Here is a 72,089-nt window from a genome sequence, read left to right on the forward strand (position 1 = left end):
TGCAAACTTTTCATCTTGTTAAATATATAGAAGAAATTGTAAGCAATAATCAATATACAGGAACAAAAATGTCTCGGTAGAAGCGGATAGACTTGAGACGTGAAGACAAAGGAAGCATTCAAATTCAAATTGATTATCTGTGCCAAGTTGGAAGCTAGGTGAGCCCACAAGCTTATGAGGTGTTACAAATTTGGAAGCCATAGCCATGCAAGGTGAAGAATGTCACCAACTCAGTAACTCATATTCACTTACGTGTCTCTCTCTCACTTTCTTCTCTGCTCTATAAATCACAACCCCTGTATCCTTACACTTCACTAACCCCTTCAACACTTCCTTTACTTCACAATGGCCAGGCCCTTCACGCTTTCTCTTCTTTCTCTTTGCCTGCTGCTCTCCGCCTGGTCATGCTTTGGTGGTAGCTCCAGCACCAACAGGTTCAACATCTGCCAACTCAACAGCCTCAACGCGCTGAAACCCGACCACCGCGTTGAGACCGACGGTGGTTTGGTCGAAACCTGGAGTTCTAAACACCCTGAGCTGGAATGTGCTGGCGTCACTGTTACCAGACGCACCCTGTACCGTAATGGCTTCCAGATGCCATCTTACTCACCTTATTCCCAGATGATCATGGCTATCCAAGGTAATTATAATTTATATTCATCGTTTGTGTTGGATCACACACTGTTATCTCTCTTCACATTATGGCTAAAGAGGTTAACTTGTTTGTGTGGGGGTTACAGGAAAGGGAGCACTCGGACTTGCATTATCGGGATGTGCTGAGACATATGAGGAGCCGGCGAAGGAATCTAGTTCGAGTTCGCAAAAGCCATCGGACAGCCACCAGAAGATTCGTCAGTTCGATCAAGGTCACGTAATGTTGATTCCCCGTGGTGTTCCTTTTTGGATCTTCAACACTGGCGATGAACCTCTTATTACTGTCACTCTTCTTGACACCTCCAGTGATGACAACCAGCTTGATCAAAGTCCCAGAGTATGTAATCTTTAACTAGTGGGATTTACTATACTCAACTTCATTTTTCTTTCTTTCACAAATATGATCCTGTATCTGTGCTAATTTATAAGGGGTGGGTTTGTAGGAGTTTTACCTTGCTGGCAACCCGGATATAGAGCACCCAGAGGCAATGAAAGAAAAGCAGCAACAGCAGGCGGAGGAAGAAGGTGGCAACGTGCTCAGTGGCTTCGGCAAACGCTTTTTAGCACGAGCCCTCAACATCGACCAAGACATAGCAAACAAGCTTATCTCTCCGGACGATGAAATGAAGCAGATCGTGAAACTGAAGGAAGGCCTGAGCGTGATCAGCCCCAAGTGGCAAGGACAACAAGAGGATGAAGATGAAGATGACGACGATGAAGATGAAGATGAATCTGTGTCTCGTCCTTCACGGCGACCAAGCCATGGAAAGCGTGTACACAAAAAAGAGGAAACAGTGGTTGAACCTTACCCTCATGGAAAGCATGTACACAAAGAGGTGGAAAAGGAGGTTGAACCTCTCCCTCCTCGAAAGCATGTACACAAAGAGGAGGAAAAAGAAATTGAACCACTCCCTCCAAGACGATCAAGACATCATGATGAAGGTGATGATGGAGGAGAAGAAGAAAAGCCTCGCGCTCGCCGCACTCGGGGACCAACCCCAAGCCCCAAAGGAGAAGGACACAGAGGGGTGGAAGAGGAAGATGAATCGGAGGACAGAGAAGGACACAAGACCCGCCACGAGAAGACCCGCCACGAGAAGAGTTGGAAAGAACATAGACCAGAAGGAGATGTAGAAAAAGGAGAAGCACACGAAGAATGGGAGACAACACCAAGTAAAGACAAGCCCCATGGATCAAATGGGCTTGATGAAACAATCTGCTCCTCAAAGCTTCAATTCAACATTGCTCACCCTAAAGGCGCTGACTTCTACAACCCTAAAGCCGGTCGCATCAAAAACCTCAACAGCCAAAGCTTACCAGCTCTCCAACACTTCGGACTCAGTGCCCAGTATGTTGTCCTCTACAAGGTACGTATTTCACTTCATCCATATAACTGTTTGTTTTTTTAACATACCAGTAATATCTTGTTGGATATTAATGAAACAATGTCTGTCACTTATTTGAACATATTATAGCAACAATGTCTGTGCTTATATTTTGCATTATTTCGATGCAGAATGGAATCTACTCTCCCCATTGGAATATGGATGCAAACAGTGTGATATACGTGATCCGAGGGCAAGGACAAGTTAGAGTGGTGAACAACGAAGGGATTGTGATGTTCGACGATGAACTAAAGAAGGGACAGTTGCTGGTGGTGCCACAGAACTTTATGGTGGCGGAAGAAGCTGGAGATCAAGGATTTGAGTACGTAGTGTTCAAGACAAACGACAACGCCGTCACCAGCTACCTGAAGGAGACGTTCAGGGCATTCCCTGCTGAGGTTCTTGCCAATATTTACAAGCTAAAACATAGTCAAGTGCATGACCTCAAGTACAATGGAAACTTGGGCCCGTTGGTCAACCCTGAAAATTCTCTCGATCAATCATCTTGAGCAGCAAGCATATCCATGATGGTATATGGCATCTGTGGCCATCTTATGAAATAATAATAAATTTTGAACGTCCAATTAGTAATAATAGTAATAAATAATAAATAAATAAATAAAAGAATGGCCTATGTACCATCCGAGCAAGCTTTTGTTATTATCTGAGTGGTTCTGTACACTGAGAGATTATGTACCTTTGAATCGCCTTTATTAATTTCAATTAGTTTTGTCTTGATTCCTTGCCTTGGTGTTTTTCTTCTCTTTTTTTTCCTTGACAAGTTTCGATTGTGTTTATGTACGAGTTTACAATCCCTAATTTCATGTTCTAATCAGTTTTATATTTTAAAAAATTAAACACTAGTTTGAAATTGATCGAGATTGCAAAAGAAATGGTTATATAATCACCTAATATTTTGGTGTCGATGGAAGACTTGGGCTGAATATAAATGGAAGATAATTAAAAGCTTTGCAATGTTTTGAACATTCTGGTGTTTTATCATATTTGAATAAAATTCATCTGCTGAGGCAATAAGGCCAGCACTAACCAAATTATCTTTCAGTTTAATATAAACATATATAAATGTTTTAATTTTGAATATTTTTAATTTAATATAGCAAAATCATAAAATGCGTGGAACACCAACTACGATTTACAACATAAGATAGTTGTTCATTGTTAAATTTTATTTTTATCGTTACCATGGGTCTTTTAAAAAGAAAAATAATGATTATAACTTATAATATAAAAGATTCAATTTTATTAATCAAATATATCGAGACTAACCTTTATCAATAAATAATAAATACCTATTGTTGAAACGTGTATTTATTTACCTAACTAATTTTTATATTTAAAATTAAGAAATTAAAAAAAATTAATACATAAAATCCACTCATTTAAAATAAAATCATTGAATAAATATTTAAGATAAAATCAGTCTAATAATAAGACAATAATTATAAGTCTAAAAGCCTAGATAATGAGCGAGTCAATTATTTTAAATGTTAAAATAACTTAAGTATATAAATAAAAATTTATGTAACGATTTTTATTATCTAAAATAACATTATCTTTCTAGAATTTTGTTTTAAGACTTCCTATCCTCTTTTTAAAAAGTTTTATTCTTTTTCTATCTATTTTTATCCTTTTTCTACCTATTTGAATCATATCAAATAGGATGGTGACTTTTTCCATGTTAGAATCGATCTTTTTTTTCCATATGTGAAGTTGAATTTGAAGTCTTTCATGGGATGAGACTTTTTTTTTTTTTTCACGTGAAGTTGAACTTGAACTTGAAGTCTTTCATGAGACGAAACTTTGAGATGAGACTTTTTTGTTGATAAGTGGTTTTAACATTGTATCTTAATTAGGTATAAGTTGTTAGAATATTATGTGTTGGTGGAACTGGTCTTTGATCATTAATGTGTGAGTAGAATATTGTGAATTAGAATTGGTTTGTAAAATATAATAGGTGATGTGATGAAATTGAAGTGTATTTGTTATTGTGTTGAATGAGAATAAGATCGGTTGTTGTAATAGTGTATGTTTAATTGTTAAATTGAGTGTTAAACTATTTTGGATGAGTTGTTGATGCAATCTAATATTTACTACCTATTTATTATGCTTTTAAATGGTTGGAAATAGTTGAAGTTAGAGTGAGTTGATGTATTGAGTTTATGTTTAATTGGAGAAATTGGTATTCAATTTAATTTTTAAACATTTTTTGAACTAATCACTAAGTCAAAAATATCAATTTGGTCATTTGAGTAGGTCTCAATTGCAATCAGAGTAAAATTATGAAAGTTACACATTGTCTAGTATAGCGTTAAGCACTAGTTTCATAACTGAACAAACCAAAATGTGAATGGTGTGGGGCTAAATGATGGTAGAACACTATGCGTGAGAAAAATGTGAGACCTTTGGTGTTGAGTGCCACACCTAATGCTAAGCGCTCCCTGTTACAAAGTTAGTGCAAATTTTTATGTGATTTTTTTATTCTCACTGTTTTAAGTGGTTTGTATAAATTCATTTTATGTTTAACTTGGATTGATTGATGCTTATTAATTGTAAATGTGATTGTAATTGTGGATGATATGTATTGTGAGAAAAATATTAATGAGAGATTTTATGTCTTGGTGGACTATTAAAGTATGCTTAATAGACAAAATTTTAGAAAAGAATATCTTGATATTCCACCAATCATTCCACTCCTATAAAGATGAATGAGGTGTAGGAGGCCTTTACTCTAATTTTTTGGTTTCAGGTGTGAAAGATTAACCTCGTGAGTAGTAAGGTAATAACCAGAATATAAATGTTATTGCAGGTGCATACTTTCACTGAAGTTCTATGTTAAGACATGTATCTAGATAAATTGAGTCTAAATTTATTTGTTTGTATGTTATTTGAGATGTGAAATGTAATATATAATGATTGAATATATTCTATGTTTTAAATTGATATGGTAATATTTCTTTTGAATATTAGCTTACCCTTTCATATTTTCTTTTGTTGTTGTTTCTTTCTTACAATAATCATCTACTAAAGTGAGTAGAAGACATGTCAAGTGTCATATATGTCTTTAATATATATGTCTTTAACGGAAGTAAAGAATGTCGTGATCTTTTATATTTTAAGTTTAAATATCGTTGCATAATCTATCTTGAATAACTGTATTAATATTTTTGTACATTTTTATGGTTGTAAATTATAAGAATATTTAATATTTGTTTAATAGTTTATAATAAATATTAAAATATTAATAATTATAAAAAATTAGTAATTCTATATCATCGATAATTAAATGATACATAAATAAAGTTAAATCTAAAATAAAATTCGGAAAAAAAAGAAAAGAAAAGAAGTTAGTAAGAGTTTGACACCAAAACTTTCCTTCCACTTTCTTGTGCCTTCGAAGCTGCTTCCTTTCCCCAAATTGCGATTCATTCCTATGCATTTATAATTCTCCCAATCCCCCAATATGACCAGTGATTTCCGAATCTCCTAAATCTCCAATGATTCCATGTCCCTAACTTCGTTGTCGACTATCCCTCCAAAACATTGCTGTCAGTTACGTCTCTTTATCTTTGTCTTTCTCGTTCGCCTCTCTCCCGCTTGCGAAATGTCTTTTCCTTTGTTGGATCCTCTCTGTAGGTATTCTTTTTGTCTCTTGAAATTAATGGGTTAAAGATGGGGAGATTTGGTGTTTCCCACATTTGGCTTTCACGTTATAGTTGGTGGTGCAGAAGCAGAGCAAATCTTAAGAAGAGTAACTCTAGGGTCTTTGCGTCAAGTCAGGGGTGTTGGTTTTTGAGGGTGAGTGTTATGAATCAAGCCCCCGTGCTACTATTGCTGTCAGCCATTGTTGACAAAAAAGGATCCATTAGTGTTATCGGTCTTAGAATGAATTAGATACTTATCTGCTTATGGTTTAGTCTCATCCTAATAGACGCTTAGACTACTTGGAATTCTTCTTGATCATCAATGGGGAATGGTTTTCTTCTTCATTCTAGCTTTATTACTTGATATGAATTGATTTTATTCAAACTGCGCTTCAAATATTTTGGGTAATTTCTGGTATAGGAGTTTGTAGTTGCTTTATTCAAACTGTAGTTATTTGTGATATTTGAGTGTAAACTCAAATTAGTTCATTTGTTCTTATATCGTTGATCCAGTTTCATATAGGTGCTTGGCAAGCTAACATTATTTGTTGATAAGCAAACTTTTAATTGTTGCTTCCTTTCTCCCTATTTTTGGTTTGTATGGTGGAGGCTGCAAAATCCTTTCAAACTGTCTTGGTATCTTTTAAGATTTCAACAAATCATAATGTCATATTAGAAGAATTTTGTTGTGGAATAGCTCACAAATTCACTAAGAATAGTCTACCACACAAATAACTAAGAAAAGTAGAGCACACCGCAAGTGCTATAGAAGGTGCACTAGAGAAAACAAGAAGAACAAGCACAAACAAGATTGATGTGGTACAACTGAAGTGTCAATGGATTTTAATCTATGTCCGCGAAGAAAAAAATACTATCACAAAGATTACAACTTAGAAGTTTATTTCTCATAATAAACTCTCGCTCAAGACAACTAAAACATTATACAACTCCAAAGTTAACCTAATACAAAACTTCTAATACAGAACTAGGTGATCGCTAGACACGTGAATAATACAAAGGTTATAAGGTCCTATTTATAGTGCAATTTCATTATAATTGACCAAGCATGAAACACACCTATAATCAGATATGAAGACACGTGAATAATACTTCTAATACAGAACTAGGTGATCGCTAGACGAATACCCCATAGGTCGAAACATACAAACTGTACATGCTTCAATAAACCATACAAGACTAGTCGTCTCATCTTCATGTACTATATGTATGATCTATTGCTTGTAATTACTGAGTCGTCTAACCATGTCAGTTGTCTAATCCTTTTAGACAAGATCATACTGAGCTAGTTGTTACAAATTGTGTGTCAAAACTAGAGAAGCAATAAGATTGCAGAGTTTATTCGTTATTGGATTTGCTAGAGTGGATTGTTGATTGCATTCTTGAGTGTCTAGATCTACAGTTGCTCAAGTGTGTACCAGTTTGAGGGATAAAACCAAAAGTGATGATTCAAACCTTTAGTAAGTATATAGTGTGTATCACATGATACGATACAATTCACAAACCCCACGATTTGAAAGACAGTATCTCTAAGATGATCATCCTGCATCAAGTCAAGTTCTCCACCATCTCTAACACCTCTGAGTGACTCCATTTGACTGGGTATATATAAAGGTGGATTGACTCTCTCTTTTGCAGCCATGTATTTTTCTTTCTAAATGCTGCTCTAATTTGCTTCACTATTAGCTCAACTTCATGCAACTTTTTCCCATGCCAGTTTTCTGTCTTTCCAGACACCTTTGCACTAATGTCATTAACTTGAGCATCTAAAGTGGTACCTGGATTAAGATGGTTTCTTTATTCTAGGTTCAACACCAACAACTTTGAGGTCATCCTTTGTTGTGCCAAATTCCTTATTCTTCTTATCAGAATCTTGATTAGGATTGAGATGGTTATGATGGAACGAAATCCCTTTGTGCCTTCTTTCGATATTGCTAATCCCAATCCAACCCCATGCATATTCCATTCCCTCTGTCACGTGCAGATTCCACAACACTGTTTGTTTGAGATACAAAAAGTTAAAGAATGAATGAAACATAATAACACATGCAGTTAAAAGGTCAAATAGTATTTACATCCTGATAGGACTATGAGGGTTTATGTTAGGAGGAAGGTGGTTAAAACTAAAACATAGGTTGTTAGTGGTTAGGTGGTTTGGGTTGTTGTAAGTCTCCTTAGGGGGAAGACTATATATAGGAGGGGTGGTGTCTTTTAGAAGGTACGGTTTTTGTATTTGAAGAGGCTGGACAGGATTAGTGACATCCTGTGTGAAGGGAAACATTCTCCCTTGGTGGTTTTTGTGTACTTTGCTTTTGTTGGAATAATAAGATTGTTTTCCAGTGAGATTATCAGCACTGGTGTTTGTGGGTGGAAACTCTGAACGTTTTCGGCTTCTTGTTCCCAAGAAACCTAACATTTGGTCTGACTCGCCGGATCAAGGAGAGGTAGAATCCTTTATTATTCCTTCTCGTTCATTTCTGTTTATTCCTATTCTCAATTAAGTAAATTATGCTTTCTTATAAATTATCAACAGGATGATTGCAGCTGACAACATCTTTCTCCTGGACCGGCTAGACTCTGCTACTTATGTGATCATGTTCTACTTGTATGCTTTGGCTGGGAAGTGGGATGAGGCAGTCTAATTTAGGAAGATGATGACTGAAAGGAACTTGAGGAAGGAAGTCAGTTACAGCTGGATTATTGTAAAGGGTAAAGGGTAAAGGGTAAAGGGTAAAGTCCACCGTTTTGTGGTAGGGGACAGACACTATCCTCAAACAGAACAAATATACTCAAAATTTACAGAACTCATTTTTTTCTCTAAAAACGGATGGAGAGTGCCTTCTCAACGAAGAGGATGCTCTATCTGACTTTACTGCACGCAAAGAGCAGCTTCTTGGTCATAGTGAGAGACTGGCTATAGCCTATGGTCTCATTTGCACCGCAGCTGAGACCCCTATTATGGTATTCAGAAATACACGATCATGCAAAGACAGCCATGATTTTGCAAAACGAGTCTCAATAGTAACTGGTCGTGAATTAGTTGTGAGAGATGCCACCAGGTTTCATCATATTAATTCAGGGAATTGTTCTTGCCGGGATTATTGGTGATTTCAGCTTAGTTTGTTTAAAGGTCTTAGCGGCATAGTTTTTCTTAATGCTCCTTCAATTACAGCATGGAATCATCTATAATTCTATATTGGACGATTGGATATTCAGAGCTTGTGTGGGGTTACTGTAGATAAGGCATTATAAAGCAATGCATTGTACAAATCTCCTTTTCCTTCATTATCCATCGTCTGTTTTTCCAATTTTGTGCACGGTAAATTCACCTGCCCTCTATCTTCAGGTGCTATGGCAGATGCTATTATACCTCTGCCTTGCCACTTCCCCCTCTTTCAGCGGCCTTGTGTCTCTCCAATTATGCCATTTGGTGTACTAACTCCCCAAATCCCAACGTCACGCCATCTTAGTCATGATTCTTCCAGTGTCACTCACGCCACCTCTTATCTCTGTTGTGATCTGAATCTCCACCAGCTAAACATGTAACCCAAGCTCTTTTATTCTGCCATTGCGTCTCCATTGTTGCCGCTGTTCTCCATGCAGGAATGACCCTCTTCCTTTTCTATGTCAAATATGGTAGGTAATGGGGCTCTTGTCTGATTGCATATGTAAGGCTGTCTTTCTCTCCATATGGCTTGGAGTTTCAGTTTCACCTTATTGCTGATGTAAAAAACTGCCGAATTTGAATTTTTGGGAACTACACCTATTAAAGTAGAATTTGAGAAATTTAGGAAAATTATGCATGTAGTTAGTAGCAAGTTTTTGTAACTGCTAGTTTTATACTTATTGTGTAGGCAGTAGTTTTGATGGAAAAAAAAATGCGTGGACGATAGTCATTACTCGTTCTTGGTGTATTATGCTGTTAGGCCCCCTATTTCATAGATGATGTGGGCTTTTCCCCCAATTAGAGAGAGCACATTGGGATTCATCTCCATAAGTTATTTTCATTTTTTGACACCCTATTTCAAAATATACCTAGATTGACAAAAGAAAAGGATGACAAATTGAAGAATATGAAAGGAGAAGATGAAAGTAAGTATGCTCTCAGGATTTCGATGAGGCATAAATGCTAAAAAGGAGACAAGCTACTTTAAAAAGAAAAGCATTAACATTCTTCGAACGAAACGATGCACCCTTTCCAAAACGCCACATAAAGAAAATAATCTCAAAACCTGTCCGGAAGTCATAAAAAAAAGCATTGTTCCAAGAAATACAAAGCAGGTCATTAAAGGAACTAATGATGTGTTCTTGATGGGCAATTAAAGGTATATTTTATAATGATATTTCATAAATGCAAATATATATATATATATATATATATATATATATATATATATATATATTTAACAAAAGAAAGTACTGGATGACGATCTTTTGCAAAGGTGTAAAAGGTTGATCCTTGTTAAAGAAAAAGTCTAACATCCATGATTTTGATTAAGTGATGAAAACAACCAAATATAAAACATGGACATGTTTTGTTTGTAAACATGGTCATGCTTCCTATATAAGAAGATAGTTTTAACTTAAAAGAAAAATGTAACACAAGCATTTTGTAAGTCAAATGATACAAGCACCGTACCTCATTTTACATTTGATAAAGAATGGATATGTACAAACAATACACTATATATAGATTTAAGCTAATCTCATGTAAAGCATGGATATGTACAAACATATAGATTTAAGCTAATCTCATGTTACACAAACATATATAGGTTTATTTTATATTGTAGAGAATGTTCGCTGCATTCATTTGTCTAGATAATATGCACTCAAGATTAATCTGCATCAAGATATCTTGAGTTGAGCTAAAGTTGCTTTCTTCAGAAACGCCTTGATATAAACATTGCCAATTCTAGAAAAAAATCATTCTTTTTATACAACACTGTACTTTAGACAAATTCAAAGACACATTCTTTAAAAAAAATAAGTTCATCTAGCTATTTAGATTTATATAAAAAAGGAAAGAGTATTTAATGATGCTTGAATTGCATTTAATGCATGATTAACAATCAAACTCATCATGCGTAAGAATGACATTTGAAAGAGTTCAAGTTGGTCAATGACTAAAGAAGGGATTGCAACTCTTTAGAATCTATATATAAAAGCATTTAAGAAGAAGTTGTTTGTACTTTGCAGCAGTAGTATATGTGTTGTCAGACAAACTACTGTGACAATACTTTGTATCTCTTTTTCTCTTATTTCTTTACATTACTACATGTATTATCCACATTAACTTGGGAATGAGAATTATTGTAAGAATGTTTTTAAAAAGCTCTAAACAAGTAAATGGTTCATTTATAATACTTCAGTTACAATCCATCAAATACAATATAGGATAAAATTTCATGGTTTAAACCCTCGGTTGGTCCTCGTATTTATATGGAAATCTCAAATGGGTCATCGTTTTTTTTTTCGGTCTCAATTGGGTCATATTTTTTGTAAAAATGAGCCAATTTTACCCTAACCGTTAAGTTGTTCCAAACGGCGTTAAATTAGGTTGAGCTGTATTTTTTGCTTTGATGATGTGGCATTATGCATTTAATTGAATTTAATTGAATGATCTCCGTGGCTACAGTGCTTCTTCTTTCTCCAATCACTGATGCAGACTCCTCCCGTGGATGCACAAGGATTCCGCCGTTTATGCGCTTCACACTGTGTGCTTCACACTGCGCTTTCTATCCAGAAAATCCAAGAAAGACAAAAAGTCTAAACCAAAGAATGATGTGCACAACCAGGTGACCCCTCTTCCTGAGCTAATTGCCGAGCCAACAAATGCAAGATCAATGTCCTTTGTTGGAACACACAAGTACTTGGCCCCAGAGATCATCAAGGGTGAAGGGCATGGAAGTGTTGTGAACTGGTGGACATTTGGGATATTCCTGTATGAGCTTCTGTTTGGTAGAACACCATTCAAAGGTCCTACAAACCGTGCAACTCTGTTCAATGTAATTGGTGAGCCTCTAAGATTTCCAGAATCTCCAACTGTTAGCTTTGCTGCCAGAGATTTGATCAGAGGGTTGCTTGTGAAGGAGCCCTAGCATCGTCTTGCCTATAAACGTGGCGCCACAGATTAAAAAGAAAAACTTTGAGAGAAATTTCAGGGTTTTTTATCATAAAGAAATCTGAAGTTTTTCCCTTTGACTAGCAAGTCGAGCTAAAATTGTGAAATTTCAGTCTTGATCTAACTGCCATTCTCGCGCCTCTGTAGTTTCTAAATCCATTCAATTCCAATTTCAATTTTTCTAAAAAAGATAACAATGTTTTTTATGTCTCGTGAATTTTGGGTTTTAATTGGGTTTTGTTGTTTTGATATCAAAATGGTTTTTGTTGCAGTGTGGTGTCATTGTAGAATGGAAAACAATGGAAAAGGACTGGAAAAGTTGAAAGATGAAGTAGAAGAGGAAAAAACAAAGAAAGATTGCAACTTTTGAGCGTTGGAAGAGATGGGAGAGAGAGAAAGTGGTGAGACAGAAGAAGAAGTTGATTTGAGATATGACGTGAACAATTTTAAAACACATCAGTCATTCAATTTTAATGAACAATGCCACGCCATCAAAATATAAAATACAGTTCAGCTAAACTTAACGCCGTCTGAAAGCATTTAACGGTTAGGGTAAAATTGGCTCATTTTTACAAAAAATATGACCCAATTGAGACCGAAAAAAAACGATGACCCATTTGAGATTTCCATATAAATACGAGGACCAACCGAGGGTTTAAACCAAATTTCATTAAGTAATTGTTTGTCATACAAAATTATTGTTTGAATATTCATTATTAGAAAAATATGCATTAAATTCTTTTTACTCAATATTATAAGTTTGGTTATACTATACAAGATAAAATACATTCATATATTACAACCTAAAGTAATAACATTTTAACTATATTAATGTAATTTTTTAATTTAAAATTTTAATATATATAATTACATTATTGAAACAAGATTGTCAAATATATTTATTTTTAACAAGGGTGTGAAATTACTATTTCTCATATTATAATTCTACAACTAATTTGAGATGTCTTATTCAAATTACTTTCATCCATTCAGTACTCAAATTTATCCACCAAAGCTGATCAAGTCCACAAGCTCAGAAACTCATCCTCAAGTCCAAAAGTTCAAAAGGTAGCAAAACATATACCTATAACTAACTAATTAACATGTTCAGTTGAAATATCTCTAACATAAACCATCAGAAATCTCGTAATTCTTGTTCTCCCATGTACACATCGTACCAAAAGTTGACATTATCGTACGCACTTGACGCATGCACTCCTTTGGAAGTCAACAACGGAGAGAGTGAACATTGGAAGTCCCGGTGACCCGCGCCGGTGGCCGGAAAACTGGCGGTGTCGCCGGACTTACCAGGTGAGAGAACTTGAGACCAGAAATCATCATCGAGCGATTCAGGCTTCACGGGCAAGCGGTGTTGATGATCAATAGCAGTAGCACTGTGGTCTCTGCTGTCACTGGTGGTAGAAGTGGTGAGGGTTGACACGTCACTGCTTGCCCACTGTGGAGATGACAGTGCCTTTTTTTCGTCTGTGGTTCCGATGACATGATCTGTGGGAAGAGCATTCACGGGTTGTTGTTGTTGTTGTTTGGAAATTTGTGTGCGGACCAAGGACTCGTTTTGATTCGTGTCTTTGTCTTGGTGGGACAACCTCTTCTTCAAGTGGGTGTTCCATAGGTTCTTTATTTCGTTGTCTGTTCGACCTGGTAACTTTCCTGCTATGGCTGACCATCTGCACTTTATATTTTCACATATCAATGCTGCATCAGAAACACTTTTTTTTTTCTCACCTCTGTTACTTTATTTCATTTTTTACACCATGCATATATCATCTTAATTTCATGCAAGAGAAATAATTCAAGAAAATTTAGATCTTTCTTATAGATGCTTTTTTTTAATGTTTTAAAAGATTTGAAAAATTAAATTAAATTCTGTTCTTCTTTCTCGTGTAGTGCACAGTTTTTGGAGTCAAACCATCGTTCTTATCACCTCTAACCATGAGTTAAGACCTTTAAAATAAAGTTTAAATCCAATAAAATAAAACCATATTCTAAGAAATTTTTTATTCTAAATTAAATCAATTCAAATTGTTGTGAGAAAAACTCAGTTTATCTAAACCAACATTCCATAAAAAAAAATTCACACCCATCTAATTTTTATGGTTGAGTCTTTAGAAAAAGAACACCCAAAAAACAATCGATATCAAATTCTATAAAATATTTCAGGTTTCAACCCAAAATTTGAAGTATATCAGTAATAATATAGTGTTAAGATTAAAAAACTTTTACCTATTCCCCAGGTTTTCATGCAACTGGATTATCATGTCTTCTTCTTCTTTTGTAAAATTGCCTCGTTTAATATCTGGCCTAAGATAATTTATCCACCTGAGTCTGCAACTCTTCCCACACCTCAAAAGCCCTATTGTTTAAATTAAGGGATAAGAAAACATGAAGAACAACGACAACATTAAACATTAAACATTAAACATTAAACAAAAATCAGATTTTATTGAATAAGAAAGCAGTACCAGCTTGTCTGGGTAGGGCATGCCAATTTTTGTGACCATGTGTGTTGATATGATCGATGAGAATGCGATCTTCCTCAGGACTCCAAAACCCTTTGTTCAATCCCAATCTCTCACAGCAAGGACTTCTTCCCATGTTTTCTGTCACTGTTTCTCCACACACACTCTTCTCTCTTTTCTTTAAACTTCAACTCAAAACCAGCAGACAAAAACAACAAAAATTAAATTAAGGTTGAATGTTGAGCCTAGCCTCAGACAAATGTTATATACTTCTGTACACTGCACTGCATTATTAATGTTTTTAATGTTATAAAACTATGGGTAATTAATAATTTCAATAAAAAATTATTAAAATTAATTTTTTTAGGAAAAGGGGAATTTCCATTTATGGCAATAATAGCTTATTCACCGATTGAATAATGGTTTTTCCTTCCAGAAGAATGACTCCCATTAAAAATCTATTTCCATAAAAGGGTCAATCTCAATAATTTGCATAAAAAATATATTATAAGAAACGGTAATTATTATAAAATTTAACGCCTGGACATATATACAGCTGTATATTAGAATGTACATATACACTTAAACTTGTGTTTTTCTTTTTATTATTAAAAATTAGTTTCTATGATTTCCAACAATCAAAAGTTTAATCTCATCACAATCACAATAATTTCTTTTACGTGTTATTATTATTTTTCACATTTTTCTTCACTTTGATGTAATTTTACATCAAAGATTAAATATATTAAGACATTCAACAATTTTAATAATTCTATGAAACTATTTTCAAACCGTTAATCTTTTACTTTTAATCTAAACAATTTCAAAATTACTGATAATCTTGTAAAGTTAGCATATTTTAGATACAATTATTTATCTGAATTGGATTTTAAAAAATCATATAAATAAACTATTCTAAAATTTATTTTACCAACATTATAATTATAATGTTATTTAAATATCATTCATTTATTCTTCAATACCACATTAAAGATGAAAAATGTAAGATTCGTGAAAAATATTTATAATAGTAAATTTTACCATTTTATTTGTAATAATAATTTTATGGATAGAAAAAAATTAAATTTTTGGATATAAAATTATTGTAATTTTAGAGGTTCAAATTTTTAACTTATTCAGAATTTTTAAGAAAAGTGAATAGTGAATAGTGAATAGTGAATAGTAAAAAGTGAATAGCAAAAAAAAAAAAAAAAATTTCGAAGGATAAGAATTCCTACGTAGCATGGAAGGAGATATGATCAGATTGATCAAGTTGTTCATTAAAATATTATTTTTAAAATAATATTAAAATAATAAATAATATTAAAAAATTAATGAATAGTAAAATTTTTTACCTATAAATAGAGATAAGAGGAATGGAGTTTTTGCACCAAGAAGTAGAGAGAAATTAGGAGAAGAGAAGAAATTAGGAAGTTTTTGGAGTAGGAAGAAATTTTAGAGTAAAGGTTCTGAAGAGTTTTCGGGGAAGCAAATTCAGAGCAAGAGAAGTCTGGAATAGAGGTAGGGGAGCTAACCTTTCTAAGCTTTTATGTTATGATATAGTACTGTTTTATTACTATTCATGTCTTGAAATTATGTGTGAATACTGTTAATGCTTACTATTTATTTATCTTGAATTTCTGTGTCAATATTATATGCTGTTATTTTGAATCTGTAAATAAGAAATTTGTTAAAACTAGTTGAGGAACACTTTGGCTAAGGAAAGACTTGGTACTTAAGTTGTCCATTGTGACGCACCTCTCTTTCCTGGAAGTCTACTCGATAAACTTTTAACTTAATTCTTGTTGAACAGATTATGTACTGTTAAATTATTATGCAATATATCTCGTTGGAATGAATTTATGTTATTGTGGTAGATACGAAATTGTGAATTTTAATTGTGATGATTGTAATTTATTATATTGGATTTGAATTTATGCATCCGAACATGATATGAGTATTATGGGGAGATTTCGTAATAGTATAATGTGAGTTGAGGAATGTGAGCATTGTATGAGTCTCGTGGAGAGATTCTGTATTGATGTGGTAATTGTGTATATGTTGATGTTGAGGGTCCTGTAGTTGGAGGTTATCCTGATACTCTAATAATCATCTAGTCTCAAGTAGAGAAGGATGAATTATGTGGTGAGAGGAGCAGGAGGTCCTGGTCTATGTGCCGGTTTTGGACATAGTGAGGGGACTAACCTTGTGAATGGTATGAAGTATTTTGGAAGTGTATTTGTAAGAAGAAGTAGAAGTCATCACAAGTGCATAACCTCCCGTGACCGCTCATCAACGTATCATCCGGATGAGTGTCTTTTTGGGTATTGTGGGATGAGTGTCTTTTTGGGTATTGTGGGATGAGTGTCTTTTTGGGTATTGTGGGATGAGTGTCTTTTTGGGTATTGTGGGATGAGTGTCTTTTGGGTATTGTGGAACGAGTGTCTGATATGAATTATGGTATGATGGTTTGAGGGTGTATGACATAATTATTATATGATGTTAATATCAAATCAATTATGCATGTTTTATAAATGAGTGTTGCATGTTAGCTCACCCTACTTGTTTGTGTTGTTTGTGTTTGGGTATGTACGATGATCGTATAATTCGTTATACGGGAGTAGATGAAGGAATGTCGTATGATCCAGTACCAATGAAGAAAGAGATTGAAGAATAAGTTAGAAGAATTCGAGTTATATTTAGAAGTTTATAGTTGAAATCTGAGTTTAAAATATGTATAGATATATATCAGCTGTAAATCTTTAAGTGTGAGATTACGGAATGTTACCGTAAATGTAATGTTACAATATATAAATTATGAATTATCCAGTGTGAGATATTGGGATGTTACAAAAAAGTTGTATCATGAGTTTGCATCCACGAGAAATAAAAAACGAATTTCTTTAGCCACCAATACAGGCCCACACACACAAAAAAAAAATCTTCGTCAATAGAAAAAAAAAAAACTTAAGTCTCAGTTTTTTTCATACAGAAAGAAATAAGAAAAAAAGTTCACATTAGAAATTCAAGTCACAAATTTACATCAAATCAAATGTATAAGAGTTCAAAGTAAAAGATATTTTTTTACGTCCTAGGACTCTGACATAAAAATGTATAAATTTAAGTAAGAATATTTTTTCTTATATAATGATTTTAGTAAAAAATTTAAATAATATGATTAATATTTATAATATTATTAGTAATATATATTCTTATACATTCTTGATATTTAATTTCAACATATTAAATATTAAATTAAGTGAATATACTATATTTATTAAATTAATTCAAAATTGAAAAGCTTAAACTGTAATGGTTTTTGTTTTTCATTTCTCTTTCACTCACTTTTTGTTAAATTTTTTTATCTCTTTTCTCTAATATTTTTTTTATCACATATCGTTGTAGATAAGGAGATAAAGATCAATTCTATCAGTTTAGATTTTCTAATAAAGCAGTAAGTTTTTGTTCACTCTAAATATTTCTTGTACGTTTTTTCTTTTTCTTATAATTTTGTTATCATTGTTTGAGTCAATTGAGAAAAATGATTCGTTTAACTTTTTCAAACTTGATTTTACCAGTATTATGAACGGGGATTTCTAAATAGGTGAGAAGATTCTAAATCATATTGTTCCTTTTGTTTGAAAAAAAACCTATTTGCGGTTAAGAGGGAGGAGATTTACCTACAAAAGACTTTTTTGTAAAAGAGTTAGAAATTCTATATAAATTGTATGTATCCGTGTTTATAAGAGAGTGTGAGAGCGAGTATTTCTCAAAGAATATTAGTTATATTTATAGGATCAACATAGATGGTGGTCCTATGTTCCTATTGGAATAATTAATACTTATAAGGAGAGTATAATAACAATATAATAAATAACAACAGAATGATAAATAACAACTAACACACCAAACTACGAAGATTTAGTTATGGGTGTTGCTCCCTCCACCACCACACCTTTCTCCTTCCACCTCCCCAATTTTTTTTAATTCCAATTATATCCTCAAATTAAAATTTTTTATTTTTATTATTTTAATTTATTCCAAACCTAGTTCTCCTACTTTACTCCCTGCACTCAATCTTTCCATCTCTCAATTTCATTTAACAATTTGTCTTCTGTTTTACTTTACAACTCCATTTGTCTTCTCCGTTTCACTTCTCCTCATACGATTCTTTCTTCTTCATTCTCCTTACATTATTAAAATACATTAAAAATATATTAAAAAATAATAAATCAAAACATTTAAATTAAATTATTAAAATATTTCCAAAATAAAGAATAAACTAATAAAATAAATCCTAAAATTAAAAAGTAACTCGGAGTCCGTTTAAGGAAAGAACTGATGTCAACATCCGTTTATGGAAAGAACGGATGTCAACATCCGTTTAAGGAAAGAACGGATGTCAACATCCGTTTAAGGAAAAAAACGAATGTCAACATCCCTTTAAGGAAAAAACGGATGTCGACATCCGTTTCTTCCTTAAACGGATGTTGACATCCGTTTTTTTCCTTAAACGGATGTTGACATCCGTTCTTTCCTTAAACGGATGTTGACATCCGTTGAAGGATGTCACCGTTTAAAAGTTACGTTTTTTATTTTAGGGTTTTATTTGAAGGTTTATTCGAAAACACATCTTAAGGAAGCAACACACGCACTGCACCACTCCACACACTGCACCACGAGAGCGACACTGCATCACGAGAGCGACACTGCACCACGAGAGGGAGACTACTTGATAATTCTTTCCACTACCACCAACCTTTACAACTTGTAGTATCTCACCGCGACAAAAGAAAGAGATGAAGAAAAATAATGTTAAAATAAAAGAAAAATATTTTACTAGGAGGAACTAAAATAGGTTATTAGTGGAATAGGTTGTGAATGGGTAAAATTAAAAAAATTAACTTTAAAAATAAAATTTTATTTAAGGGCAAAATAGTAAAGGGGAGGTGGAGGAAGAAAGGTGTGGTGGTGGAGGGAGCAACACCCTTTAGTTATAATATGCAAATGTGGCCCAAATAGGCTACGTTTGAGCTGCTTCATAATGAAGAGGCTTAAAGGCCTTATTGGGTTGCACTCTTTAATATGCCTATTGGGCTAGGGAGGAACATGAGCCCCTAATTCTTGGGAGTTTGGTTAGGTATATGTGGCTATATCAGCCCTTTAGTTGGCTTGGGCCGACTTGTGTAGTTTGCAAATGGATTAAACATTCGGTCGAGTTTTTATAATATAGTTGGGCCATTCAATCTTGCTTTATAGGTGGATTGGTCTTGAGGTTGAGCTCTTTAAGTGGCTAATCTAGTCGAGCTTTCTAAGTAATCTGGCTTGGGGCTGAGTTATCTTAATAGAAAATGCAATCGAGCTCCTTGAGTGGCCGATCCAGCCGAGCTCATTAAGCTGCTTGGGAATAGTCATTTCGTCTTGTGCTACCAACTTTAGGCAGTCTCTACTTGGTGTTGCCATCTCTAGACAGGCTTTGTTTGGTGATGTCGTCCCTAGGCTGGCTTTGTTTTAGGACTGTATATTTCGGAAATATTTGCTTTAGTGTTGCCGACTTCGGGTAGATTTTACTTTCTATGCTGCCATCTTCCTTTAACGTTACCGACTTTGGGCATGGCTGCCAACTTCAGACATAACTTTCTTTGATGTTGCCAACTTTGTTCTCCGTCTAGCTTTATTGCTTATTTTATCTTAAGTTGGAGAAGACTTAGTATTTGTTGGGTTTTAAATTCTTTGATGTTGCCGACTTTGTTCTCCTCAAGTTTTATTTTATTATCATGTTTCTTTTTTTTTAGGTTTGTTAAGACAAAATCGTCTAGAGAATAGACCGTCTAAAGTAACCCAAGTTTTGAAGTTTAAGAAAAAACATTAAACGAAATATCATTGTGTAAGAAAAGTGTTTTAAAATAGTAATGTCTAATGAAGAAGTGTTTTATAACGTCTGAAGGCAAGAGTTGAAGTAATGCTTTTTAGACCAAACTATTTAAATGAAGTAGAAAATCATAAACAACGTTTAAAAGAAAATGTATCTTATCGAAATCTCTCAATAGACTGTATGAACAAAATAAGCTAGCTTCTTATCAAAGCATAATAATATCTCTTTACTAATTTTAAAAGAAAATTTTCATTCATTACAGTGTTATGTTAAACAAAGATTTCTAGAGAAAACATCGTCTAATGAATGTCCATTAAAACACTTTAGCCTTTGAAAGCACTTCATGATAATATCATCTGATGAATATACATGTGATTTGTCTTACCAAATGATGCATTTATTAATAAAATGACAAATGATAAAATGTCTTGAACATGCTACATTGCTTAACGCTTATGAATGTTCAAAATATTTAATGCATGTACGAAAAAGTACTTCGATGCTTATATATTTTGCTTCTTGATATAAAGTTGGAAGATATGATCAGAATCATAACACCCAAGAAAAAGATATTGTGAGAGAAGAATAACATTATGAGATTGTTTCCTTGAAATCATTTGCTCTGTCACATCATATAAGCTCAAATTTCGCTTGAGGCTACAAGAAAAAGCTTTGAACCTTACAGAGTATACTAAAGTCAAACTTCACATCGAAAGGCTACCAACTCTTCAGTAGTAAACTTCTTAGTCTAACGATCATCTTTCAAGAGAAGCTACATACATATAAAAAAAACTTGAAGAGAAGATTTTGTTGATGAAAAATGGCAGAAAGATAACATAAGAAGAATAACAATGCGAAAAGAGAGAAAAGCTTAAGGTGCTCTTATATCATTTAACTATCAATATCTTTTGAGAGAAAAATCTTTATAAAGAGAGTAACACTTTCTAGTGTTATAGATTGTATTTGAACATATATCGTTTTGCTGAGAGTTATTAGTCTATACCTTGTAGAAAATCTATTTGAGAATTTGTTGCAAGTTCTAAAGAGAACTTAAATACTTGGTTGTTTGGCTCAAGTTGAGTTGAACGTCTAGACAGTTTTCTAGGATAATATCCTAGAGAGGCTAAACTAGCTCTAGTCGTGTTGATTAGGGAATCAGGAGTGGTGGTAATACTCGTTGTAACTAGGAGTGGTGTTAATGTTTGTTGTAACTAGGAGTGGTGAGAATACTCAATGAGATCCCAGAGAGGAAAAACTCATGTAATCTTTGAAAAGATTAGTGAAACCCCTTAAGAGTTTGTAATGGAGAATTGGATGTAGCTTATGTTATGTGAACCAGTATAAAAATATGTGATTTATTACTTTCCTATCCAAAACATTTTCCATTCACTTATCTATGAAAAGACCAATGTCTAAACATTTTATAACTCATATATTATCCTTATAAATCATTAGACGTTGTTTTGTGAAAAGAGTTTTAAAAACACCATTCACCCTCCCCCCTATAGCATTGAATGGTGCATGTCAAAGGAACAGAGGAGCAGATGAGAGAGAGAAAAATGCAGACTTCTTTGTCACATTACCACGGAGTTAACTCCGTTTCTACAAAATTAACGGAATGGACTTGATTGGTGCAATTATACAAAGTGGGGACGAAATTGAGCCTTTTTTAAAAAGGGGAACGAAGTTGACACTAACCATTGAATTTGGAGACCAACTAAGCAATTAAACCTATGTAAGTAAAGTCAATGAATATAAATAAAAAAATGTATATGAGTAAATGAAGCTTTATTAGAGTGAATGACATAAGCCTAATCTATAAAATTTCCTAGATTTCTTGTATGTTATTCTTCTCTAAGATGACAAAACTTCTTAAACAACATCATTCAGTGCTCAGATAGAGGGGGGTCGTGTGCTTGGGCTAGGTGGTTGAGTAGGTTTGAAGAAAGTTTTTCCAAAAACATTTTTTAGGATGTTGAGGAGGGTTTGAAATTTTGCTTGTTATTCTTTCTTGTTTGCTTGGAACATTGCGAAAATTATAGCTTGTTAGTGCATATTGCTTTCAACAATCAAATGATGAACATGGGTCATGAGGGCTTGAGAGTTTGGGTCAAATGGTAAAGGAGGTAGGTTTAACGAGGTATCAATTGATATGATGGCTAAAGGTTGTGGTTGAGGAATCATTTGTTTTGAAGGGTTGGTTGTGACCATTTAAGAGTTGGGTTTGTTAAGTTGAATTGACAATGGTAATATTAGTTTAGGTGGTTCAATGATGGGGTTAGTGTCTTCAAGAGGTTGGATAAAGATTTGTTGAGATGGTAAAGGGTGGTTTGGATAGATGTTTGTTGAGGTCGTCTCTTTCTTCTTTTTTGTGAAAAAACTTTATATAAAATCTGAAGAAAATAGTTGTTACAAATTCATTTCTAGTCATTGAACATATTTAACTCTTTTGAATATTCTTTTTACATATGACAACATTAATTGTGAAGAATGCATTAAATTCACACCATAAAACATTAAATATCTTTTATACAAATATTTTTTTCTTTACATAATATCTTCGTAGTTGAATGTACGTGTCTCTTCTTTAACCATGTGTCTTTATTTAAATTTTACTAAATTGCAATATCGTATGAAATAGATAATTTTTACAAAGTTTACCATGTTAGCATTTTAGAAATGTTGAAGAAAATAAGTTTTAGCTTTTTATTTAAGTTGGAAGATAGAAGTAATAATAAACATTCCATGCAACATATAATAAACATATGTGTATGTATGTTTTCATGTGAGTGAAGTTGACTTAAGTTTAAGTTCTATCATTTGAGTATATTCATGTTTTATCAAATGTAAAACAAGATTGTATAGTATCGTATTATTTAACAAGCAAAATATTTTTATCTTTAATGATTTATTGTTGAGTTGTAGATATTATCTTACAAAATATTATAGCATCGTATACTTAATTATTTTCAACGTTTAACTAAAATCGAGAATTTTACTCAAACATTTAAAATCAACACTTTTACTGAAACATTTAAAAATATTATAATTTGTGAAAATATATACTATTTATTTTTGTTTTCCCTCAATTAAAAAAAAGGGATAAAATCACCTAAAATATATAGTTATATACCCATTCCTTTAAATTGTAGTTCTACAATAACAAAATATATTACATTATATAACAACGTGATATAGTTAATTAAGTTACATAACATAATCAGTTGTTACATTAAATAGCGTAAATTGGGTTATTTATAATCTAATATAATTACTTATTGTATAATAAAATAATAATAAATGAAATTTAAAGCATAATAACAATAAAATTAATTTTATAAAATAATAATATTAATACTAATAATAATAATAAAATTATAAAATAATTAATAATATAAAATTATAAAAAAACTATAAATGATAATAAAATTGTAAAATAGCAGTTGTAATAATAAAAATAATAAAATTAGAATCAAATTAATAATAACAATAATAATAACTTTATAACATAATACAAATAATAAAAATATTGATAATGATTAAAATTTATAGAATAAATTATAATTTGACATTTGACTAAAATTATTTTATAATAACAAGGATACTTTAGTTATTTTATAAATATATTATTTAGTAATTTATTTTAAATATATTATATTTTTTAAATAACTTACAAATTTTCACAAACTTATCTTTACTTTTAGGTTTAAATATTATTTTGGTCTCTATTTTCATCGACTTTGTTTATGAGATTTTTATTTTCAAGTATTAAATATGATTCCAATTTTCATAATTTGTTTAATTTGAACTATTTTCATGATATTGTCTAAATCATTAGCGGGCAAATGAACATTGTATATCATGTGTTAATTTGTGTTTTTTATTTTAAATTTTTTATTAATTATTTTTAGATTTTTTTCATTTAAAGAAAAAAAGTTGTCCACATATCAAGTCAATTGTGTCACGTGACAATGTCAATGTTACATGTGAAAAATGTTAGTGTCACATGTTAATGTCTTATACTCAATTCAATCTTAATTTTTGTAAATTTTATTCAATTTAATCCCAATTTTTTTTAATTTTGTTTAATTCAATTCCAATTTTGTTCTTCTCTAAATTAATATTAAATTTAATTTTTACTAAAATTCACATTTTTATTAACTTTTTTTAAACCAACTCTAATATTGAAATATAATTATTAAATTTATGTTTATTTTTTTTACATATAAAAAATAGGATTAGAGTTTGTTTAAAAATATGAAGAATTTTTATTTTTAAAAATTCTTCTACTTTTAAAAATAATAAAGAATTTTTATTCCAATTTAAAAATAAATTAGAATTTTGTTCTAATTTTATAAATAAACTATAATTTCCCTTTTCTAATTTTAAAAATAACAAAGAATTTTTTTTATAATTTTAAAAATAACGAAGAAATTTCCTCCTAATTTAAAAAATTCTTTCTAATTTTAAAATAATGAATAATTTTTCATCAACTTTAAAGATAATGAAAATTTTTCTTCTAAAATTTAAAATTGAGACTGAACTGAAGAAAAATAAAAATTTGAAATTAAATTGAACAAAAAATAACAAAAAGTTTGACACATAGTATATTGTCATTGTCATGTGATTCAATATTGATTTAACAAGAAACAATTTTTTTAAATTAAGAAAAAAATCTAAAATAAATAATAAAAATTATAAAAAAAAACTTTAAATTTTTTTAAAAAATTACAAACTAACATATGATACACATTACTCATATGCATTAACAATTTAGACAATATCATAAAAAAAAAAGATTAAATTAAACATAAATTACAAAAATTAAGACCACAAAAAATAAATAAATTTCACATTACACACAAGAGTATTTAAACCTTACTTTTATATTTTTCTTAATTTACATTGAAGACAAAAACATTAACTATCACATTAAATAAATCCCATTAAGATTAAAATACATATTAAACCATTATATAAATATAAAAATAGTATAGAATTTCATCCCTATTTAAATAAATAAAAATATCTAATTTAGATAAATAATGAGTGAAAAATATTAACATTTTTAATTTAAATTTATTGAAAGTTAAAAACTTTAGTTAAATATAATTTGTTCATTTATATATTTTATTTTAGTTACATGTTTAAATAATATAAAATCTTCAACATATTTCTCAGGACAAAAATTAGACAGCTTAAATATGATATTAGACTTTTGTAAATACGAATATCATTGAAATATACTATGATATCTATTCAAAAATAGGTTTAGTTCTAAGTAAATTTTACAAGTAAATAGAAACCACGTGGAATTGGAACATTTCATATAACATAAATAGAATCACAAGTAAACAATCTTTCTATAGAAATACCAATATAGAAATATCCACTTAGTCAAATTTTGAAGTGTCTTTACTATATACCCAAAACAAGAACTTCAATTGTTTATTCTGTGAAGTAGTGTTTCTTTATGTTAAGTTATTTCAACTTTGGCTAAGGAATTCTCCAAATAGTATTTGGTGTCTTTTATGTCTATATGCCTCTTATTCTGCAGGATATGGACTATTGATCCTTTGCATACAAACCAAGGGCATGCATGCATTCAATGTACCCACTCTGGCAGAATAGGTAAAAGAAAGTAGTAAAGTAAAGCCACTATCTGTATTAAATTTTGAACACTACAATGCAAAGCGGCTCCCACTTCCATCCAGAAAACGATCTGTATGCCACCCTTTGCACTCTAATTCTTTCAGAAACACAGGGAACACCTCATTCATTTTCTCATAGGCCTGCAGCAGGGTACTGTTACTGAGATCATGAGAGGACTTGTCAAATTGTACAGAATATGCAGCAACCAGCCACCCTCTCAATGCATCTTCACCAATAGCATCTTTCTCCAATACCATATCAATGCACCTATTATCACCATTTAAAAGAAACTTCTCCCCAGGGAATACTTGTTTTGATTCAAGAAGCTTTGAAGGCTTAATTGCCTTGTGCAAAGCCCTACCCACTCTTACGTTTCCAGCATCTTCTATTAGCTTCCGAGGAAATAGTAAATCTTCTCGATATCTTAGATCAGCTGGGCTTGATACGTTTCCAGCCTGGCTTGTACTCAATCAACAGTCCAACAGAATTTCAGTTTCACAAATAAAGAATGGAAACCAAGAGTTCATTTACAAAATCTCATACCACACCTTAAGAAAATCAGCCACAATCAATGCAGTTCTTTGTGGATTCAAGGTATTGACAGGAGTAGCTCTCATTTCTTCAGTAACGCTGTAAATGTGTATAAATGATAGTAGGGGCCCCACAACCAACTAACAAGAAAGAAATGTTTTATATTCCATCAGTTTGCATTCATATAAATTCATAATTATTATTTCAGTAGTTGGGCTTATTATTTCTATAAAATAATAATAATAAAGTATTTTCTTTTAGTAAAATGCTTTTAATGGAAAATAACCAATATGGTTACCACAGCATCTACCAAAATCCCATAATTTTTACATAATATGTTGCTCAAAATTTTGGTACGGGTCTATACCTTTCCCTGCATTGATGCACATACAGTCGAGGCTAATTGAATTCCAACTCCAATTCCAACAACATTGAAGAGAGTTGAAATAGCTTCCCCTCTAGCAAATAGGTCACTTAGGTTTCCTTCTTTAGCGAATGAAGAATATATAGGTAATCTCGTAGCTCTTGATGCAACAACTGCCATCCCCTGTTGAGTCCAAAATAAATGGAAAGGTAAGTGTTTGATATATTGCTCTTATGTTAATTAGGGAAACATAGTCCCTCTTATAATTATGTTATTTTTACGTGTTCATTTGTATTTAGGCTTAACCAACATTCTCATTATTACGATTAGATATATTGCATTTTATGTTAATTAGGAAAACATAGATATTTGATATTGTTTTACATTGGTAGATATTGTATGTAACAATATCCTCTATTTAACATATTGATATTTTTTTGTCATATATACTTGTATAATTCTTGATTATAAATATATTACCCTATGTGTATTATAGACATTAATCTTATACCTGGTTTTACTTTATATTTAACAGGGTATCTAGAGCTTAGGTTCTTTGGTCCTATTTTTCCGTTGCATGCAACTGCTACTGCTGCCATCATCATCAACGAAGTGCATTTTAAACCGAAGACCACACGGTTTTGATTGCCTCAGCCAGAAGACCTCCACATTGCAAGAATCGCCGCCATCAGAGCATCCACACTCCATCACGCGCCATTCAAAGTTGCACCATTGTCTTCCTCATTGTCACACGTGGCGACACATCACGACCCTCTCCAGCAGCGATCACCTGCACCGAGATTGCCTTTTTAGGCTCTTTGTGGATCTTGCCTCATTGATCCAATCAAACCCCTTTAGTGTTTTAAGGTTTTTCTCTCTCTTCTTCCATGGCGTCTTCCGCTACCGATTCCACTTCCACTGCCACCAATGTGTCTATCCTGTCAATCTTTACTAACTAAGTCAATGCGCACTTGTCCATTGGTAAGTTAGATGACACTAATTATGCAACTTAGACGTCAAACATTAAACTTTGGCTTGAGAATCAGGAGTATCTTGATCATCTTTCTGAAAAAGTGACAAATATTACTCCCGGTGGTTTTTCCCATTGGAAGAGAATTGTTACTCAATTATGTATGGTTCTCAAGAATACCATTCAATCTTCTTTAAAACAAATGTTTCGTGCCTACGACAATTTATTATATACCAATGATACTCAACGTCTCTATGGTGTTTGTCACGACCTTTTCAATGTTGTTACTTCTTGAAATCAAGACTTTGGCTGATTATTTGTGTAAGATTCATGCTCTTTTTCATGAATTTAATGAGGTATTGCCTCCTGCCTCTACTCCCGCCTTAGAACTAGAGCAATGGTAAAAGTTTTTCATGGTATTGCCTTTACACATATTGAATGATATATATTCTTAAGTCCGTGATCAGATTTTAGGTTCCCCTGTTATACCCAATTTTACTTCCACCTGTTTCACCTTTTTGCATGTGCCATGTAAATCTATCAATGATACACTTGTTTATGCCAATGATTCCTTTGCTTTGGCATCTCAACATGATGATCACAACCGCTCTTGCAAACCAGGAAAAGATCATCACAAGTGTGACCATTGTGGCAATCTAGGCCACAAGATTGACAGGTGTTATGCATTACATGGTTGTCCTCCTCGCTCTACTGCTATTGCTCAGACTAATTCCTCCTCACAATCATCTATTGTGGATCCTCCTCCATCTAATACCATTTGCTCTCTTTAATGAATTTCTTAAATGGAGTGAGGATCATCAACCCTCAAGTTCCACTGCTTTTGTTGCATGCATAGCTACATCTTTGGTTGATTTGACTCAATCTTCGTCTATTTCTTTAGGTTCTCGACTCAAGAGCCACATATCTCATTATTGGTAACAAATCTTTGTTTTCCTCTTTATCCTCTTCGGATAATTTACCTTATGTTACAATGGCTAATGGGTCTAGAGTTTTAGCTCGTGGTGTTGGGATTGTTAACCCTTTTTCCTTTTTTATCCATTGATAATGTTTTTATGTCCTTAGGTCTACTTTTAACTTATTATCCATTAGTCGTCTAACTCGTTCTCTTGATTGTGTTATTTCTTTTACCAAAACTTTTGATTGTTTACAAAACCGGAGTGCGATACAAGTAAAAGCTACAAAACTGCAGGGACTACACCCATGCTAAACTTCCATACTTGGTTTGCAGGATGGGTGATGGAATCAACAGTAGTAGCTGAAAGTTACAAAACTGCAGGGACTACACCCATGGTGGACTGACATTTCCTTTGCAGTGTTGTCTTGGAACGATACTCCCCCTCAGTGTGAACGGCATGGCGGAAACGGTGAAATTGTTGACTGAGATTGGAAGTATCACAGTTGCTGCTCCGAAGATCAAAAAGATTTGCAATCTTAAGAAATTGACAAAGCGGCAAAAATAGTGAGAAAAAGGCAAGAACAACAACACAGAGGCGAAACCCCCTACGGCAGAGCTGGAGGATGACGAAAGCGGAAAAAGGTAGGACTAGGCGCTGGTCCATCAACGGCGGAGACGAAGACAGACGAAGATGGCAGCAATGGCTGCTCTGGAGGGTCTGAACAGAGAGAGGGAGGTCCGGCGAGACGACGGGCAGCGGCGCGGTTTGATGCCGACGCCGAGAAGGCGGCGCGTGATGAACACGCGTCCGAGATCTACCGAAGAGAGGAGGCGCGTGACGGCGCATGCGGACGAGACAGAGACGACGACCACCAAGGTTAGGTCGCGCTTGAAGAGACGGTCCAGATCCACTGGACACCGGTCGGAACTGTGACGGTGGCCGACGAGAAGGCGGCGCGTGACAAACACGCACCCGAGACTAGCTGAAGACAGGCGGCGCGTGGAGGCGCGTGAAGAGGAGTCTGGTCTTGACTCCGACGAGGTTGGCCATCGGTCTAGATCCATTGGACACCGATTGGAACTGTGACGGTGGCCGACGAGAAGGCGGCGCGTGACAAACACGCACCCGAGACTAGCTGAAGACAAGCGGCGCGTGGAGGCGCGTGAAGAGGAGTCTGGTCTTGACTCCGACGAGGTTGGCCGTCGCTCGAGGAAACGGTCCAGATCCACTGGTTACTGGTCGAAACCGTGACGGTGGCCAGCGTAGATCGGAGAGATCTGATGCTCGTGGCGACCGTGAGGGAGAAGTAGCTTCCGAAACTGACGTGTTTGGCCGTCGCTCGAAGAGACGGTCCAGATCCGCTGGTCACCCGTCGAAACTGTGACGGTGGCCGGCGGCGGATAGAGGTTGGCGGCGGACAGTGGCTGGCGACGACAGAGAGGGGCGATCGATTGGGTTGCGGCTCGCGACGGCTGACTGTTACGGAGGGAGTGTCTCTCTAGGGTTCCAGGAGACTTTAGGTCTCTTTGATTCTGGGTGCTGAGATTTAAGAAGAAGAGAAAATGGATCTTATGAAATTTTTAGGGGCTGCCGGCAGCCATGGCGGCCGGCCGCCGGCAGACAGCAAAGACCACCAGAAGAGATCAGAGAACCTGCTCTGATACCATGTTAAAATGGAATACAAGAATATGTATTACTTGAGGTCTTAAACACCTCTACACTTACATTTATAGAAAACAAAGTAACTAACCACACTCCTTTCCAACTCACTCTTAGTTGGAACACACTTGAACACAACTCATACACACATAACTCATACACAATAACCAATAATTCTAACACTAACTTTTATACATGATTGTACCTAGGTGGCTTGAGTTTTTCTGTGGAAACACGAATTTGAAGTTAGTTTTGATTTTATTTAGTTTGTCAAAATAATTAAGAATCAATTCAGAGCCAATATTAAGATAATTAGGTCTGAAAATTCCAAGTACAGCTTTAATCTTGAGTTCAGCTCTTTCTGTCAAAAAGAGAGAGGATAATCCATGAGTCTTCATGTGTTAACACACCTTAACAAAATTGGATGGCTAAAATAAAAATTGGACGCTTACTAGAACAAACTAAAGCTCTACTTTTCCATATCATGTTCCGAAGAAATTTTGGGAAGAAGTTTTTCTTACTCCCACATATCTTATCAATAAGTAACCCTCTAAAATCTTAGGATAAAAAAGTCCCATGAAAGTCCTATCTTCATTTTATCCATACCTAGACCCTAGAAATAAACTCCAACCTAGAATATTTGAGTGTGTATCCTTTGTGCATATTCATAGTAATGGAAGGGGAAAACTAGATCGCAGGGCTATCAAGTGTGGTTTTTTTTGGATACTCAACCACGCAAAAGGGTCATAAATGTACCCACCATCCAAAAACAATTGTGTTAAAAGATATCACCTTCAATAAACAAGAGAGCTACTTCAAGTAGCCTCATCTTCACAGGGAGAATAAAAGAAAGGAATATGAGATCAATAAATGCCACCATGTAAATTAATTTTAAAAACTCAATAAAAATGCGTACCTTGGCAAAATTTCCAAGGCCAGCCATTTCAAGAAAGAGCTGAGGACATAAAGGAGAAAGCACTTCCAAACCAGTGCCTATATCATAGAGCACATCAGCTGCAAGATGGAAGGCTTATTCAAGTCATACACCATAGAATATGAAAAATAAAAGCTAAAATAAGAAAAAAGGAAAATGTTCCAACTTTAATGCAAACCTAAAATTCTCCAACGTTTAGGCTCAGAATCCATTCTTGCACCTAAATTGCTGCATATGAGATTCCCTAAATGTTGCATGCCATCCTTTAAAATCTGAATATTGGCAAGAGAAACGAATTATATATTAAGTGCATGGCACAATAACTGGTATGTGAAATCGTCAAAATGCAAAGTAGCCTCAAATTACCCAACTAACGGCAGTTGCTTGTGCAGGGGTGGGCCGCAAGCCTGCAGCAAATAGCAGTGACTGCAGAAGAAAAAGCATACGGAACAAGAATACTAACAGAAATGGACCAGAAAATGTGGCAAACATGTGATTTTTATCAATAGTCAATCCAGATCTGATTAGAAATCAGAGTGATACAGAACAAAGACTAAGAACACAGTGTGATAAAGAAGGATTATTCCCTCCAGCAAACTTCCCTCTCCCCTTTCTCTTTTGTGTAAAAAATAACCTTCCCCACACCATCTCTCCTTGTGCTTCCTTATAACAAACTATTGTATAAAAAGAAACTAAATGGTAACTTCAAATATTAATGAAAGCTTAGTGCTCTAATTTTCTATATTCCTTCTTCCCAATTAAGACTCTTGTTGGAGAAGGGCTAAATGAGACTCACTTAGAACTTAATTGTTTAGTAAGGATCCTTCCGTAAGAAAATAGTTGATTAATAAAAAGAACATGCTCCATATATACACATTGCAGTATATTTCATAGCCACATCAGCTTTGCTGGACTCTTTCGCTTCAGCACTTCTCTAGTTGTCTTGTTATGCCACCTCAACTTCTCTTTCAACTCTTATTTCAACTTATGGCAATAAATACTCTTTGTGTCAAAAGAAAATTTTGCGTACTCTTACATTATAATGTCTAGTTTTAGCTTTATTTCTTTTAAGAAATGTGTAACTCTTCATGATAAATGACTCTAACTATTCCTCTATTCTTCCAGTTTCCTTGACTAACATTTCCTTTTGCTCTTAGCTTTAACCTTGCAGTTTAGCAAAGAGCTCATTCCAAATCCTACATCACCTAGAAATAAGACCAAATTATAATATTAAAGTAGAGTGCAAACCTCATATTACAAACAATTTGGTGAGATTAAATTAGGCATAAACTCACTCATTAAGATGGTATCAAAGTCATTAAGAATCTATCCTAATCAAGTTCTTTGGGGCTTTCAAGACCACCCATAAATATCTAATCTAATACTAGAGATGTTCATTCATTAGCCTGATGAGATGTTTTGAAGATCCCACATTTACTAAAAGTAAGGTCAAATTATAAAATATAATTGGAGTGCAATCTTCATTTTATGAGCTAATTTTGTAAGGTTGAGTAAGACACAAACCCACTTACTAAGAGTGTAGATGTGGAAGTCAAATGTCAGTTACGATAATATGAGATAATAAAGTAATACACCAACTATAGTTATCCTTCACATGCCAACATCTACTATGTTTGGATAAGCTTATAATGAGGAAGTGACCTCTACTTAAAAAAAATAAAAACCCAAGTCCAGCTGGTTTCAACACAATATTCGAAACGAACAGGTTTTAATTAAAAGAGTCTAGCATGAGTCATTAGGAAAGCGGATACATGATTTGCTGATGTTCTCAAGTTATTAGAAGAAGACCTGAGTCGATAACACAGATAGAGCTGCACTGGCAGTGTGTTGCAGTGCTCGAAACTGTGTGTATCTGAGGTAACCTTCATTCACACTGCAAAGCGAACACCCAAAAAAATGTATTAGCTAATCAAATAAACTATCATTGCACGCAACATGCTCAGGAAAAGAACAAAGAACCTGTACGGATATCCTGAAGGGAAAAATTTATTCAGGAATGAGTCAACTATCTTGTGGTATAACGGCCGGGAATCACCAATGGTAGTCACCTACAGAGAAACCAAAAATAAAATGCTGTAAGGCAGTGCAGCAAAAACATTTTTAAGAAATACACAATCTGTTTTCACCATTGTACCAAAATTTGGAAACATAAAACAAAGTGAAATAAGATACTTCCTTGAAAGTTTAAAAGAAAAACAAAATGCATTTCCATGGAAAAAGTAAAAAATAAAGGGAAACAAAATTTTAGCTAATTAATTTTTTTGAATCACACTTTTGTGGAAAGTTTCCTTAAATTTGTGCAAGATCTCCCAACCAATAAGAAGAACAATGCTTATACGAAATTTCACCTCCGCAGTTGGTGTCGTTATATCGACCTTTAATACAAATTTTTATTATAATTTTGATTAAAAAACAACACCGAAAGCACCAATGAGGATAAGTAGTAGGATTATACGGAAAGTTGGCCATGGGGTTCGAACTGGAAGCGGCGACAAACAGATACAGAGGTTTCGAACCACAACACAGGAGGGCTTTCACATTCTTTGTCTGTTTTTTTCTTCCAAATTTTCAGCTTCTCCTAGTTTTGCAAAAGAAAATTAAAACCCAAAATCAAAAAAGAAAAAGAAAAGAAACCTAACAGAGGGAAGAATAGATACCATGAAATCCATGAAGAGAATATGAATCTAGAGAGAAAAGGTAAGGACTTTCAAACTGGTACAGCGTTGAAGAGTGGCTCCACGCAATATTAGGATTGTTGTAGGGATGGGAATGGATATTTTACCATTACCAGGCGTGTTCAGTCTCGGGATATTAAGTTAGAGCAAATTACTTTTGAATATTACATTATTAATAATTTGTACACAATATTTGTTTTCATCCAACTATTAGATCATAATTTTATACTATCATAATTACTTTTATCAAGCTTTTCAAATATTAAACTACAACCACAAGACAATAAAAGAATTCATATTTTATTATGTTTTTAAAACATTATACTAATTTTACTTTACATAATGAGATATTAAATAATTTATACTAATTACATTTTTTTATAAATATGTTCTATATTATAGAATTTTTTTCTTTCTTTTTAAAGTGAGTTATGAAAATAAAGTAATTTAACTTAAAGTACTAAAGTTACATTTTGAACTCTCTTTCATATATATTAAAATATAAAAATTAAAAATTAAGTTCAATAGCATATTTTGTCTTATTAATATCATCTCATTGTTTTCAAGTTCTTAATTACATTTTATTTTTTTAAATGTAACAATTTAGTCATTATTGTAAAATCAACAAAAACATACTAACAATCATGATAAATATGCTATATAAATGTATCACTAGAAATCATATAATAATTAGCAATACATTTATTATCTCTTCACTTTCTTAACGGGTAAAGTGATTAAACTATTACATTTCTAAAATATAAAATCAAATTGAAAACTTCAAAAAAAATTAACTTAAAATCGATAAAATGAAATTAACTATTAGATCTAAAATATACATTTCATATGTAACAACAAACATACGTTGTACTTGTAGTCAGATCAACCTAACGGAGTATGATGTCAATCAATAATAACGAAGCACGTGTAAATATAAGTGTAGAGAATAAAGATGAAACTTTAAAGAACCATCTTCAAGGTACATGTGTTAAACGTTAAATTGATACAAGTGATAAGGTGGATAAGATAAACTTGTTGATCGTTCTAAGTTATGATTGAGTTAGCTATACAGTCTAGGAGTATGTCAGTTGCTTTTGATGGGGGTTAGGATTAGCAGACGACATGTACTTGGTGAAGACATCAATGACTATGTTATAAGCTTTTGAGTGTATAAGGGTAATGAGCGTGTTTGTCATGGTCATGATAGTTTGAAGTTAAACTTTTTCTTTGACTACGTTTGTTTTTTTAATATGGACTTCATTGCTCAAGTAGCTGCTGCTGATTAGCATGGTGACATTGTTATTTATGCCTATAAATTAGGTAACTTAGTTTCACATATGAATTAAAAGGTTGTATTATAAGTCAAAATAACTCTAATTCAACTTCATTGAAATTATAATCCATGTTTTAGGTGAGGTGTTTCCATGTTGTTTATTTGCTTATTTTGTTTTTTTTACAGATATTTACTTATTCATTTGCATTGAAAGGTAGAGAGATGAAAAAAAAAAATAGAAGCAAATATACTTCTTTCTTTTGAGTGTTAGTGACAACTTGTAAATATCTTAAGTTCATAATACTTTACAATCTTTTGGAGAGTATTTGTAAACGTTATAAAGGTTGTAGGTTTATGTATATACAATTTCATGTTTTAAAGTTTATTGGACAACTTAATGTATGAATTGATTTGTTTGGGAATTGTTTGGTTTGGTGATATGAATTGTTTGGGGTTTCAAGGTAAATTGAATGTACAAGAAAATGGTAAAACAAAATGAATCTGAAAAAAAAAAAATCTAACTTACTATAACAAAACTCCAAATACCGACCCACCATAGTAAACCACATTTATTATGACAAGTGATAAAAAAATATGTAATAGTAAGTTTGACTTCCTATGACAGGTTTTCAAAAATGTGTCATAATAATTTGAATTTAGTATGACTATTACTCGTTTACCTATTATAATAAGTTTGATTTACTATGAGAGGTTTTCGCTATGACATGGAAATAATGAACTTTCTATGACTCTCGTAACTATAACACTAGAACACTTATCATAAAACATCATTTTACTTGTCATATAAAGTCTTATCTACATTAGTGTGTTCTTATGTAAGAAGCACCGTGAAACACAAGAAAACACTAGAAAAAGAGGGGATCGTTGAATAATTTTTTAAAATCTTTTTGCAAAACAACATTTAATGTCTTTTTGTAGGATTAGACAATATGCAGTAGTTGTTAGACACATGTGTGTTTAAAAGAACTTTTAGGAAAACTTTTATAAGACAAAACAATAACACGTATTTTTATAGTAGTTCGCTCCAACCTTAACTACGGCCAATTCTTCCTTAAATCCTTTTAAGAAATTTCACTAATCTTTAACAAAGATTATACGAGTATCAACCACTCCTAGACTCAACATTGGTCAATTGACTAGATCTTTTAACTCAACTAAGCTAAACACCAAGTATAAGACTATCACAATTAGTTAGAACTACCACACCACCATCATGTGCCACCATCGCAAAACTAAAACAAGAGAAAAGAAGTGCGGACAAAGCAAACACGAAGGAGAATAAAGAAAAAAACACAAGAAAGGAGAATAAGAAGAAGGAAGATGAGAAAGAGAGTGAAAGTGAGGGAAGAAAATAGAAAAGAGGGAAAAACCATGAAAAAGAGTAAATGTGAGACAAAAGAGATTAGGATCTCAATTTTTAAAAGGTTTAATTGCTTCCTTTGTCCCCAGTTTGGTTGAATTGTGTCAAATTCATCCTCATTTTTAAAAAAGTTTCATTATCATCCTCACGTGGTGTAAAAGTGTCAATTGAATCCAAACATAGAAAAAATTTGTGTCAAAGTAGTCATTTTTCCTATATATCTGTGTCTTCCTTTCATACAATCAAGTACAGATATTCATTTTACCTTATCCAATTTAAGGCTTTTCATAGCTCCAGAGAAGTGACATATGAAAGGAAGACACAGAGATATAGGAAAAATGACTACTTTGACACAAATTTTTTCTATGTTTGGATTCAATTGACACTTTTATACCACGTGAGGACGACAATGAAACTTTTACACCACGTGAGGATGACAATGAAACTTTTTTAAAAATGAGGATGAATTTGACACAATTCAACCAAATTGGGGAAAAAAGGAAGCAATTAAACCTTTTTAAAATTGATAGAGAATTTTTTTTATTAAAGATTCTTATTCTTTATACTAGAGGGCACAAATGGATAAAATTAGTTTTTTTTAAATAAAGTTAGAGGTGCAGAGCAAAATTACGGAGGTGTAGGAAGAACGCTTCTATCATTTTTCTTAAGTTCTATTCACTCGTTTTTAATTCTCTCACCAGAATGTGACGTGGTGTAATATGATTGGTTAATCCTCCAAGTGTAGAAAACGAACTGAAAACGAAAACAGCCTCCAGTGAATCCTGAGACGAAATTGGGTATTTAGGGTTTCTTTTTGTCTTCTTCCTTTCTTACATTCCCCAGTAGTTCTCTCGAACATGGAATCCGAAGGTAATAACCCAATATTTCCACCACCCTCCGAATTTAATTGATTTTGTTTATGGATTATTAAACCTATAACGGAATGCCCTGTTTTAGGACAAAAGGGTACGGTGAACCCGTCCGCAATGTTAGCTTCTCTTCTTAGTAGGAGAGCCAAGCTTCACGAGGAGCTTCGCAACATTGAGAAGCAGGTAATTTTTTTAACATTGCCATCTGGGTTCCTTTGGTTGTTTCGAAAGGAGTAAAAATGTCTCTTTCTTTATCCGGCTACACTTTATTAATTTTTTTGTTCCTATAAAATTGTGATTTTTGTTATAAATTGTTTAATTTTTCACTCATGAAAAGTGTGTTTTTTGTTGGGTTTGTCGATTGATTCCGTGTGCAATAATTGGGTAACGTGTAATTTAACCTAAAATGGGCACGGCATGTACTCCAATATATCGTTTTCATGTATAATCTCGTGACTGGTACTTGGCAATTTGTACTCTTTAACCCTGATGGTTTTAAATTATATGGAATTGAGGTTTCTTGTTGAATTGGGTATATAGTGATGCCCAAACCCCACCCCCTTGCTCAAGTTCATCAAATTGACATAACTAAGTGAACTTAAGCTGCTGAAAAGAACATTTCGTGTGCTCTGTAGGAAGTAGTTGTTGACATTTTCTAAACACACAGGTCTATGATATGGAGACAAGTTATTTACAGGACCCTGGACAGTGTGGAAATGTATTAAAAGGATTTGAAGGTTTCTTATCGTCATCGAAGAACACTGCACTGTATGAATTTCTTCTCACTTTCTCTCGTTCTTTCTTTTTTCTAGACTGTAATGATTTTTTTCCCTATATCAAGTTCTCATAATCAAACAGCCTTTTCCTTCGATGCTTGTAGTGTCTGGGGTTCATTTTATTTCTGCTGAAAAGAATCCATAGCCAGAATCTGTGAGGATGTGCTTTTCAAGTGTGGTGATCTGTTATATACTTGATCACGCGCCATATTTATTGGGCCTTAATATAGATGTTCTGTAATCTTGATTCATTGATGATTGGGAAAAGCTAACTCATAGTTTTGGTAACTTGTATTGATTCCTGATATTCCACATCAATTGATACATTTCTGGGACAGGTCTAGATTCATTAGTAATCGAAATTGACCAATTTCTTTTACTCTGAAATAGAATTGTTCAAAATCTTGAGAAGCACGGATACTTCATGAAGTGTGTCTTTTTATTCATTATTATTTTCTTATAATTAATTTACATGTGTTTTTATGTATGGAAGTCTCTGAGATGACTTAATTTTTTTTCATGCATGTTTTCATTTGTTTTAATTGAGATATAAATTTTATCCTAGTTTGGCACCATGTTGATGTTTACATGACATTAGTGAATCAAATTTCTACATTGCAGCTTGAAAAGGTCTAGAAAGTTTCAGCCTGAAGATAGACTCTTTTCATTATCTTCAGTGACATCACCAGCGGTATGCTTCTGATATTAAGTGATAAGCTTCAACCAGGAATATAAGAAAGGACATGCACTAGCAAATGCTTTATGTGTTTTCTAAGTAGGGATAGTAGAAATATATCTTTGTGCATTTCATCTGTTGTTAAGTTTTTACATCCTTGTTAAAAAAATGGTCATAACATTGTACTTTTGTTTGATAATGATTATCATGCCAACTTCTGGGAAGAGAGAGTGATTAGGACATGTTGGTGCTTCTTGATTTTGGGCTAAAGTACATCCATGATTCTGTGCTAACATGATTTAATCCACAGCCAAAAGAATTGGCAAAGCAGAGCTCAGTTAGGAAGTTTGGGAAACTGATCCGATGATACCATTGTGATCAATTTTGATCAGAAAACATTTCAGAGGCTTACTTTTATAGAAATATAAAACAATTATTGAATTAGAGATTCATATTAGACTTTCATATACGTGACTACGTTTTCATTTTATACAGTTAGCACGTGGAATCAAATGTTATATATGTGCTTAGATCAGGTCCTGTCCTATCATTTGATTTCCAAAGCATCTTACTTGTTAACAAATTTGAATATTACATAATTTGAAATCTTCAAACTCGACTATCCAAATCTAAAGATTGATTAAGAAATAATAGCATCTTTTGGGACGAATAGGATGCATCAATGTTTGAAGTTGGTGAACATAAATTTCTAAGCTATCCAACTCTGGATCCTTTTACTGGACCTGATCCTTCCATATATTGACACGCAATCCATAAAATGAATCACCCTTTTATGTTTTCTTTCTCCCAATTCTGATTTTCCATGTCCAATTCTGATCCTTCCATCTTTTGACAACAAGGTTATTTCTGACTTGACATGCATTTTATGTACTTTACTATAGGCAGAAGAGCTTGCAGCTGGGCGAGATGGTGAGTTTATATAGGCCAGGGTTTCAATTTCTTTCTTGGCTTGAAATTCGTTTATTTATTGTGTTTCTTTTTATCTCAGATGGTAGATCAGATTATGGTCCTGGTCGTTCAAAAGGTGGAGGAATTTATGCTAATGGACAGTAAGCTTTCAACTATTGTATCTTAATTAACTAGCTATTAAATTACATCACAGAAACTTTCCATAAATCATTGCAAATATGTAAAGAATTCATGCTTTATGAACTAAAATGTCTGCATGTGTATAGGGGAAAACCAAAGAAGGGTAGAGGTGGGTCGAGAGATGCAAAAAGAGCAAGGGCTTCTAGTGAACAAGATTTTGATTATGAAGATGATCCTGACCTGACCTTGTGATTGAAAGCTCTGCTTCCGTACCGAATAGATTGGTACTTGTTGCTTTCCAGTTCCTCTCATTGAATGTATATATTCATCTAGTCCTAATACTTGTGAATTTTGCACATTTGGGGGAACAAATGCCACATACTCAGCCTTAATGGAAGGCATGGGTGACCTGCTGTGTTGCAAGTCAGCCAGGATACAGAAAATTTTTCTTTGCACAAGTTTTAACTGGCTAGTGAAGATTTGTTAGTGTTGTTGTAATGCTGTACAGAACAAGAAAATAAAGTTAACTAATTTGAATTCTGGTGCCTGTAAATTGATTTTTTCTACTGTCTTTTGAGGTTTTGGCACGCTATGACGGCATAGTAGTAGAGTGACCATTTGAACATTGTATCTTTGCAGTTTAATGTTGCAGTTGCAAGAGTGGCATTGATTGCAGCTGGAGATATATGAATTTGCGCAAATGAACATTTAAAAACTTTCAACTAATCGAGATATATGAGTTCATTTTTATTTATAGGATACATTACCTTCGTTTTTCTATTTCATATTAAGAGTATTTGTTGAGAAATAGATCCAAACTTTTTGCTATTTTTCATTCTCTTATCATATCTTCGAAGTTCAATTGAAGGACTTTCTTTTTATAAGTAACTTCCTGAGACAATTAAGTCGGTTATGGATGGTCTTTGACTTGATTTGACCGGAAGTAATTTCATGTTAGTTGATACACATTTTTATCAGGATTTAAATAATTTTTTCCCCTGTGAATTTTTCTTATTAGTCTTAATAAAAATATTTCCATTTTGATTCTGAATATGAACGTTGATTTGCTTTGGTCCTTACTGTTTTTTGATATCTATTAGGTACAGGTGTTTCTTTAATGAAATGTCATGGTTCAATTATGATTGATATATTTTTATTTTTAATAAATTTATACGCTTTCGGTTCTTGATTTTTTTTTTCCATTTTTCTTAAAAATTCTTTTATTTAAGGGAAAAAATGATGAGAGACCAATTATTAGACCTTTTAATAGTCTTCATTAAAAGATGCTTAATATTTATTATTATCGTTATAAAAATAAATATAATAAAATTCTTATAAAATTTCACTAATCAAAATTCAATTGCAAACAAGTGTTCCTTATACTAATATACAATATCATTGTTTTTAAAAGTCCTATTAATCTCCTTATTATATTAAAACACAAACTATTCTTTAACACTAAATTACTTGACTTTTCACTATTTTTTAGTCTTCACTCTTAATTGGTGGAAGTCTCTTATCTACTATTGATAAAGGTAGGGATATGAAGTCAAGCTTTTCTTTTCTTGGACTATCATGAAATAATATTTGGCTATGTATTTGGACATAGTAGTCTAGGAATTTATTTGGACTTTGTATTATGAACCTAATAGTGTAGGATTTTATTTAGGCCTTGTATTTTGGACCAAGTAGAATAGAGTTTTGACCACTTAAGTCAACAAAGGCCTAAGGCTCATTGTTGACCAAGAGGGGTCGTCCAAAGCCATGTGTTGGCCAATGGTTCAACATTTTTAGCTAACTTAGTAGACAAGGAGGGATGAATGATCATATCATGTGTCCTTCTCCCTTTGGAGAGGTTTTCCCCCTAACTAGTCACATGTCACTCTAGGAATTAAGAGGATTTTCCAAAGGTTGTAGCCACATGTCACCCACTCATTAGAGATGACTTTCACCACTTGTCTCCCTCTTATTAGAGAGGATTTCTCGTTACTCTCCAAGCTAGTCAAGGTGAGTCTTTTATGTCTAGCTTCTACAAATAAGGAGACACTCTTAGCTTATAAATAGAGGTGTCTCCCATTCTTGTATTCATCTTTGATTTAGAGTATTGTTATGTTGTCAATTTTGTATCATAATACTCTTTTTAAGTATTTTTAGGTCTCCAATTATGTGGTAGTGCCATGACTACCTCCATGACTTTTCTTTTAGTTTTGACCCAATCTAGTTAAGAGATTGTCATCACAACCCTGTTAACATCCTTAGTTTTCCTTTCAGTCTCTCGAGGTGAATCTCAATGTAATTCCTTTTCCCACTAAAACAACCTTCTATACCAACTCCAAACCCACGCTCATCACACACCTTTGCGTCCTATGTTGTTCTTAACGTCCTATGTTGTTCTTAAGCAAAACAATCCAGAGTATTTTATTTCCAATAGCCTTTCACTATCCCCTTTTCCCTTCGAGAACAGTGTCCCTCTTTTCCCCTGTCTTGTTCCTGTTACATACTTGTCACTTAACGTATTTCTACCATTACAACTTGCTTCTAACCTTTGAATATCCTTCCACTCTTATTCCCTTCCTTAAACTGAAAATGGTCCATGGGCATTAAAAAGGTGCATTAACACCTAATATACACTTAAAAGATAATAAAAATGATATGTTTATAAATTATATGATGTGATAAGAAGAGAGACAGAGAAAGAAAAAATAAGTGATATTCCATTTTCAATCTCCAACACCGCTTCCCTCACAATGTTAAATCAAAATCTCTGAATGTTTTATATCCCTACCCCATCCTCCTTTTGCCAACACAAAACCTATTTATCTTCCTCCTATCATCCCTACCACCGAAAAATATGTTTGAATAAATATTCAAGAGAAGATATAATGCATTCTTCAAAGACAGCATATTATCAAAAGACTAACCTCCCTCCAAAAGACTTGATCAGTTGAATTTTATTTCTAACTCAGTAATTCTAAAATAGTTAAGATATTTGGATGTTTATTATATTACAATGTTACAAATTTTGACCAATCAACTCAATCCATGGATGAAGAGAGATCTGAATAAGTTACAGACATTTAAGATATTAGACTATAAAATTTAAAATGATCTCTCAATTTTATATACGCCTTAGAGAATAATAGCCTATATTGTATCCAAAGTGAGGCCTTCTCATAATTATTCATAAACTACAAGCAAAATTATTAAAATTAACCCATGCATTACGTGATCTTTAAGTTAATATCAGCGTTTTGAAGAAAACAACATAGACAGATACTGTTAACACATTATTGCCGGAACTACACGTTCCTATTTCCAAAATATACAGAACAAAACAACACTTAAGGTTTCTATTACTAATGCATATTCTTGGTATATCACTACTATTACAACATGATAATGCATTATTCTGTTGCTGCATGCATCCTTTTTACTTCTGCAGTGGCGATTACTGATATTATGCTTTGGTTTCTTGAACTTCCTCTTCTTGCTCTCCCGAAATCTCTTCCAAAGATCTACCCTTTGACTCAGGCACGAGGAAGGTAAAAACGAAGCCTAATACGTTAACCATTCCTAACACCATCAATGAGTTTTTCACACCAATACCTGCAGGGTACCCTGCATCTGTTTTACTTGGATCCTTATTCTGTGCCAAGTACAAAAACCCGAATGAACCAACTATGGCTCCAAGCTTCCCAGATGCTGAAGATATTCCATGGCAAGTGGATCTAAACCTAGCTGGGAAAATCTCTGCTGGCACAACAAATGTGGTTGCATTGGGCCCAAAGTTTGCAAAGAAAAAGGTGAGAGAGTAAATGACCACAAATCCAATTCGGTTCTCCTTAAGGGTCCAGTGGTCATAGGGAATTGCAAGAGCAAACATGAAGACAATCATAAAGAAGAACCCCATCAACTGAATGGTAAATCTTCCTATGGTATCAATGAAGGCCACAGTGAACCAATATCCCGGAACTGTACTGCAGAGAGCAATGAGAGTTTGAGCCCTTGCAATTCTGAAAACCTCCTCAAGCGCATTCATGGTCTTTGCTGGAGGAATCCAACCAATTGCGCTGAATATATCCTTTTGGAACAGATTTTGGCTGTAGAATGCAATGTCAAGAAAGAACCATGTGCTTGTGGTTCCAAGCAGATGAAGTCCATGGCGATTCATGAATTCCTTGGAGAACAATCCATATGAATTTTGTTCATCTTCCTTCTTTGGCTCAGCTTGAATCTCCAACTGCATAACCTTAGACATATCTGCTGCAGCCTTCTCCATATTCTTGGCAACCAATGCAGTGTAGCGTGCAGTTTCTGGCATCTTTAGTCTCCAATAATAAGTCAAGGCAGCAGGAAGTGCTCCCACCATCAGAATTATCCTCCAAAGATAGTCTGCTTGTGGAACAGTTGAACCCAAGGGATCAACCTCGTATGATGGAACATCATACTTGGCCATGAATACAGATGATACTATGATTCCAAACACACCTCCTGCCAATATTCCAAAACCCTGCATGGCAAACACGGCAGCAATGAAGGCACCACGAGTCTTCTTGTTAGAATACTCAGACATTATGGTGGCTGAAAGAGGGTAGTCTCCACCAATGCCAAAACCAAGCCAGAAGCGGAAGAAGCAAAGAGTTGTCATCACAGTCTTTGCATCACTTCCGAAGGAAAGACCTGAAGCAATAGAGGCTAATACCATAAGCATGAGTGTCATGCCATAAACCTTTTTTCGACCCATTTTGTCACCGAGCCATCCGAAGAAGAGCTGCCCAGAAAGTGTTCCAACAAAAGCTACACCGTTAACAGCAGCTGACACATTTGGAGGCAGTGATCCAGGGTCTGCAGCCCCATCAACGTGGTAGTAAATGCGACCAAGGAGCTTTGTGACAAGTGATATACAGAACAGATCGTAGGCATCGGTGAAGAAGCCCATTCCTGAAACGATGATTGCTGTGAAATGATACCATTGCGTTTTTGCCGTGTCCAGGGCATTTAGCACCTGAACCTGCTCCTTCGCCATACTTACCAAGCTTTTCTTCTCCCTCCCTTCCTCTCACGCCAAATATCTTTACTTCTCTGTAAAAAACTGAAACCATTACAATGTACAAAGTTAAACTTGTATTAAGATAATAAATTTAACCTTAAGTCTACTCTATAAAACTGGCTCATCAAATTAAATTTCTTTTTACTTCAATTTTTTTTCTTATTTAAATCTCTCACAAAACAATAATGGATTATACTACATACCACGCCGCTAGAACCATAGAAAATACCTCGGTTACGCAAGGAGATAATCCAATTTCTTACAGATTTCTCATTAAACAATACAGTAATGGTAAAGCTTTTTAACCAGTATACCCGTTGAATAACTTGTTATTGCAAGAGATTATTAGTGAAGGTTCATAAAGAATATTTAGTGCTCTTTTTACATTTTTTAATGGTTAAACAGTAAAAAAAATCATTAAATAACAATTAATTTCAAAGACAAAAAATACTTTCTTATTATATTGATTATTTTAAAAACTATTCATAAACTAAAAATTATTGTTATCTAAAATAGTCTCTAAATAAAATATTATAACTAATTTATGAATTAAAGTTTAAATTAATCTCTAACCCTGACTACTAAAGTTTAATTACTAAGAAATTATTGTCGAAATTAGTTTCTAATTTAATAGTAAAAACTAATTTTGAATCCATGACAGTAAATAGCTAAAACCTTGGTAAGGAGACTAATTTAGATTTCAATTTACAAATCAATTATAATTTTTATATAGCATTTTTATTATGGTCTCTAAACTTAACTTTATTTAATGATTTTCTTGTAGTGAAAGCATTTTTATAGAAAGTTTTAAGAGTTAATTATAATCTTTAAATATTTACTAGTGTACTAAATAATGTATGTAAAAATAAATTAAAAGAAAAAGAATAAAAATAATCTTCAAATTACCTTTATCTCATTTTATTATAAAATTTTGTTAAACATAAGGACAAAAAATCTAAATTTCGACAAAATATCCAAATTTATGAAATTTAATTCATAATAATTTAAATTATGTCACTTTAAGTTTACTTAAAAGATTTTTCTTAAGTCAAAATTTATATTTTTAGATTTTAAGTCTAGTTAATATAATTCGATTTAGACACTAGTACAGAAAGGGGGAACGACACCGGTTCTTTTGACACATAGGCCTCGGTTTCTAAACCGAGGCATATCTAGACGAGATAAAAAGTGACAGACTATTTGACTCGGTTTCAGGACCCGAGGCATAAAAAAACAGAATTGACACGGTTCAAATTAACTGAGGCCGTAGGTTCTTTTTTTTTTATTCATTTTCTTCTTTTGTACACTTGGTTCAAACCAAAAACATCATCAACCAGCACATCAACCAGCAGCTCCATCGTTTGTAATTGATCGTCAGAAGGAGCAATCCAAAACAGATAGTTGATTTTAAAATTAACATACCCCATTCAAGAGCATCACTCTCCGAGCTCTCGTTCGCACTCGAGGAAGCCGCACACGTGCAAAATTTCAAGCATCTTCTCTGCATTCTCTCATTTCGATCATCGCCACTGCACGCTGCTTCGAAGTGTCCGGAACCTTCACATGTGCCACCTCCACTCCCTCTCGGACCTCGGTTCAGTCGCACCGCCTGAAGTTGCCGCACTCCTCCTTTGGCGCGTCCCATATCGAAAACCACCTGCGCTCGCGACCCAGAACAGAGAGAAGAAACGCCACCGCTGCAGGACGTCATCGCCGCGACCTCGCCACGACCTCGCCTCCACCTCGTCGTGCCTCGCCGCGCTTCGCCGCGCTTGCCGCCAACATTGAGTATGTCGTGGTGAAGAAAGAGAGAAGAAAGAAGATGGAATTTGAACCCTTTCAGAAACGCCACCGCTGCAGAAACGCCACCGCTGCAGGACGCCATCGCCGCCACACGTCGCGACCTTGCCGCGGCCTCACTGCGGTCTCGCTACGACCACGCCGCGACCTCGTCGCGACCTCGCCGCCACCTTGCTGCGACCTCGTCGCCACCTCGCCATGCCTCGCCACCACCTCGCCATGCCTCGCCGCCACCTTGCCATGCCTCGCCGCACTTGCCGCACTCGCCGCACTCGCTGCACTCGTCTGCCGCAGTGAAGAAGCTTTGATCTGGATCTGGATTTGTGTAGAGGAGAGAAAAGAAACGGAGATACCCAAGTGTTGAAAATGAAATTAGGGTAAATTGCCCCTTTTGATTTGGGAACTTTATGCCTCGGGTGGTTATAGGACCGAGGTAACAGAGCAATTTCAAAAAATTACCAGGACATTGGGCTTCGGTTTTGCTTTTAACCGAGTTAATTTTGTTTTTATGCTTCGGTTCTTTTGTAACCGAGACGTATAACTTCGTCAAAATTACAAAAATGCCACCGTCTTTACATATGCCTCGGTTTTCTAAAAACCGAGACATATGACCGTGTTGTTATCCCCGATTTGCACTAGTGAGACTGTATTACTTTTTGGATTTTGAAAATAAAAAATTATGGTGCATCTAAATTGAGCTAAGGTGAATGAAGATTAGATTGGGTCCATTCGTCTCAAGTCTAAGGTCATGAGTAGAGTTGGTTTGGATTAAAAGTTGAGTTAAGTTAACTAAGATAAATGTTAAGCTAAATCGACCTAGGTAGAGTCGAGTTTGTCCAACCCAAAAGTTGAATTGAGTTAATGTGAGTTGAATAATCAAACTGAGTCAACCTAAGTTGAAGGATCAAGTCATGTCGATCGAGGTCAAAGGTCAAGACCTATTTACTCACGTTAAAGGTCAAGGCGAGTAAGTCTAAGTCAAAGTGTAGAACCGAGTCATCAAGGGCCAAAGGCCAAGCCAAGTCGGTCAAGTTGAAAAATCGAGTTGAGTTGACCTAATTTAAAGAATCAAGACGAGTTGGCTAGGACTAAAAGTTGAGTCTAATCGACCTAAGTCAAAAATTGAGAAGGGTCAACCTAAGTCAAAAGTTGAGTATAAGGGCCTGATCCAAAAGATCAAACCATGTTGACTCGCGCCAAAGCTAAGGCCAAGTTGGCCCATGCTAAAAGTTGAGTCGTGTCAACCTGGGTAGATATGAGATGATTCGGCCTAGTATGAATGTAAGGACAAGTTGGCCAAAGCTGAAATCAAGACAAGTTGGCCAAAGCTAAAGAATAAAAACAAGTTGGCCGAAGCTGAAGAATAAAGACAAGTTGGCCAAAGCTGAAGAATCAAGACAACTTGACCGAATGAAAGCTGAGCCAAGTCGACTTGGACCAAAATGTAAGCTGAGTCAACCTTAACCTAAGGTCGAGACAAATTTGTTTAGACCCAAGATTGAGGCGAGTCAACCGAGGCCGAATGTTGAGATGAGTTATTCTGAGCTAAAGAATCAAGTCAAGTTGGCCCAATATAAAGGTTGAGATAAGTTAGTCACTATTGAAGATTGAGCAGAGTTGGCTCGAGTCAAAGGTTGAGTTAAGTTACTTGAGCTTAAGGTTGAGCTAAGTTGGCTTAGGCTGAAGAATCAAGCCAAGATTACTTAGTATAAAGGTTGACCTGAGTTAGCCTCAGGTTGTTGGTCAAGTCATGTCGAGTCCAAGTATTGTAAGTTGAACTATAAAGGTTGAATTGAGTCAACCCAACTGAATGTCAAGCCAACTCAGCCCAAGAAAAAGAATCGAGATGAGTCAACTCAGATAAGGGTCGAGTCATATTGACAAAGTCGAAAGTCGAGTCATATTCCGTTTTTTCAAACATCTCTAATTAATTTATGAACTTATTTTATCAGATTTGATTATTAATTTGATGTCTAATTTACCTAAAAAAAGAAATATATCAGTAATCAAAGTTATATCTTATAAGTAAATTTTAAGAAATTCAATCAATGATAGATTTACGAACAAATTTTACTATAAAACAATCAAAATTCAAAGCGAAAAATTTTAATAGAAAAATTTGTTGATAATAATAATTTTAGATTACCAATGAATTTTATCTACAAATTTCACAAAAAAAAATATTTACCAATAGTCAAAATTTATTAATAATATAATTTTTAATTTATCAACAAATTTATTTTCTTCCATAGCTTTATCAATAATTAAAATATTTATTACTGTGAGATTTATGTGATGTGTTGAAAAGTAATTGGAGAGCGAATTTCAATTTAAACTAATTATATCAACTGAAAAAACATCAACTGGTAAATGTTGTAAAAGTGTCGATGTAGAATACATAAGAAGAACAATGATAAATGAAAAGATTATTAAAATAAAGGTAAGACACAATGTTATATAATCACATAAGATTTGGACATATTCAAAAGAACTGTCATGACTTTGACAACTAACAACATAAATCGTATGTTTTGGGTATATTGAAAAAGATTGTCACTTTTGGTATTCAAAAGGGTTGTCACTTTAACAATCTACTATATAAATATATAGCGAAACATATATAACGACCTTGTTTTTTGTTTGTCAAAAGAAAATTCAAGAATATAAGAATTCAACTGCTAAAACTGAGAAATTAACTCCATAGGCACAAGTTCTTCATCCTTATCAAATTCTTCAATCTCAAGTTCCTCATATATGGACTAGAACAATATGTAAGTAACATTTATACAATATGTAATTATGTGTAATTATGTTGTCCAACAAAAAAAAATAATTGAAGAGGTTAAAGTAGTTTAAAAATTTGGTTAATAATTTTATGAAGGATTTGACAAGAGAGAAGTGTGAAAGAAGTCATGGGACTTCACCAATTATAAATGTTATATTAAACATATTTTTAAGTGTATTTAGTTATATTTATATAATCTGTCATATTTGTAATTGGTTATACTTTTATTACAAAATATAAAAGAAAAATATATATAAAGAAAACTAATCAAATATAAAAACCAATTTAATTTTCAATATTCTCTTATTATAACACACGGCACAATTTTGTACTTCTCCAATACTCAGGAACACTACCTTGAATTAGGTCTTGTATAGTTTTCAACCAAAATATGATGCTGGACTTCGTGTATTACACAAAATTATAATTCAATATTTTAGTGTTAGGTTGGTTTTGAAAGAGATAGAGAAGTTTACCGAACCAAAAGTTTTTCCGTTCTCCAACTCAATCAAAAGAGTTCATTGCGTAGCAGTCTAAAATGATGTGAACATTGATGATATTATATATATGATGTGGTTTTTGATTAAATAAAAAAGTAAGAAGTTAAAAAATTAAAAAAATGAAATAAAATCATGGAAATTGCCATTTTCATAGTCATCATTCTATATATATACCTCAGAAGGTAACCCTTTCCACTAAGAAAAATCAGTATCATATGTAATATACAATGTGAACAAGATAGATATAAATTAATGCTGTTATACACGTAACATTTCTCAGAAACAAATCCATGCTAATATTTGCATATGAATTCAAATTTTAAAGAGGAGATATGCATGGTGCATCTCCAAAAACAAGAATGATAATGGTGTAGATAATGATGTTAGCCACATAATGCATGCATGGGAATCTGATGAGACAACAAAAGGATTGAATACACACACAAAGTATATGCAGAGGAAAAGAGACAATAGTTATGAAACTGACCTGCGGATATATAGCACAGAATCTGAGATGAATTTGGAGGGACAAAGTAAAAGAGAAGAATTGAGTGTAAGCAAAAGAGATGAATGGAGAGACAGTTATTTATGAGCAAGTCTGGAATGTAAGAAAGTAGGTGTAATCAGAGATATTCGTCTGGCATATACCTTTGCTTTTGCTCCCCTTGTTACTCCATTCAACCCTATATTCTATTTTACTTTTACAGTAACTTTTTTCCTAAGTGTTCTTTCCTTTTGTATTATTATTTTTTCTCATTAAAATTTGATAACAAATTATAATATTACACTTTATTTTTTTAATTAATGTCTGTCAGATTAAATAATACTTTCTTAATGAAATATTAATGTTCAATATTTTTTATAATGTTAATAAAAAAATATGGTATTACGGTTAGTATTCGTCGTAATTCACAATTTTTGATGGATTATTAATTACATAAAAATTTTCAATAATTTATTTGCCTAAAAATTGATAGACAAAACTACCGTATCTTTTTTGTAATCACCGACGACACATACAACATTATTAAATTAGTGTTATCGAGGAATTTTTCTATGGAAGCGTTGATTTGTGACATTATCGACAAATTTCTATTTATAAAACAAACCATTTAACATATGACTTTATTGACAAATTTTTTCTATTGGTAACTATAAATTACCAATTAGTGAGTTATATAAATATTTTTACCAAAACAAAGATATACGATACTTACCAATTATTAAACATAATTTCTACAATATTGTATCAAAAATAGCATAAATTATTCAAGTAGTAATATGCAACAACATTGTAAGTACATAACACAAAATGTTAATAAAGTAAACATTGAATATGTAGGAAAAGTCCTAATAATTGACATATCATAAAAATTTTGATAATCTTTTTTGTTGTTGTTCGGATTGTGGATCTTAGGCTAGACTAGATTGTTGTAATCATGTATGGTGTTGGACTTGGATGTTGTTGTTGAATATGGGTCTAGGCATCAGGAGACATGTATTGCACGACTAGATTTCGAAGGATTGAAATTTGCATCTCAAATCCTCATATATCTCATTACGTGCAACTAGTCATTGCCTAAGGTAGTTAATGTCCTTAAATTTGCAAGTGGAAATAAATGGTTGGTGCTTGAGTTTATCTCTTCCACCTGTGTAATTTGTGTCGAGTAAGTTGTCATACCCTACATAATCTTCCTTTATTTTTTTCATCAACAACCTCAGCTCAACACTAAGTCCTAAATGATTTCGTCCTGTGCAACATTATCATTGTTATATCCTTCTGTGTTGCACAGGACGAGATCATTAGGATTTATTGTTAGGTTGAGATGGTCGATGAAAAAATAAAGAAAGATTATATGGACATGACAACTTACACATAAATTACACATACGAAAGAGATAAACTCAAGCACCAACCATATATTTACACTTGCAATTATGAGGAAGTAAACTACCACTTAGAGACAACAATCAACAAAGGAATAACAATTGATATTTTAACCTAACAATAAAGCGTACAAATATGTCTTCCCAACCATTTACAAGTTCAGATTAACTCCAAGAAAACAATTAAGGCTTAAAGTCAAAATTATATAAAAAGTATTTCTACCTAGAAATATTTATATGATATGTGTTTGATCTATTTTCTCTTAAATAATATACCAAATAACCTTTATTCACTCTCTTTGTTACCCAATATCTACCTTTCTTTAATTACTCATATTTGTTATGATAATCTTTAATCAAGTTTGAGACTTTTTATTTTGAAGAAACAAAATATCACTCAAATTAACGGACCTGGCAATATATGTTTGATGTAATTTAAAGTGTAAGAATACAAAAATATTCGGGGTTTATGTTTGATCGTATTTAATCTTTTTTACAAATATAATTTCACAACAAAATATTATATTACAATTAAATTAATTATATTTACTGATTTGTGGTATATTAAGTAGTAATTTTATAATAAAATATTATATTTTAGTTATAAATATTAATATTAAATAATCATTTGATATTATAGTTACAATAATATAGTTTTTTTTTTCATCAGAAGAAGGACAATATTGCTTTTCCTTAACAGATCTTTTAATTTTGCTTTAATTGGTTAATTTGCAATCATTTATATATTTTTCTACAAATTGAATCGGAAGGTGAGAGTGTCATACCATTACAAATAATGCATTAGAGTAACTTTTTTTTTTCAAAGGTAATTTATTCTAGAAAATGACCCAAAATTACGAAAAACGAAGGAAATATAAATGGCTTTAATTTCCCTCAAAAACACCACTTTTCTAATTTTTCCTTTGTTTTCATTAATTCACAATGAATCTTTTACTTTATAGCAAAGTGATTCATAGGATGAAAGTATGACACAAATTCAATTCATCAGATATATAAGTATGAATGAACCTAATTAAATTTGTTTAAAAAATAAAAAAAGTTCCCTCATTTTGTTTGTCGATAGATTCCCGTTTTCAACTATAATTTATTTTATCCGTTTTGTTAATATGGGGAAAAAATGTCTTGCAATGTTGCAAATAAATAATTAACTTTGGAGATTACCTAAAAGTTTGGCAAAACAATAGAAAATTTAGTTACACCTAATTCCATCATGTGGTCATAAGAGAGTTTAATTGTACACAACCAATAATTGAAGCTAAAAGTAACCATGTGAAGTACTTCGCTGATTTTGAAATATGAAATCCTAAATTTTTCTCATATGTTTTTCAACTATGTTTTACACTGTACACGCTTTAATAATTAAATACAAATTTATTTAATGAATTTACATAAAATAAAACTAATAATAAATGCATTGAAAATAATTCAACAATTATTACAATTATAATATTTACTGCATACCAATATTCTAAATATTCTAATAAGGGAAGGAGCGTATGGGAGTGTCTAGACGGCCAAACTTTTCAATCAATTTATTCCTCTCTTACGAGTGTACTAATCAGAGTTGTCATCCGGTTGACCTGGTTCGGTCTACCACGAATTGATTACTTAATGACTCAATTCAATCCGACTCATTTATTAGCGAACCAGAAAAATTTGAATTTAACTCATCAATATTTATTTTTTAAATGTTTAGTTTGACAAAATAATTTAAATTTAATAAATTTTAATTTTGTATATGAATAACGTATTTCATTAATATCAGAATTTAGTTTTCGAAAAATATTTAAAATCTTGAAAAGTGAACTCGTCTAGTTTTAATGTGTAACTTTGGTGTGCTTGTGTTTCATGACGTGTTTGAGAATGAAGGTTGATCATGTATATATGGCTGTGATGGTTATTGTTGTACTTATTGGTGGTTTATTTGCTAATTTACGATTGTTATTCGACCAGTCCAGAAGAAATTTTCACTAGTGCAAAAAGGACTTTAGACGTCTGTTATTTTAGACTTTTAACGTCTGATCTCTATCCGACGTCTATATGGATGACGTTAATGAGACGTCAGACCACACATTAGACATCTCTGAGGTTGCTCCTGACTCATGGTGATTCGAGTTTACAACTTTATATTTTAGTTGAAGAGAATGTATTGTACATTTATTTTATTGGATGGTTTTAAAAACGTAGTGGAAGGAATTGGAGGAGTACAAAACGCAAGAAATCGCCGCCATAGAACGCCGCCTAAAGACACGAGAATAACTGCACCAAAACCCAACGAAAACGCATTTTAATCGGTTCAAATGAAAGATAATCCATCAAAGAGTGATGTAATCGGAGTAAAATTAATTTAAAACGGTGCAAAAGTGAGAAAACTAACCTGAAAAACGTAACGCGTAGAGAGAATACCCGACAAAGATGATGAACAATGAGTATGCGTAACGGCTGTCTCGCGTTCACGGTGTTTTAATGCCAAAATTTAGACGTCGGTTCCGCCAATTAACAGACGTCTAAAGTGCTTTAGAAGTCGGAGTGACGGGATCAGACGTCTAAATAGAGTCAAAAAGTGACTTTTTAAATTTCTGGATTTAGGGTTTAGACGTCGGTTCCCCCAATTAACAGACGTCTAAAGTGCTTCAGAAGTCGGAGTGGCGGGATCAGACGTCTAAACGGAGTCAAAAAGTGACTTTTTTAAATTTCTGGATTTAGGGTTTAGACGTCGGTTCCCCCAATTAACAGACGTCTAAAGTGCTTCAGAAGTCGGAGTGGCGGGATGAGACGTCTAAACGAAGTCAAAAAGTGACTTTTTAAATTTCTGGATTTAGGGTTTAGACGTCGGTTCCCCCAATTAACAGACGTCTAAAGTGCTTCAGAAGTCGGAGTGACGGGATCAGACGTCTAAACGGAGTCAAAAAGTGACTTTTTAAATTTCTGGATTTAGGGTTTAGACGTCGGTTCCCCCAATTAACAGACGTCTAAAGTGTTTCAGAAGTCGGTTCCCTCCATAACAGACGTCTAAATAGAATAAAAAATTATTATTTTTTAACTTTTTCGTTTAGTTTTGGCGTCTATTCGGGGGAGCTGACGTATATGAGTATTTAGACGTCGGGCCCTTCTATAACCGACGTCTAAATAGTTGTTTTATTTACGAAAAATGTCACCGGTCATTTTTTACATTTGGATATTCGAGGGTCAGACGTCTAAAGGGTGACGTTAAAGGTGTTTTTTCCACTAGTGTTTGACGAGAAATTGAATGGCCATGTGTTTGAATGGGTATAGATTTGGTTCCTTGCATAGTTAAGTGACGTTGATTGCAGGAACAATAGGTGCAGATAAGTAAGATAGTCTTCTAGAACAATTGGTGAATTGATTTGGGATTCTTTTAGAGTTGAAAACTGGGAGTGGTTCTTTTGAATATCTATATTTGGTTCTGATAATCGGTGAATCTTTGTGAAATAAGTATGAAATAGCATGTTTGAAATGGTTATGTTATGCTTTGGGGTAGTCTGGACTTTGAGGGACTGGGCTTATGTTCAATATATGTTAATTCAGTATTAGTAGGGACGATGTTAAATGTACTAAATCTGTTTGGAAAGTAAGATAAAAACTAAATGGAGTTTTATTGAATTAGTAAGGTCTCATGATTTAGAACAGGTGACGTTCATGTCATGGTTGACAATTGTTTAAGATTGTTTGGTTGGACTGTTAATTGGGTTTAAGAACTGAATTTTCTGGTTAAATTGAAGGAAATTGGTTAGTTAAATCGGTGCATGTGTTGTAATGAAGATGCTTTGTATAGGTGGTTGTTTTGTTTAAAGTTTAGAGTTGAATTATTTCAAGTAGAAGGGCGATAATATTTTAATATATATATTTCCGCAGTAAATGAAAGTGATGAATAGAAATGAATCATATTACTATGTGTAAAGAATTGGGTTTGTTTATATGTGGAATGATGTTCAAATATATAATGTAAGTTGGTTTTGAAAATTTACTTGAATTAGTTTAATAGAATTAGTATAGTTTTAGTGAACTTGATATCTGGTACTCTAAGGGAGTTAATGGAGGTGTAAATTGATATACATTTAGTAATAGGAAATCATGGTAAACACTTATTTTAATAATGGATGTAACTGGAAATATCTAGAAGTAAAACATGCTTTGGTTGATGTGGTGAATATATTTTAAGGCTGATAATATATGTTTCCTAGTATGACGTTAGATGATCATGATTATGAGTTTAATTTGTTAAGTATATAATATTATTGAATGGAGTTATAATGTTAAAAAGTCTGGATGATGGAAAACTGGTGCAAGGATCACTTTTAATATTAAAATGTTGATATTGAATTAAGAAACGTGTAATGGTTGTTTCGTCAATAATCTGTTTGCTGAAAATGCTGTCGTAAGTCATATGTTTGAGAAAAGTGGGTGTTTTAGTGGTTTTATTTGTTGTTAGTAAAGTGGTTTGGTATATATTATACTGTATACTTCATTTTCTCTTATGATATAAGGTTCTGGTTTGTGGTGAGAAATCTGGTGCATGCAATTCATTAGTGCTGAAACATGTTCACGATGCTATTTTAATTAAGACAAGAGTTATTGTGTTTTCACTGGTTTTGATATGTGCAGAATTAGAGAAATTAAACCACGATTAAGGGTAGCTTTTATTAGACTTTTAGATGTGGCAAGTATAGGCTAAAACCTGGTGCAGAGTTACTAGGTGCTGTTTTGCCATGATGTTTATAAATGAATAAAGAGATGCTAGGTAGTGCTTGTATAAAGTCTAAAGTAGGATAATTGGTGATGGGTTGCTTAAACTTATGAGTAGATCTGTTGTTTCTTGACGTTTGGGTGAGTTGCAAGGGTTTAGATTTCATTCAAATATGTTCTGATGCCAAATATGTAGTAAGAGTTTTCTAAGGATCATATTTCAAACTTTGTGTAAGGTAATGGTCTTAATTAAGGTTATATGGCTTAGAGTTGAAATGGTCACTGATGTTCCACTGTTTTCTCATAGATTTAACGCTAACCATGATTTGAGGCACTAGAAAACCTTGCTGATCTTGTGTTTAGACCGTATTATACCATGTCTTCCTTCATAACTAGTTTTGGTTTAAATAGCTAGAAACTGATAGACAGTTTTGACGTGAAACAGTGGACATATTTTGGCCGTTTTGGGGAGCTGTTTTTGGTGCAGCTGTTGAAGGAGGATTGAAGCACGTTATTTTACAGCTGATTGGTGCAATGGGTTGTTTATTTATTCTTTGGTTTGGAGGTGTAGCTAGAGAAGATATGAAGCCGGTGAGGATGTATGGAGACCGAATGATGTCGAATAGTCAAACTATCAAGATTGAAAAGTCAACAAATTAAGGTTAAGAGAGGTCAAGATGCAGATGATATCGTCCAGCTTGGTTGTACTGAAGAATTGATAGGTTGACATCGAAAGAGGTCAAAAGACAGGTGAGACCGAACGACTAAGCGGTTAAGACTAAAAAGTCAATAGGTTAAAGTCATGAGAGGCCAAAATGAAGATGAGGTCGAGCGTTGGATTGTCAAAACTAAAATGTCTACAGGTGAGGCCGAGAGGCCAAGATGCAGATCAGGCTAAGTGGGAGAGGTTGGTCGACCAACATGTTGGAGCCGAAAGAGGCTATGAAGAAGAAGTCGATTGAGCTATGATATTGAGATTGACCAAGACCATGCGGGAGAGGTCTGACAACATGTTGGAGCTGAAATAGACTGAGAAGAAGAAGTCGAATGAGGCTATGATATTGAGATTCGCCAAGACCATTTGAGAGAGCCTAGATAACCAACATGTTGAAGCCGAAAGAGGCTGAGAAGAAGAAGTGACATGAGGCTATGATATTGAGGATGACTGAGACCGTGAAGCTGAGAGAGGTCGAGAAGAAGAACCCGAGGCTATGCTATTGAGGTTGACCGAGATCGTGCAGCAGAGGTCGAAAGGTCAACCTGTTTTGGGATGGTAGGGTTGAACGATTGAATGGTTGACTTCTTCCATTATACCATTCATCTGGTTCCTTTCGATTATAATGAGAGTAAAATATATGCTTGTTCTGTCTCACGGTGAGTGTCAAAATGTTTTTGTAGGTCCTTGGTCGAGCTTGTAGGAAGTCTTAAACATCAAGTATTGTTGATTTCTGACATGATTTTCCCTACGTTCGAGTGCCTTTGTTGCATTTTGTGGTCGGATGGGTGTTGGATCATCAATTTCTCATTTACACGTCTTCCAAATTTCGCTCAGATGACACCTATAGAAAGTACTCTGATGCCAACGTCAATAAATGACAGGTCGATTGACAATTAATGTAGTGATGCATGTTATGTGCTTGTATCTAAAAGTCATACCTTAGACCTTTATTTATAGTGATTGTTATGAACTTTTATCTTTTTTCCTGGCTTAATCATGATCCCATCACATCTTAGCCGACATTAATATGTTGATTCTTGATTACCAATTAATTTACCATTCAATAAATGTCGGCCATGTCGTTTGATTAGATTGCTCGACCATGAGAAGATGTTTGAGAAGTTGGCCTTGAGAGATTGACCAAGAGCAGTTAGGTCAGAAGAACTCAATCTCGATGAACTCAGAGCAGAGGAACTCAACCTAGAATAATCAGTCTATAAGAGTTCTACCTAAAATGATCAATCTAGAAGAATTTAACATAAAATCATTAGTCTATCCAAAATAATCTATTTAAAAAAATCTAAAAATACTTGACCTACACCATTCAGTTTGACCTAAAAATACTTGACCTAAAAGCATTCGGCCTAGTCAACAAAAAGAACTCGGCCAAATAGAAATACGTACTATATATGATGATAATTTATTTTATAAGAAATCTATTATAACCATAAGACAAATAATATTTAGGGTGTATATTTTTGTTTTCTTTTCTTTTCTCCAGTTGTGCTTCTAATTTCCCCTTTTTTTAATAGGTCTTTTTAAAAATGATTACTCTCTTGAAACTACTTGAATAGATGTTGATTGAAATCTATAAGACCAATATTGTTTTTCCTTTTCCTTTTTATATGGAAGGATCCGTAAAAATTGTAGGTATGGCACAAAATTGTTGAATTTGACTCTAGCACAGAGTTTGGTGGGAGAATACCATTGGTGCAATAAATGAGAAATATAAAACTTCAGAAACATTGGAGCTATAAATTAGGTCGATACATCACCAACTACTCAAAAAAACTATTTTCAAACTTCCTTATATGGAGTTTAAATTCATACTCAAGTTAAATATTTGACAAAGAGGAACATGTTATCTTCATCTTTATTTTCAAAATAAGACGTATGCAATCGTTCATGATAAATTATATTTTCTGAAATTCATTTTTTATATTGACCTACTTTTATATATTTTTACTCTTTTTTTTTTTGGGTGTGAGACAAAAGTGGATTGTTTTGATATGATACATGTATTCTCTGTTTGATATTAATTCTTTTATATGTTTAAATTTTAGTTCGTGAAATATTTTTAAATTCTACAAATGTGAGAAATTCTTGTTTCAGTAAAATTTAATTTTTTATTTTTTCGTAACTGAGCACTCATTTTTTAAATCCATTAAATAATAGAATCTTAAGGGCTTTCAACTCATAAATAAGTCAAAAGAGACATGTAATATTTAATGGATCTATAACAATTGCAGAGTTAATTTTTGAAAAATAATTCTGACACTACTACACTAACTAAATTTTATTTTTTTAGAAAGATTAAAACCTAAATTGCGTATAATTAAAAGGATTAGAAACATTTTTAATTTTAATTTTTAGTCAAAGCCATAATTATTTATAAAGGGAAAATCTCTATCGTATCCATAATAGGCAATAGAAAATTGGGTAAAAAATATCATAAATATTGATCTATAAGTATAAATATATGATTTAATAACTTATTATATAAATTTATTAGAGTATACTTGTGACTTTATTTGAACCTAAAAACTAGGATAAAAATGTTAAATCTAGAAACAGGTGATAACATCGTTTTCAAAGATTTATTCACATCAAAACGAAAATTGGGAAAATTTTCTGGATTACGCAAAGCATTTCACATCAACTTAATAGCACAGAGGATGAGGATGAGAAAAAAATGAATGAAAAGAAAAGAAAAACACATAAAGTCAAATATGAGAAAGAACGTACCATCGCAAAAAAGGAGTTTTGTCTATTACAGTAGACGGGATTTGAAAAAGTAAACTAATAAAGCAAGTAAAAAAATTATTAAAAATTATATGTTGAACGAGTTGGCAAAGATAACGATTTATCTCAATTTTTTAAAATAAAAAGATAAGTAATCTAATTTTAAAATAAAAAGTTAAGTAATCTAATTTTAAAGTAAAACAGTTTTGTTACTGCTCATCTAATTATTGATAAAAGACTGGATTTCATCAATATATTATTATATAGCCAACAAATTTGCCCACGTCAAAAATCTAGTTAGACCAATTCATATTTAATTAATAATATGGCATTTTGAGAGTCAATATGGTTTTAATTTCAGAAGAAAAAAATGTTTTTTTATTCTAATTTTTATAAAAGCTTATTTGGTTTTAATTTTCAATAAACGAAAAAACTTAACTATCATTGATTTCTGATACATTATTTAAAAAAAACTTGTATGGTCATCAAAAATATCTGTGACGTCACGGTAATACGTGATATTTCGATTTTAAATATTGGAAAAATAAAAATATTGTATGGTCGGATGGAGAGAAATGTAAAGATGAATTGTTTGAATAATTTTTTCCTTGATGTCATTTGTTTATACAATTGGACTCTATTTTATTCGCTCTCATTACTTAATGAGGGCATCGGAAAAAGCAAACGATGAGAAGTGGCGAGCGAATCCGAATGCCAACGACAACAAATCTAGTACCAAGTCATGAAAGAATTAACGTTAATTAACGAAATTCAAGAGCAGGATTAACTGACGAACGAAACTAAGACCTAGCTAGAAAAAGACATGATCAGAAGAAGAAGAAGAAGTTAAGCTGAGAAGCTGTTCCAAGTAGTCAGAGCCCAAATCCTCGAGCACCAAGACATTCTGTGAAAGCACATTTCCATGGTGGTGGTCCCTTTTGGGCTTTTTGTTTGTGGCTTTGGATTTTCTTCTCATGGTGTGTTTCTTCTTGAGTGCCAACACTGGTGAGGAACCATCTTCCCATGGCTTGTTGGGCATGTCTTTCAGTGATTCTCTCACAACTTCTTCTGGAAAGTTGAGCACTGCCATGGAACCTCTTGTGGAGAAAGCTGCTTGGTCATAGGCAAGTGCTGCAGCTTCTGCTGTGTCAAATGTGCCTATCCACACTCTAACACCATTTCTTGTGGAGTCTCTTATCTCAGCGGCAAACTTCCCCCATGGCCTTCTCCTCACTCCCCTAAAGGGTCTCTTCTCCTTAGGACCTTGTGCTTCTTTCACCACATGTCCTTCGCTTGCATCACTTAGATTGGAGGACACTTCCACCTGTGACTCACTGCTCACCAAACACCCTGAAGAGTTGGAATCTGATGAGGATGATTCCTTCATCTGTGACTGCTCATTGAAGCTGAAGGGAATATTGGTGTTGTTTTCTTCATTGAAGAGAAAAAACTCCTCCCAATGGAATGTTTCTGCACACACAGAAGAATTTACAAAGGGACTGTTAAGGCTTTCGTACTGGAACATAGATGAATCAAAATCCATGTCTTTGTAAACACCAGATTCTAGCTGTTTTGCTTTTCTTGTGTTTGTTTACAACTTGTTTAGAACAAATGTTTGGGTGCTTGCTTCCTTTATATATTACTCATTGAATACAAGCAAACATAATGACCAAGAGATTCATAGATGATGGATAAATAAATGAAAATTGATAAAAATAAATAAATGAAAATTGTACTATAAAGTCGAAGTTGGAATTATTGGTCAAGGAGGATGTCTTTGGATATCTATTTTTAATGTTATTGAAATTGTACTATTAAAAGATGGACCCGTATATGGTCTAAATATGTATAGAAAGGGTTAATTAAATAACTCCTAAAAGCACCTTCTTTTACATTAACATTGGATTTGGATTAGCCAAACAAAGAATAGGGAGTGGATACAATTTTCAAACTATGTCTATAAAATAGTAATGAAAAATATAAAAAGTAATAATATTTTATTATGTGATTAATATTTTATTAGTGGAAAATTTTTATTGGTAGAAAGTGTTACGTGAAAATCGAACTCCCATGTTTTGGAAAAAGGGATAAATAGAATTATAAAAAAAAAGTATTTAAATGATTAAAAAAACAAGGTACTAGAAGTTTTGTAGTGAATGATTTAGTCACGTGTATGGAAAAATAAAATAAAAAACGTGGGCAACTGGAGAGGGAGAAGGGTTGGAGCAACAGGTTGGTGAGTGGCTAAAATGAATGATTCAAAGGAAAGGAAAAGGGTGGTGGAATGGAATGGAAGGGCATAGTAACCAAGACTCTGTTTCTTTGTCTCAGTGTCACAATCACTCTCATAACTCAACCTTTCTTTTTCTCTTTTTCTTTCTCTTTCTCTTTGTTTGTCGCATTGCACACACCTCACACCATTGAGTGACTGGTGAATGAGTGAGTGTCTTTGTATTAATTGCAACCGCTTCACATAGCACTGATGTTGAACTCAAACCAAACCCCACCTCATCATATCCCCACTAAGTTGGAAATTTTATTTATCTTTTTTTCATTTTTAATACAAAATTTTATTTAATAACATAGAGTTAAATATATTTTTACTTTTGTTTGTTGGACATATTGTTTAACTAGTTATCGAGTTACTATAATATCACTCATTAATATTTACTATAACGCATGAGATATATATACATCAACGTGAGGAATGTGGTGGAAGTCTCACATTGATTAGAGATAAGGTCAATTTATAGTATATAAGTGGGTTCAAACCTTTCCTTACAAATCAATTTTGTGGGGTTGAGTTATGCTTAGAAAATTTATGTTGCCTATGCTACTACACTTGTTGTTTTCAATGGTGGCGTCATCTACCAAGATTCAAAGCATCAATGTTGCTCTTTTTCCTTTTTCAGGTGTTCCGATGTTGTCTTTTTTAACCTCCCTTTTGTCACCATTGCATTTGACTCATTCATATATGTTTTTTTTCCATGGCAAAGATGACTTTTCTTAGTTTATTTATGGTTTTGGTGACTATTCAACAATGAATTCTTTATTCACTGAATGTCAATAATGTATTCCTTAAAGGATGATTTGCAAGAAGAGATTTACCCCATATTTATTGTTCAAGGGAAGTTTTCTAGGTTGATATTTCACCTTATATGTCGTCTTTTCAAATCATTAATAATTTGATGTCACTAGAGGACAAAAGTCTATATTTTCAGTAAGACTTTATTAATTATATTAATAATAAGCTTGATATATACAATTTGTATATACTAGTTTAATAAAAAGTGTTAAATATATTATTTTTGTTTAGTTTGTTATTATTTTTATTTATATTTTAAACTTAATATATATTAATAAAGTATCTCTGTACATAATTATATTAATAATAAGATTGATATATACAATTTGTATATATCACTCTAACAGAAATGGTTAAATATATTATCTTTATTTAATTTATTATTATTTTTATTTATATTTTGAGCTTCACATATATTAATTCATATATTAATAAAGTAACGTGTATATGTTGCTTGGTGGATTTACTACCATGCTTTGAACATGAATGGGTGGTGAAAATGGAGGAGATGGTCTTGTCTTTCATCTTAATGGTTTGACAAGTCATAAGGCTCAAGCTTTCAAACGGAGAGGGAAGGAGGTGCGGTGCAAGGATAAAAAAAATAAGCTTAGAGTTTTTATTATAAATTATAGAAACTAAATTATTAAAGAATATATTATTTAAAAAATAAAAAAAACTTTAATTCGATAGCGGAAGGTCATCCCTCCATTGGAACATGATTGAGATGTGTCCGCGATGTTCAGCAACGTTCCAAGAACCTTCCTCTGTCTTATCTACGTTAGTGAATTCTATACCCTAAACGATATGGGACCCAAATCACATGCTACGTGTCACATCAGCCGCCAGCGTGCCTGTTTACCCCCCTACATTCAACGGCATATAATATTTATGGCACAGTTTTTTTTGTTTTATGGTCTACAAAATACCAGTTAATTAACCTAACCCTTCCCACAAAAGTTAATTAATTTATCTCTGAATTATTACCGTATAAAGTTTTAACCATTACAACATGTTAGAAAGAAATGTAATGAAGCATTCAGTACCGATTATATATAAGAATAGGGTTGAAGTTCAAAGGAGACGTTGGGTGTTCTAGAAGAGTCATGAAATCAACGGACCCTTTTGTTTTTAATGATTATTATGACGGGTGAAAAATAAAGATTGATAATGGATGCCGTTTTGATAATGATTCTAAAAATGTTAAGAGAATGCAGACGAAGTGTTTGTAGGAATGATTGAAACTTTTTAGTGTTGGCCATGTATGATGATCAAGTTGCGTAGTAAAGGAGGTGCCACTTGGTGATATTAAATGTTTGGAGTGAATTGTTTATTGAGGGAAAGAAGATACATGCATCTTTGTATCTCTCTCTGATCTCAACTTGAACATTTGACATTTGATTTTTGCCATAAAGATTGGTTGAGACAAGGATCAGCTGGTCCACCAGATCGTCCGGTCTCAGTTTCAAAGTTCAAAGTCAAGAGGAATAACATATAGAAGCCTTTGTTGAATGTATGATCTTTCTTTCTTTTTCTTTTATCTCTCATTACTTCTAACCAAGTTATAGCAGGGAGGACAAACAATATCCACCATCACAATTGCCTTTCAGATACGTAAGTTTTCGTATACAAAAAAATAACACTATTTTTAACACCCCGTCACATCCGTTCCGTTACAGTTTCTTTTTTTATATTATTAAGTGAAATTGATGTATGTCTAAATTTATTATACATAGACTGTGTATATTTGAATTTGCAACTTCTCTAACTTTTTCTTATAAATTTATTAAATCAATTTTGTAACTCTTATATTAATAAAAAGTTGAATCCAAAACATTTTTATCTTTTCTTTCAACTTTATCATTTATAATTGTTTAATGTATATTAATGTCTAATAGACATAATTGATATTCTATAATTTGATTTGAAAATTTTAAAAATAAAATGATGAAAAAAATTAACCCTCTAAGATTTGTGTAAGGAGTTATTTTCAATGTTTACAAACATCTTTATATGTGTTAGAAAATTTGGATGAATACAATAATAATTCATTGTTATTATCTTCTTATCAGAGTCATATGATGTATTTCTTAGACTTTCCTACCACAAGACATACACTTTGACATCTTCATTCTCGTCAAATGTATTCGGGTCCTCCTAGGTGCTCATTAGCATCTTCTTCTTTTTGTATTTGGGCCTGATTGACTTCTTTTTCATCTTTTCAATCTTGAGACATTCTGATATGAAATATTCAGGTTTGTTGCACATATAATAAATAATTGTGTCTTCTAGTCATTTGTCTTTTGGATTGTTCTTTGAGCCAGATCCAAAGTGTCTACTCTTGAACATCGTCTTCCTGACAACTTTGAGCACGATACTATTGTCCTTTTTTATGGAACCATCTTGTAGGAGTTCAAGCTCGTGTACTTTTAGAATTATGACCAGTTCTTCTAGACTTATTTTGTTAAGATTTTTTGACGTTCTAAGAGTCGTGACATGTGGTCTCCATTGTTTGGGAAGACATCGTAGGATTTTATTAATATGATCGAAGTTGTCATATGATTTTCCAAAGGATTTGAGCTCATTTAGGATTGTTTGTATTCTACTAAACATGCTTTGGATCTTTTCGTTTTCAAGCATAATAAATAGCTTGTATTGTTTGGTCAACAGACTCAACTTATATCTTTTGACTTCGCTCGATCCTTCATAGGTGACGATCAGGGTGTCCCACGTTTCTTTAACTCCTTGGTAAGCATGAACCATTTTTTACTCTTCTTCAGAGAGAGAGCACATTAGAGAGTTGCAAGCTTTGGAATTTAACAGGTAGTGCTACTTCTGCTAGTCAATCTACTTGCTTCTTAAGAGTTGTTCTCCTTTTTCATCTATGGTTATGTAATTGTTGTTCTCCACAACATCCCTCATTTCAATGTGACATGATTCAAAGAATGCAATCATTCTTTGCTTTCAGTAGTCAAACTTTTCACCCTAAAAGGACAATTGATGGTATATCCTTTGAACTTTTCACCCTTTGTTTTCGCAACTCTTCTGATATAACATGTTTTGTTGAGTATGAGAGTTATCGAATAATTGTTAAACGTTCGACTTCAAGTGATTGTAAACGATGACTTCTTTTCACGTACTATTCGGAATATATATATATATATATATATATATATATATATATATATATATATATATATATATATATATATATATATATATATATATATATATATATATATATATATATATATACACACACACACACACACACATACACACATACTATAGACTTTGTAAGAACTTCCTTAGTTAAAGAACAACCAATTAGTATGAGAAAATTCTTGTTTTGTAAAACTAAAATGCAATTGCAAGTTTTATGAGAGAAGCGTTTAGGCAAAGATAAATAATATATGTATAAATATTTTTATACTGGTTTACTCTAACTAAGTTATGTTCAGTGTCCTCTATCCACAGAGGGTTCCACTATAATCTTCAACAAGATTACACAACTGAGTATTCTCACCACTCTTGGTATCTCTGGTTAGCGAATAACCTTCCGTTACCTTAGACTAGTTGAGTATTCGCACAACTCCTAGTATCCCTAGTCAGCAAATAACCTTTTGTTACCCTAGACTAGTTGAGTTTTCTCATCACTTTTGGTACTAGACAATCTTAGTATCCTCTTATACACTACCTATATGTCCTCAAGTCCTTAGAGTTCCAACAAGTGTTTTAATTATCTTTAGAATTGCAGTGAGCGATTGCTTACAAGTCTTTTAGACTATTACTCTAGAGAGGATATGTGTATAATATAATACGATCTAGAGCCTTGCTGGGTTTTTCTCTTTTTTCTCTTTTTCTCTATTCTTACAATAGTAAGCAAAATTTACAAGGAAGCTCGACAATGTTGCTTGACTTTTCTTCTCTTTCTCTTGCTCAAATATTTTCTTTTTCTTGATCTTTTCTGTATTTCTATTTTAAAAGTTTTTGGTAGGATGAATATTTTCATTGTAAGCCTTTTTTTGTGTGTTATCCTTTTGATTCTTCCTTTGAGTGATCTTCTACTTAAAGGCTCTTAAAAAGATATATGTTAGGCTGAGTTCTTGGCCTTGAATCTTATGTCTTCTCTTTCTTCGAAAGCAATCATTGGTTAATGTCAACTTGTTAGAGCATACATGCTTTTTCAGTACTTTGCTTGAAGTAGGTTGTACTTCCTTTCAAACACTTCTTCTGATGAATAGTACATTCCGTGAATGTCTTTTTTGTCTCTAACATCCACTTCTGATATATTTCAGATAAAGTTGTGGATATGTGTAGTATAGAGTAGATTGTGCATGCAATAGATATGTCTTATCTCTTATTACTTTTGTTATTTTTGAACGTTAAGCATTTAATGACATTCAATGCTTGTTTAGAAAAACAAAGTGTTTTTTCAATTTTCTATCGTCGAGGTACCGTGTTTCAATAAAGCTTTTTCTATGATACCAAGTGTTGAGTAGGAATTCATTGTTGGAAGAAGTAAAGATTTTAGCTTACAATATAGTCTAAGTTGATGTAAACGCTTTTGGTAATGATGGCTTTAAGGGCTTGAGCGTTTAACATTTATATTTTCTTTCTTAATATTTTATATGCTTATAGAGGGTTTGGTCAAAGACATTGTCTCGTCACCTTTTTTGCTTCTTGAGAGTTTAATTGAATGCCCTTGGGTACAGATAGCTTACGAATTTAACATAACTCCCTTTCGACGCTTTAACTTATGAGTCATTTAGCATTACATTTGGAAGTTTTTATCGTACGTGTTTTCCTAAGGTTTTTCTATGTTGGTGGATGATTTAAGAATCTTATTTCTATCGTTGGTGTTTCTATCTATCCAATTCTTTGTGCTTAGATATTTTCAGATTCTCATCTCATTTAATGTTATTTGATTAAACTTCAAAACCCGAGAACGTTTGAGATGTAGACGATTTTGTCTTAACATTAACTATCTTGCTAAAATCCTGGATGAACCTTGTAAAATCTTGCATGTTCAAGAAAATATTGAACCTCTTACAAAAAATAGGGGTAAGGTAACTATGAAATAATATCAATTTTAGTAACATCAACATATATACCATTCATAAAAACAACGTGACCTAAAGTTATACATTGTTCTACCATAAAATGATACTTTTCAAAATTCAAAACAAGGTTAGTTTCCTTCCATCTCTCCAAAAATCTCGCAAGATTAGGCAAGCAATGATCAAAAGATGAACCATACTCGTTAAAATCATCCATAAACACCTATATCAGACCGATGCAGCAGAATGATTAGCTTGTTTGGACAAAAGTCAAGATGACGGGGTGAATTGATTTCTTGTGCTTTGAAAATAATTTTTCCTCTCTCTTTATAAAATTTACTTAACAAATAATATCAACAACAACAACAAATAGTGTAGGGAAAGAGAGATATGCACAAGAAATTTTATACTGGTTCAGATCATAAGGATGATACATCATCTTCGGTGAGTTCTTGAGTGTTTTTGGTCCAAATTGAGGTTTTACATGGTGAGATTTTGAAATAGAATGATTATGAGTATTATGAGGTGTTGGAGTGTGCTAACAAGTGTATTTAGACTTGGTCATGCAGTTTGTAAACTAATATGAGGTTAGAAAGTGAAAAATTTAGTTTGGGTAGCTTATAGGAGTGAAACTAGGTTTTAATGGGTCATTTTAAGTTATAGTAGTGTTTTCAGAGTTTTCTCAAGTTTTGGAGAGTCCTAGAGGCCATTAAAAGTTGGGGCTAAAGTGTTCAAAGTAAAAATATTGAGTTTTTATCATACTAATAGCGTTGAGTGCCCATTTTCCAAGGGATCGGGGTGCTGAGCGCCAGCCCATGGGTGCCCGAGCACCAATTGGTCACCATTAAACATGTTTCTTTGGGGGGTAGGTTTCAAGGTTATGGATATCCATTTTGGACATTTTTGGGGTTTTTGACCCTTCTGAAGCTGTTGGTGAGGGTTTCAAGGCTGTTTTTCTTTCCTAAGTGTGAGTTAAAAGGGATTTTGTGTTGTTTAGTGATTCTTCTTGGACTATTCTTGTGTATTAACATATATGGAATGGTGATTTTTGATGACTTGTTGGGGTTGCTTATGGTCCTTTGAAGTATAATCAATGTTATATATGTTTGTATGTAATGTAAAAGTGAAAGGTTATATGTACATGGTTTCAAATGGATTGTAAAGGTGAAGTGATATCAATGGTTTCAAAGTTGTGAAAATGAGTTCCAAGGAGGAACTTCTTGGTAATGGTTTCAAGTATTGATAGTATGAATGACCTGAGTTAAGCTGGGATTTATCCTGACATTCTAATGATCATCCATGCTCAAGTAGAGAGTGATGAGTCATGTCGTGAGAATAACACGAGGTTTGAGCCTGAGGGGTCTTTCCCAATTGCAAGGGCTCTACAGAGCAATAGAGGCCACCACAAGTGCAGGAACTTCTATAACTCGACATTCCATACAATATCTGGATAGTTAGTCTAGGTCTTTGTATGTTAAGATGTTTGGGTTGATGTATGTGATATAAATGATTTATGTATGCTATGTTATTAAGGTGATATGAATTGTCATGTTACTAACTTATCCTTGCTTCTGTATGGTATGTTGTGTGTTGTTTTTTCTTTGCAATGATCACCTTAATGGTGTGAGCTTAGAAATACAGTATTTTCAGTTGTTCCAATAAGAGGTGAGGATGAAGAAGTTGGCAAGTCAGATGAATCTACTGGTGTAGATCTTGTCATTCGTTGGTTTGTTTTATTATAATGGTTTCATTATCTTATATGTAATATTTCATTTTAGTAGTATTTTACTATTAAAAATGGGATGTTAAAACAATTACTTATAATTTCATTTTATATATGTATAATCTTTTATATATTGAATTAAAATTAATTTGAAAAAAGATTAATTTTTTAAAACTTACATTTTTTGTCCAAATTGTTTAAATTTATTTTTTAATATATCAAAAGTTACATATACAATTTGTAATATAATTCTATTTGAATTCGTTTTAAGGTTACTTTTATCTAAAATTATATTTTAAAATTTAATATTAATTTTTTTTTCAAAATAAGTAAATATAATATTTACAGAGAAAATCTATCAATATTCTTTAGTGTCTAAGAATATCATAAGAGGTAATGAAGTGGATTTTAAATGAGATGACATATATATGCTACCTATATACACTCACTTTCTTATTATCTTAATTACAATATTGACAGTGTTAGTTTGACTTTGAAGATGAAAACGACCAAACAAAATATTTTTTAGGTTTAATAGGTTCGGAGATCCCTATATTTGTGGGTTCGTTTCAACTGGATCCTCAAATTTTGGAAGTGATCAATTGAGTCCCTAATTTAACAAAATTGAGTCAATAATATCCTTTCCGTTAAATGCAATGGACGGCGTTAACTTTTTAAACAGGTGGCATGCTGAGGCATCATTTTATTTGCAGGTGGCACAGTTTGAACTGAATACGTGTATTTTATATCATTTTAAATTGTAAGTAAGAAGCAATCTGATGGTTTGAATTATTTGAGTGGTGGAATGCATGAAAAGAGTGGAAAGAGACGAAGATGTTGACGATTGTGAATGATTCCATTCGATGGTTTGAAATGCTGAGACTCACTTTATGTGAGAACTTTGAATGCTGAACAAAAGTCCCGTCCAAGTTTGCTTCGTTTTTAAATGTCTCAACCTTATCTCATACAAATAAAAATAATAAATCAGAACTGCTACATTTTTTTCATTTCAACAAAAAACATCAGAGTGAGTGGAAGCAGACTTTTCAAAATTTGAAGAAGAAGAAGAAGACGATGAAGATGGTGAGTGAAGTCTGAATTGAGAATCGAAGGAATTGCGAAGTGGAGAGATCGATCGGTGAATGGAAGCGATGGTGTGGGAGGGAGTCATGGAACTCACCAAGTGGGCGCAGGAGAAGAAGACCGACCCTCTTCTGTAGTCAATTCAGGTCATCGCCGCCCTCAACTCCGCCGGCGTCTCCCTCCCTTCTGTCTCGTCTCCTACATCTGCTTCAACAACCACGTCCCCCTCGCCTGGAAGCTTCTCGAGAAAGCCATGGCCGTCAGAATCCTCCCTCCCTTGCTCGCCCTCTCCCTCTTCTCTACTCGCGTCCTCCCCCACCACCACCTCCACCCCGCCGCCTACGCCCTCTACATCGACCTCCTCAACCGCCACGCCTTCTCCCTCTCGTCTAGGAATGGATCTATGAAGATGTACTGAAAGAACAAACCTTGTCCCAGGAAGCTTTAGGATCAAACAATTTGGCGAATTTTGAAGGCGAGAGGTGACCGTCCTGGTGCGGCTGTTGAAGAAGAAGAAGAAGCAACGAATAAGAATAAAAAACAAAGAGTAATCGGGAGTGAAAAACTTCACTGGAAATAAAAAGATGCTGAGCATGTCACCTGTTTAAAAATTTAACGTCGTCCATTACATTTAACGGAAATGATATTATTGACTCAATTTTGTTAAATTAGGGACTCAATTGATCACTTCCAAAATTGGAGGATCCAATTGAAACGAACCCGTAAATATAGGGACCTCCGAACCTATTAAACCTATTTTTTATAACTAAAACTAGTCTGAGACCGTGCGGTGTTTATTACGTGTATTTTTTTTAAAGAATGTATTTATATTATATTAAAAGATATTTAAAATTTTTAAAAAAGATAAATAATTTTTAAAATGAAAATATTAGATAATAAAAAAATTATAAAGATTGAATATCTAAAAATACAAAAGTTAAAAATACAAAAAATAAACTATATACAGAAAGCATAAAAAATACAAT

At 33.2% G+C, this 72,089-nt stretch overlaps 5 protein-coding genes, 1 long non-coding RNA gene and 1 pseudogene across 11 annotated transcripts; 3 read left to right on the forward strand and 4 right to left on the reverse strand.

The window, feature by feature from the left end:
- The first annotated feature begins 296 nt into the window (after nt 1-296).
- Nucleotides 297-2,777, forward strand: LOC124838337 (glycinin G4-like). Its single transcript, XM_047313908.2, has 4 exons — nt 297-640; nt 741-991; nt 1,098-2,021; nt 2,171-2,777. Exons 1-4 carry the CDS (start codon nt 346-348, stop codon nt 2,546-2,548), a joined length of 1,848 nt encoding a protein of 615 aa, XP_047169864.1. The 5' UTR covers nt 297-345; the 3' UTR covers nt 2,549-2,777.
- A 2,651-nt stretch (nt 2,778-5,428) lies between these two features.
- On the forward strand, nt 5,429-9,027 carry LOC148194447 (uncharacterized). The gene is made up of 2 exons (XR_015781588.1): nt 5,429-8,163; nt 8,253-9,027. It is a non-coding gene; the product is annotated as an uncharacterized LOC148194447 (long non-coding RNA).
- Nucleotides 9,028-12,830: 3,803 nt separating this feature from the next.
- Nucleotides 12,831-14,612, reverse strand: LOC124838347 (transcription factor MYB14-like). The gene is made up of 3 exons (XM_047313936.2): nt 14,327-14,612; nt 14,088-14,217; nt 12,831-13,531 (listed from the first exon to the last, which is right to left on the reverse strand). Exons 1-3 carry the CDS (start codon nt 14,457-14,459, stop codon nt 12,979-12,981), a joined length of 816 nt encoding a protein of 271 aa, XP_047169892.1. The 5' UTR covers nt 14,460-14,612; the 3' UTR covers nt 12,831-12,978.
- A 10,927-nt stretch (nt 14,613-25,539) lies between these two features.
- LOC124838346 (protein root UVB sensitive 2, chloroplastic) lies at nt 25,540-34,060 on the reverse strand. Of its 2 annotated transcripts, XM_047313935.2 has the most exons (10): nt 33,904-34,060; nt 33,702-33,824; nt 33,206-33,294; nt 33,035-33,119; nt 31,592-31,651; nt 31,404-31,497; nt 31,208-31,305; nt 26,749-26,928; nt 26,399-26,521; nt 25,540-26,305 (listed from the first exon to the last, which is right to left on the reverse strand). In XM_047313935.2, the coding sequence occupies exons 1-10, from the start codon at nt 33,913-33,915 to the stop codon at nt 25,880-25,882; spliced, it is 1,290 nt and encodes a 429-aa protein (XP_047169891.1). In that variant the 5' UTR covers nt 33,916-34,060; the 3' UTR covers nt 25,540-25,879. The 2 variants fall into 2 exon arrangements, with proteins under 2 accessions (XP_047169891.1, XP_087952739.1); XM_088096613.1 differs by lacking the exon at nt 33,702-33,824 and having other exon boundaries at nt 33,904-34,032.
- Nucleotides 34,061-37,290: 3,230 nt separating this feature from the next.
- On the forward strand, nt 37,291-40,910 carry LOC124838350 (histone acetyltransferase subunit NuA4-domain protein). 4 transcript variants are annotated; one of them, XM_088095647.1, is made up of 8 exons: nt 37,291-37,445; nt 37,533-37,627; nt 38,112-38,212; nt 38,842-38,911; nt 39,799-39,826; nt 39,906-39,966; nt 40,093-40,230; nt 40,586-40,910. In XM_088095647.1, exons 1-7 carry the CDS (start codon nt 37,433-37,435, stop codon nt 40,196-40,198), a joined length of 474 nt encoding a protein of 157 aa, XP_087951773.1. In that variant the 5' UTR covers nt 37,291-37,432; the 3' UTR covers nt 40,199-40,230; nt 40,586-40,910. The 4 variants fall into 4 exon arrangements, with proteins under 4 accessions (XP_087951773.1, XP_087951774.1, XP_047169896.1 ...); XM_088095648.1 differs by lacking the exon at nt 40,586-40,910 and adding an exon at nt 40,333-40,483; XM_047313940.2 differs by lacking the exon at nt 40,586-40,910 and having other exon boundaries at nt 37,292-37,445; nt 40,093-40,483.
- Nucleotides 40,911-43,090: 2,180 nt separating this feature from the next.
- PHT1;7 (phosphate transporter 1;7) lies at nt 43,091-50,685 on the reverse strand. Of its 2 annotated transcripts, none has more exons than XM_047313907.2 (2): nt 50,569-50,685; nt 43,091-45,028 (listed from the first exon to the last, which is right to left on the reverse strand). In XM_047313907.2, the coding sequence occupies exon 2, from the start codon at nt 44,970-44,972 to the stop codon at nt 43,404-43,406; it is 1,569 nt and encodes a 522-aa protein (XP_047169863.1). In that variant the 5' UTR covers nt 44,973-45,028; nt 50,569-50,685; the 3' UTR covers nt 43,091-43,403. The 2 variants fall into 2 exon arrangements, with proteins under 2 accessions (XP_047169863.1, XP_047169862.1); XM_047313906.2 differs by having other exon boundaries at nt 43,091-45,038.
- Nucleotides 50,686-60,727: 10,042 nt separating this feature from the next.
- LOC124838348 (ethylene-responsive transcription factor 1B pseudogene) lies at nt 60,728-61,830 on the reverse strand (annotated as a pseudogene).
- Between the last annotated feature and the right edge of the window lie 10,259 nt (nt 61,831-72,089).

The sequence above is a fragment of the Vigna umbellata genome, chromosome 8, assembly GCF_029865625.1.
Source record: "Vigna umbellata cultivar VRB3 chromosome 8, Vumbellata_1.0, whole genome shotgun sequence".
Taxonomy (NCBI): domain Eukaryota; kingdom Viridiplantae; phylum Streptophyta; class Magnoliopsida; order Fabales; family Fabaceae; genus Vigna; species Vigna umbellata.

Bases quoted from the DNA above. Each gene is read 5' to 3' on its own strand.
- LOC124838337 (XM_047313908.2), top strand. From the start codon at position 346: ATGGCCAGGCCCTTCACGCTTTCTCTTCTTTCTCTTTGCCTGCTGCTC. The intron at 641-740 runs GTAATTATAATT...TGGGGGTTACAG, and splicing joins GATGATCATGGCTATCCAAG to GAAAGGGAGCACTCGGACTT. The intron at 992-1,097 runs GTATGTAATCTT...GTGGGTTTGTAG, and splicing joins AGCTTGATCAAAGTCCCAGA to GAGTTTTACCTTGCTGGCAA.
- LOC124838347 (XM_047313936.2), bottom strand. From the start codon at position 14,459: ATGGGAAGAAGTCCTTGCTGTGAGAGATTGGGATTGAACAAAGGGTTT. The intron at 14,218-14,326 runs GTACTGCTTTCT...TTTAAACAATAG, and splicing joins TGCCCTACCCAGACAAGCTG to GGCTTTTGAGGTGTGGGAAG. The intron at 13,532-14,087 runs GTAAAAGTTTTT...TATAAAGTGCAG, and splicing joins CATGAAAACCTGGGGAATAG to ATGGTCAGCCATAGCAGGAA.
- LOC124838346 (XM_047313935.2), bottom strand. The intron at 33,295-33,701 runs GTATAATCCTAC...GTTTCTCTGTAG, and splicing joins AACCCCATGGCCAACTTTCC to GTGACTACCATTGGTGATTC. The intron at 31,498-31,591 runs GTAATTTGAGGC...GCCAATATTCAG, and splicing joins AAGCAACTGCCGTTAGTTGG to ATTTTAAAGGATGGCATGCA.
- LOC124838350 (XM_088095647.1), top strand. The intron at 38,213-38,841 runs GTATGAATTTCT...TCTACATTGCAG, and splicing joins TCATCGAAGAACACTGCACT to CTTGAAAAGGTCTAGAAAGT. The intron at 39,967-40,092 runs GTAAGCTTTCAA...GCATGTGTATAG, and splicing joins GGAATTTATGCTAATGGACA to GGGAAAACCAAAGAAGGGTA.